The following is a 72,089-nucleotide window of genomic DNA, read 5'->3' as shown; positions in this document are numbered from 1 at the left end:
TATATTTGCTCGTGTGTGCTCACATTAAGCATGCATGTTCCACTATATTGCATTATTTAAATACAGTTGTTATAATTGGATTATACCTTGCACATGTATTATGGAGAGAGCTTTTATAGGTTGTGTCTGTTGCTCAATCCTTTTCATATCTATATGAATAAAATATGTTAAAAATCAGAGGTTTAGCGCTATAAAACCAGTTCAATCTACCATTTTCTATATTTGAAAATTCCTGTTCCTAGTCAGAAATATGACAGTTGCTTTCCATTCGTTAAATGTGGTTTAGGAATTTGATTTTGCCATTTGATTAGGAACTTTACGTTTTGAATTTTCCTCGGAGTTCAGTTTTGTTTGTATTTTTACTTTTTACTAGTTAGCTTACAGTCCTTTAGAATACGAATGAATGGTGGTGTCGGAATAAATACGTCTTAATACTTAATGCTATAGAGTTTCATGAATTAGTATATATATATTATAATACAAGAACAAAAGCACTAGACTTGGATAAAGGCGATATTTTTTGTCGTCACTAAATTACCAGTTGTTTGTTGACATTTAGGTGTAAACTTTAAACCTTATAATAGTTCAAGGATAAGAACATTAATTAAAACAAAAACTATTCACACAAACGACTTTTTCTTGATAAATTACTCCTTATAGATGAAGAAAAGTTCATGATTTTTTTCCCACAAAAGATCCTTAACGTTTTTTCAACTTGGCAAATATTATTACCCTTCCGGAGCACCTGAGATCCTCCCTAGTTTTTGATGGGGTTCGTATTGTAAATTTCTTTAGTTTTCTATGTTGTGTCATGTGTACTATTGCTTGTCTGTTTGTCTTTTTCATTTTTAGCCATGGCGTTGTCAGTTTGTTTTAGATTTATGAGTTTGACTGTCCCTTTGGTATATTTCTTCCCTCTTTTACTCAGGATATAATTTGAATACACTTGTTTTTCGATATGTTTATCCCCGTTTATTAATTCGTTTGTTTTGTACGAACTTTTCTATTAATAAAGATAATTTCTTTTTTCTCTTTTTTACCAATGAAAAATGTCAATGAAACAGCTTACTGTATTTCTAACACCTAATTTATGTTTCCCTTTGTCGAAACCTGTTAACGACAGGTATGTGATTTATATAAATAAACTCTTCATAGATACCAGGATTAAAACTTAATATTTCCGCCAGACAAGATTTTCGTCTACAAAAGACTCATCAGTGATGCTCGAATAAAAAAAGTACGAAGTTGAAGAGCAGTGAGGACCACAAATAATAATTATAATTTTATATTTACACCAGCCGCGCGTTTTGTCTACAATCACAGTATCGAAAAGAGATTTTTTTTCGATTCTTTCCCTGCAGACATCTCTATCTTTCCTTAAGGACTAATTTCTAAAAGGCAGTACATAATCATGAATAGGATGAAACTATATAAAGTAGAGAAGAACCGAAGAATGGGAAATGTTCATTTTGTCCATGACTTTACTTCAAGATATGTTGAACCAAAAAAAATATCACCAAATCCTTATCAGTGGAAGATTTTAGCCAGCAAAATAGAGAGGAGAGTGAAAATCTTTATATAAGCACGAAAATTAGCACAAAGCAGCATTGCATACTTTTAAATAACTGCTTATAATAAAGAAAAAAAATTATTCAAACATGGTTACGAATATTTTAGAAATAACTGATGTTTCATGTTCAAAAATACTTAATTCTATTTGGAAAACTGTTGCTATGACCTTCTTCTAGGGAAAAAATATAAGTGTTGTAGTTACCGTAATCCCATGTGACTAGAACGAATTTTGAATGATATACATTTTTTTTTTTTTTACCATTTTTCAAGGAAATGCTACGCATACGTTAAACCTTTGTAGCAAGTACATAATCAACGAACTCAGTTGAGTTCCTTACAAGAGCAGTGCAGTTTGGGTGTTTAAAGGATAATCTCTAGACTTGTTAGCTATATTATCCAAAAGTGACTTTTAAAAAAAGTTTGACTGTGTTTCCTGTTTTGCACTTATTGATGTTATAGTTAGTATTTGTATTTGATTTGTTGTAATTTTTCAAAAAGAAGAAACAAACCCTTTGCTACCAGTCCCAGCAGATCATTGAAACCTGACTGGTCTAAGTCTTATTTGTTTCAGGAAGACAGTTGGAACGTTAAAATCAAGCCGATTGGTAAATATTATGATTAAAAACATCACAGGGTTTCACGAATTACTATGTTGTAATTTTTCACAATGGAGAAACAAATCGTTTGTCACCAGTCTTAGCAGATCATTGAAGACTGACTGGTCTTAGTCTTATTTGTTTCAGGAAGACAGTTGGAACGTTAAAATCAAGCCGATTGGTAAATATTATGATTAAAAACATCACAGGGTTTCACGAATTACTATGTTGTTATTTTTCACAATGGAGAAACAAATCGTTTGTCACCAATCTTAGCAGATCATTGAAGACTGACTGGTCTAAGTCTTATTTGTTTCAGGAAGACAGTTGGAACGTTAAAATCAACGACGATTGGTAAATATTATGATTAAACATCACAAGGTTTCACGAATTAGATATCCTACCTTTACCACTTGCCGTAAGAGTCCTGAGCTTTTTGTATGTGTGTGTGTTTTGTTTGTTGCTGTACATATGCTGATTTTGTGTCATGGATAGAAACCCCATATCATTTATTTATCATGAATTCGATATGAAAAAATTATTTTACTTCCACCCTTTTTATGCTTTGTATTACATCTTTATAAAGAGGACCCTTTATCTGATTTTCTATGATTGATTTTGATAGTGTTTTTTAAAGATAGTTTTTTGTGTTCCTCCACTTTTTGAATTGTTTTGAGATCAAAATACGTATATTATTGTAATGATAATTGGTGACAAATAATCGTATGACGGCAACAGTAGTATGTCAGTGTTCAAAAGTCATAAATCGATTGAGAGAAAACAAATCTTAGCTATAAACTGAAATCACAGTATCTATAGAAGAAATCAACAAAAACATCCTCTGCCATATTCCCGACTAGGTACAGGACAATTAAAGACAAAAATTGTAAGTTGAACCTGGTTTGATGGCTAGCCAAAATTCCCGTTCATGATAATGTTAAATAATATCACAAAAATGACAACATTACGTGACATAAATACTCCACAAACACATATAAGAACATAAACACAGAGAAACGCAACAACAAATCATATAATAGTCAACACGTCTTGCCAACTGCAGAACAACAACAAATATATTACATCTGCGACAAACACCACAAGATATAAAAATAGTTTTAAAATACAATTTATAATTATTTGAACTACAAACGATAATATATTAATGATTTTCAGACCAAAAACATAACAGATGTATAAAAATAAAATACATGTACATGAATTTTAGATGTACCAAAAAACCGAGACATGTAAAGTTATGCAAATTAACACTCGGTGTAACAGTCATATTCGGGAATAGGTCACGTTCCGTGTTTAACAGACAGATTTCATACATGTTAAACCACAAGCTAAGAGATGGTAAACTGTTCATTTAGTTCAGACACAGATACATCGTATAGATTAACCATGGTTTCCATAAAATTTATAGAATGTCATTCTTAATCTTTACTCCTCATAACTATGTTAGATCAGTTTCTGTGCAAAGAGTATCCTCCTGTATATGTCAGTACAGTGTGATTAATGTATCAATTGAGATATGTAAACACTTTACGACGAATCGGAGGGTATGTTAGTGTTCAGAAATGGAAATTGATAAAAAGCTGTAAAATCTTTGTAAAATATTAACTTTCTTCCACCGTTTATGACGTCATTGCACTAACTCCAATTTATTTTAAAAATTCTCCCCGGTTAAATGTGTTAAATTTGTTTACCGAGGTTAGAAATATGTAATGATATTATTTTTCAAGTGTATAGGATAAAGGCAATTGCAACGACGACACCAATTGCAAAATATGTATAAGTGTCCATGTAATATCCACGTATATCCCTTAGAGTTCAGTACTTTTTGCTACTTAGCTTACAGTCGTGTAGATTAAAAATGAATGATGGTGTCGGAATAAATAAGCCTTAACATGTAATGCAAGGTAATTTCATGAATGAGTATTTGAGTATTTTCATGCAAGAACAATAGTACTTGGCTTTGATAAAGGCGAGACTTTTTTCGTCAATAAATTACCAGATGTTTGTTTACATTTAAGTATAAACGTTTAACCGTATAGTAGTTCAAGGATTAAAAGGATGATTTAAAAAAAATATTTACACAAACGATTCTTTTTCGAAAAAGTACTCCTTATAGATGAAAAAAGTAAAAGATTTTTTCCACAAAAGATCCTTAACATTTTTTAACTTGGCAAATTAGAAAATATCGAAAAACAAGTGCATTAAGAAATCATTTGCCAAGTTAAAAAAATGTTCAGGGTCTTTTGATGACGACAAGTGCTATTGTTCTTTATTGATATTACATGGACACTATTACATAAAAAATTATAATATCAAATTCAAGGCATATCCACTCAAACACCACAATTTATTTTTATTCCTTCTACAGGACTGTTCGCTAAGTTGCAATTGTGTCGTCATGCAAATGCCTTTATCTTATACACTTGAATGAATAATATCATTAAATATTTCTAGCCCCAGTAAACAAAGGAGTAGGTTCATTAAGACTCCCTTTTGGCCACAAAATATAGCAATTTTACAAAATTGTTATAATGTAAACTTTTAGTTATTTATTGGATAGTAGTATGGTTCTGCTACATAAATATGGTCTGTTTTTGTCAATACAATGCACATATATTGCATGGGTACTAGCACCATTAAGTCTTGCTAAATTACTGAAATCTTAACAATTCCAGCATTTTACTTAAATTTTAGACGGTTTCCGTGTAAAACGAAAGTTGTCGCATCCGTGTTCATCCAAAATTTTGAATGGAAGTTGTGTTTTATGATAATACATAACATTTATAAAAATTGAGGATGAACACGGATGCGACCGCTTTTGTTTTTTACAAAAACCATCTGAAAAGTGACATTTTTTCCGTGTTTGGTAGACTTTTCATATTTTAGCTTGAATCGGATCGTTTTAATGACTGAATAAGTTTAAATCTTTCACATAAATTAATTGAATCATATGAAATAGACACTTAAGTGTTTAAAAGTGGTCAAAATCTTTCGTCAGATGAAACTGAAATTTGAGGCAAAAATCGGTCCTTACCGGACCAACTCCTTTGACAAATTTAACCGGGGAGAATTTTTAAAATAAATTCTGACAACAAAATCCGTCAAGGACAGATCTGAAATACATGCAGTTATTGACAGCTAGTTTGAGGCCAATAACAACAAACACAAACATATGTGTATATTAACTATATTGTCAATCAGAACACATCCCACATCAAATGGAATAAGTGCAATGACGTCACGAACGGTGGAAGAAATTAATACTTTACAAGGATTTTACAGTTTTTTGAAGATAAATGAAGTCTGTCTTATCATTATCGATTTCCAATTTCTTAACACTAACATACCCTCTGATCCGTCGTAAAGTGTTTACATATCTTAATTGATACATTAGTCACCCTGTACTGAGATATACAGGAGGATACTCCTTGCACAGAAACTGATCTAACAGAGTCATGAGGAGTAAAGATTAAAAATGACATTCTATAAATTTTATGGACACCATGGTTTAATCTATACGATGTATCTGTGTCTGAACTAAATGACAAGTTTACCATCTCTTAGCTTGTGGTTTAACATATATGAAATCTGTCTGTTAAGCACGGAACGTGACCTTTTCCCGAATATGACTGTTACACCGAGTGTAAATGTGCATGGCTATACGTGTCTCGGTTTTTTGATACATCTAAAATTCATGTATTTTATTTTTAGATATCTGTTATGTTTTCGGTATGAAAATCATTTATATATTATCGTATGTAGTTTAAATAATTATAAATTGTATTTTAAAACTGTTTTTATATCATGTGGTGTTTGTCGCTGATGTAATATGTTCGTTGTTGTTCCGGCAAGATGTGTTGACTAGTATATGATTTGTTTTTGCGTTTCTCTGTGTTTATGTTCTTATATGTGTTTGTGGAGTATTTATTTTACGTAATGTTGTCATTTTTGTGATATTATCTAACATTATCATAAAACGGGAAGTTTGGCTAGCCATCAAACCAGTTTCAACTCACAATATTTGTCTTTAATTGTCCTGTATCTAGTCGGGAATATGACAGAGGATGTTTCTGTTGATTTCTTCTATAGATACTGTGGTACCCTCGATTTCAGTTTATAGCCAAGATTTGTTTTTCTCTCAATCGATTTATGACTTTTGAACACTGACATACTACTGTTGCCTTCATTCGATTATTTGTTACCAATTATCATTACAATAATTCACGAATATTGATCTCAAAACAATTCAAAAAGTGGAGGAACACAAAAACGATCTTTAAAAAACATAATCAAAATCAATTATAGAAAAACAGAAAAAGGTACTCTTGATAATGAAGTCATACAAAGCCTAAAAGGGCTGAAGTAAAATAAAAATAATTTTATATCGAAATCATAATAAATAAATGATATGGAGTTTCTGTCTATGACACAAAATCAGCATATGTACAGCAAAAGACAAAACACACACACATACAAAAAGCTTAGGAACAACAATTGTGTTGACTCCAACGGTAAGTGGTAAAGGTAAGATATTTAATTCGTGAAACCTTGTGATGTTTTTAATCATAGTATCGGCGTTAATTTTAACGTTTCAACTGTCTTCCTGAAACAAATAAGACTTAGACCAGTCAGTTTTCAACGATCTCCTAAGACTGGTAACAAACGGTTTGTTTCTCCATTGTGAAAAGTTACAACATATCAAATATAGATATCAACAATACATCAATAATTGCAAAACATAAATCACAATCAAACATATCTTAAAAGTATCTACATAAACATGTCAAGGGATTATCCTTTAAACACCCAAAACGCACTGTTCTTGTAAGAAATTCAACCGCGTTCGTTGATTATGTACTTGCTGCAAAAGTTAATCGTAAGCGTAAAAAGTAAAATCACAAAAATACTGAACTGCAAGGAAAAATTAAAAATGAAACTCCCCAATCAAAAGGCAAAATCAAAAATTCAAACACATCAAATGAATGAATAACAACTGTCATATTCCTGACTTGGTACAGGCATTTTCTTATGTAGAAAAAGGTGGATTGAAACTGGTTTTATAGCTAGCTAAACCTCTCAGTTGCATTACCTTGAAACATGTTTAAAAAAAGCATCATTCATATCATTCAAAATTCGTTTCTAGTATATAAGTCACATGGGAGTTGGCCTGTTTAACATGTTTTATTCAAGTGGCACTGATGAGTCTTCTGTAGACGAATCGCGTTTTTTGTGCAAATCCAAATTTCAATCTTGGTCTATACAAGGAGGTTACAGATACACATCAGAAATTACATCTTACAAAAGCACATACCGCGACTGGAAAGATATTTATACATCCCATATAACAACAAAAAAAACATACAGATTTGAGAGTACTTACAGGTATTAACAGCTAGTTCAAAGCCAAAGGACTATAAAAACTAATACAAAAATCATGTATCCAAGACTGAAATGTCAATCAGTTACCATCCAACATCCTTTGGATTTAGCATAAACAAGTATCGAACAGTCAAAAAAAATATTACGCCGTGTAATACAACATTATACAGGTATATCACTTTAAAAATAATCAATGATTTTAATACACATAACATTTATTTATATTCTATGAAAATTAAAAAGGGACCGACTAACCAGTTAGCGTTTTGGGTATTCGATATTTGGTACTTTCGACGGCTAAACGATTAACCGATTACCGTTGACATCACTTCTGTATAGTATGTTAGCACTTTTGATTATGTATAACCTATGGGGTGGAACATTTCTTATCAATTAAAACTGTTTATGGTACAAATATGGTAACATTTACAATTATATGTCAACTATCAGTTGGTAATCAATAGATGTAAAAACTTGACTAACAAACCGCACAGGTGGAAATAATTATTAAATGTTCGACACAATTTCTGCAAAGACGAAAATGATCAAATTTCAATCCTGGTATTCATAAGTTTATAGAAATAAATCAGAACAAATCTTTCAAAAACACATACTGGGCGTGACAAGATATTAATACATCCCTTATAATAACAACAAAAACAGAAAATACAGATATTAGAGGACTCTTAGTTACTGACAGCTAGTTCAGAACCAAAGACTAAAAAAATTACTACTAATACAAAAACAATTCTAGGAATTGGGGATGTGTAAAACAGACAACACACCAACAAAAAAGCAGAAAATAGCCGAAGGCCAGCAATAGGTTTCCCACACAGGGAGCAAATCTCGCAGGCGGAGATTTGCTTCAGCCCCTAAACAAAAAAACGTATTTGTTCAGTGACAATGGGCGTCATACTTAACTCCGACACATATGAACGAAGTAAATGAAAAATCTGAAAATACTATGCTTTCTTATCTCAACTGCCCCCTTCTCCCGCTTATATTTATAGCTGATGAAGAAAAACAAACACACAGCAATACGCACAACAAATCTTAGTTTAAAAGAATTCCGAGTGCGATGTCAATCTGTACCAATCGAACATCCAATGAATTTTGTTTAAAGACGTAATTAACAACCAGAGAAAATATGACGCCGTTTTATACATAAATATATAGGTATTACAATTCAATATTGTATATAAATTCCAATACCCATACCATTTATATCTATATATATTCTATACAAATTGAAAAAGGGCCAGTTAAACGGTACGCGTTTTGGGTATTCGATATTCGGTCGTTTAAAGTTTAACCTATTAACATTTGACAACACTTACATACAGCAAGTTAGCACTTTTGATTATTTTATACCCCTTACATGTTTAAGGTTGAACATTTCTTATTAATTAAAGTTTTTATGGTACAAATATGGGAGCATTTACACTGATATGTCAACAAGCAGTTGGCAATCACTAGACATTAAAACTTGACTTACAAACCGCACACGTGGAAAAAGCTATTCAATGTTTGACATAATTTCTTCAAAGACGATAATGATATGAAGTTCAAAAGAACACTAATTTATAAGATGAACGTTTTCTTTTGAACTTAGAAATTGGGATTAGAAAACATGGTCTTTTGAGATTTTTATTTAGCTAATTTATATGTGTCGGAGTTAAGTATGACGCCCATTGTCACTGAATAAATACACTTTTTTGTTTAGGGGCTGATGCACGCCTCCGACTGCGGGATGTTCTCCCTGTGTGGGAAACCCATCGCTGGCCTTCGGCTTTTTTCTTCTTTTTTGTTTGGTTGTGGTCTATTTTACACATCCCCCACTTCTAGAATTTATTTTGTATTACTAGTAATTCTTTTAGTCTTTGGCTTTGAACTAGCTGTCAGTAACTTTGACTCCTCCAAAAATTGTATGTTGATGTTATAAGAGATGTATAAATATCTTGTCAAGCACGGTATGTGTTTTAAAAAGATTGTTCTAAATTTTTTTTATAAACTAATAGATACCAGGATTAAAAGTTTATCATTATCGTCTTTGCAGAAATTGTGTCAAACATTGAATATTATTTCTATAAACGTGTGCGGTTTGTAAGTCGAGTTTTAATGTCTATTGATATCCAACTGATAGTTGATATATAAGTGTAAATGGTCCATAAACAGTTCTAATTGATAAGAAATGTTCAGCCTGATAGGTTATAAATAATTAAAAGTGCTAACATACTATACATAAGTGTTGTCAACGGTATTCGTTTAATCGGTTAATCGTCGAAAGTACCGAATAACTTATACCCAAAACGCTAACTGGTTTGTCGGACCCTTTTCAATTTTCATAGAATATGAATAAATGTTATGAGTGTTAAATTCATTGATTATTTTTAAAGTGATATACCTATATAATTTTGTATTACACGGCGTCATATTTTTTTTCTGACTATTAGTTATGTCTTTATGCTAAATCCATTGCATGTTGGATGGTAACTGATTGACATTTCTGTCTTGGATACATGATTTTTGTATTAGTTTTTCTAGTCCTTTGCTTTGATATAGCTGTCAATAACTGCATGTATTCTAAAATATGTAGTTTATGTTTTTGGTGATGTTATATGGGATGTGTTAATATCCTGCCACGACTGGTATGTGTTTTTGTTAGATGTAATATCTGATTTGTATCTATAAACTCCTTGTAGAGATTATAATTTAAATTTTCTATTTGTGCCAAAAGCGTGTTTCGTCTACAGAAAAGAGGGACGAAAGATACCAAAGGGACAGGCAAATCATAAATCTAAAATAAACCGACAACGCCATGGCTAAAAATGATAAAGACAAACAGACAAACAACATAGAAAACTAAAGAATAAAGAACACGAACCCCACCAAAAAACTAGGGAAGATCTCAGGTGCTCCGGAAGGGTAAGCAGATCCTGCTCCACATGTGGCACCCGTCGTGTTGCTTATGTGATAACAAATCCGGTAAAAAGTCTAATTCGGTAGGTCACATTCATGAAAGGGAATGGGATTGTAGTTACGACGTAAGGAACATATCCGATATCATTTATGAAACGGTTATTCCATAATGGTCAACCAACTCGTGATGGCGTCCGTAAAATTTACGAAGGGATAATTTTAACTTCACCATTTGGAACTTTTGTTTTAATAGCTTCCTTGTGAGCAGCAACACTCTATCAAGAAAATCATGATAGAAAATGCAAGCACGGGAATATCGTATCAATTGGGAGATATAAACCCCGTATGCAGGTGCTGCATGAATTTTGCTTCTTAGAAATGGAAAGTTCACAATTGGAAAGCTGAAATCATATCTTTTGTCGTAAAAATTTGTTTTCAAACGACCCTCATTGTCAATTTCTAGATGTAAGTCAAGATATGAGGCCGACTTAACTATATCTGTAGTATCTTTTATATAGCTCGATGGGATAGATGCGTTTAACATAGTCACCAAATTTTGAATTATTTAGTTGGAGAACATCATCTATATATTTTTGTTTTTAATAAATCAATGTTTTATTGCACTTTTGCTGTTAACAATTTACTCAATCTACAGCTTCAATTAAGTATCCCTTAAATTATTCATTGAATATTTACGGAAACATATTCAATAAGTATATCTATTATGTCAGTTGTTTTTATAACATACATGATAGCAGTTCTACAGTGTATAGTTTCATACCGAAATACGGTACGTTTCTTAACCTAAACTGTATATGATTTATTTATTGAAGCTTCACTGAACCGTGAAATTCATGATGATCCTTGATACTGAAAGCATGACTTTTCAGCCGACAGTAGAATTTCGAAATTTTGTTGTTAGTTTACTCCGTGTAATTATGAAAAGGAGTCTTTAATGATTAGATAAGACCGTTGTTTTTTCACACATTATATGAACAACATATTTTTTTTTCAGTAAATGGTATTTTTTGCGATCAAACCAAAGATAAAAAAAAAAGATCGAAAGTACACGTGGTATTATTTACGATACATGAAAACAGTATCCAAGCATTGTATTGTGTAAACTAATAACAATATTAATTCAGTGTAGCTATAATAGATATGATAAATTATATATAAACATGACAAAAGAGTAGAATAGCGAATTTCATTTGATGCCTATGACCTGACCGGACACATGCATGTCATGTGCAGTCATGAACTAACTAGGTCACAGCTTGATAGAAATTCGAAGTATTCCAAAGTGTTAAGTATGATTCTCTTATTTTTTTTTCTCCTCTAATTTTTTTTATGTTAATTATGTCCCTGATTTCATTTTGGAATATTTTAAAAATATCAATGACCTTGTCTTTCTTGTCAGACATGTAATATGCTTTATAAATTGAAAAGTAAATTATAGTTAATAAATAGTTCATATCAAAATAATCTTCATCTTCAATTTTATAGCCAGTTACTAAACTTTCAAGACTGAATATATGCTTTTCAACTTTTAATAGTGCTAAAAGCTGTTCAACTTTGTGCCAACACTGAACATTATATGAACAGGAAAAATAGAAGTGTTCATAATCATCATGTTGTTTACAATGGAAGCACAAACTACTCGGTACTATTTTCTATTTATAAAGTAATTCATTACAGGCTAATATATAATGCAATATTTTCCATTCAAACATTTTAAATTTGTTGTTTTCAAGGTAGTTAAAAATAAAGTTGCATGTGGATTTAAATTTTGTGGACATTTTTGTATGCAGAATTCTTTCCAATTTTAAAATTCCTGTTGGTTTATCATTTGTAAATTGACTTTGTAGGGACGTGTATATTTCTTTGTTGCTCGAGTCTGGTGAAATTTCATGTTTCAGTTTCATATTTAAGTTTACTGATTTCTTTATATTGACAACAGTTTTTCTTGTTTTAAAATATTTTGCCAGTGCTTTGGTATAGCATTTTTAACTAAAGAAAATTCTCTAATCCAATCTTGTTTATTCTTTAAATTTGTTAATACTGTTTATAATGAGATGTGTCCGTTTTCGTCTATTATATTATTGATGTACAAAATATTACTGCTAATCCAATTTTCAAAAAACAGACATTTCCCATTTTCTTTGATAAGATTATTTCCCAATATAATTTGTTTTCTAACTTCAAGAAAGTTTTTAGGAGTGATAGAACATCATCTATATAGCGGAAAGTAGAGTTAAAGGATATTGGTAACTTCTTATCTTTCTTCATAAGAAGTTTCTGCATTAAGTCAGCCTCATAATAATAAAGAAACAAGTCGGCAATTAGAGGGGCACAGTTTGTTCCCATTGGAATGCCGACTGTCTGTTAAAAAACACGTCTTCCGAACGTAACAAATATGTTGTCAATCAAGAAATCAAGCATCTTGATAATATCAGTTTCAGAGACATTTTTGTTTGAATCAGAGTAATCCTTTACAAAGTAGGATTTATCCCTCCTTAAGACAAGATACTTGTTTCTACGTTGGCCATTCTTTTTTATGAAGCAAAGCAATACCAACTCTTTCAATTTGTCTTTTAGCTTTGAATGAACATGTGTAAAGAGTAGAAAAGTCAAATGTTTTAATACTGTTGCAAGATGAAAGAGAATTAGATTGTATGTACTCTAAAAGATCTTTGGATTTTTTAAGTATCCACATCTTATTCACGCCACCTCTAGAATAGACAGTTTAACAATAACTTTGAAGCCCGTCTTTGATTGCTGATAAAAAAGATGTAATAATTTAGAAAGATGTTTCGTGGAGCACTTGGAAGACCCAGCAATATACCGTTGTTTGTAAGGACACTTATGTAGTTTATGTATCCAATACAGTGATAAAATATCCAGTTCTTCATCTTTGGTTGAAATTTCGAAGGATCATAGAACAGACCTATGAATATCCAGGATTTCCTCTTTGGTAAGTGTCGTGATGGTATATATTCAATTTCCAAGTGAATTGTCAATACCTAATTCGTTTATCAAGCAAGTAATGTAATGAGTTTTACACACAAAAACGATGTTGTTTGGAGCTTGATCTGCGGGGACAAAAACATAGGTGTCATGGAGGTAGGATAGGTGATTTGCAAAATTTGGGTCTTTAAAGATTGATAGACCCATTCATCGTCTTCCTTCTCGCACTTAGCTGATTGACTGGCATAATCCTCGACTGAATCCATCTAAATTTTAAAGTTGTATTTCCAATTGATGGATTTAGGCTCACGATATTTCAGACCTTTTGATAACACATTTCGTAGAGAAGTGTTATTAAAAATGTTGAGGTCACCGGTAATAACGTACCTAGCAGGAATATATGTGAATTGGGAACTAGCACAAGTGCAATCAGGAGGTTTAGACTTAAAGTCGTCAATATAGAGATCCTGCAAAACGTGTTTGTAATTGAAAATTTTAGTTGCAATTGGTTTGGTTTAGGTGTAAGAAATGATTGGTACAGACTGGTCTTTGAAATAAGGAGGTATTTTCGATTGAACTAATTTATGGTGAAGGATATTGCCTAAGATGACGCCATCGTTGGCAAAGGAAAGATTAAGAAAAGATCTTTTCTCCTTTTTATTTTTTCCAATGCGGACTGGCTTGAAAAGTCTGGGACTTGCATTATCCGACATTATAGCTTCAAGTTTGCATTGGTTTTAATGAGGGACTGTAACAGTGGATTCCAAACATGAATTGAACAGAGAATTTTTTGAAAAGGGGTAATGAATAAAGTTTTGTTCGAATGAGATGAATACCTAACGGCTTTTGTATATACGTAAATGACAGCAATTCATTAATAGATACATCATGCAGAAAAGGTGATGTATAATGACGATGACCATGACTGCGTCTATGTCGAGTAGTCGAGTTGAAAATATTCATCACATTCACCGAGATACGCGAAGGACTAGATAGAATACCTTTACCATCAAGTTTGTCATTGCCACCATTAGGTGTCGCAGTTCCCAATTGTCTAACCCAGTAGTCCTCGTTTGTCTACAAAAAGTCGTAGAATTGTTAGAGCTATGGTATGTCTTTTCGATAATGCGAACTGTCATAGAAACGATGGAATGATCGGGCTCATTAAAATGCTGGTATAGAATGTCGTTAGCATTGAGGTTAATGTCTGATCTATGACCGCACATACGTTTGTTCGGTCTTCCTGTCGTTTCACCGACGTATACCAATCCTCAAAGGTTGCATACTAATCCGTAGACGACATTTATCGATTTACAATTCAGATCACCGTTACTTCTGGTAAAATATGACTTCTTGGTCAAATTGCTAGTGCATTCAGCATCTGTAATTAAATTGCACAAATTTGTAAGCCTTTGGTCTCACATTTCGAAATGCCACAGTGTTGTACTGTATCATAAAAAAACAAAAGTTCTTTAAGGAGAACTGAACATGATTGTATATGTGTAGTATTGCTATTGTCACTAGGACGATGATCTGAATGAGTCATGTTTGAGATATTTGTCATGTCTGGTGACTCATCAGTGTCAATTGAATTAAATAAATGTTAAAAAGGCCAAAATAAGTACAACGTTGAAGAGCATTGGCATTGAGGACAAAAAAAATCATTAACGTGTTGCCATATACAGCTTGGGTAATTCATTCCTGAGGTAGAAAAACCTTAATATTTCAAATATTCAAAGCTTTAAAAACATTTAAATTTAAATTTATAGTTATGACCATATCAATGTCAATTCATGTCCAAACAGAAGTGTTAACTCCTGGGCTGCTGGTATCATTGTGGAATAAAATCTCCGCCAGTAGTTGCATCGACCCAGTGGTGGAAAAAACTCATCGTCTTTACCGGGTAATTTAAGATATTTTCAACTGATTTTTATAGTTGCCCTTATGTTGCGCTATATCACCATTGACCAATGTAAAGAGATAGTTGACGCTCGTAAATATGTTTAATCCCGTCACTTTCTGTTTGTTTCTGTCCAAGGATAAGAGCCTGTAGTTCAGTGATTGTTACTGGTTCATCTCTGTCATATTTTGTTTTCATGAATTGATTCGTTATGAATTAGGACGTCGCTTTTAACAAATAAACTTCTTTCATATTTTTTCAAACCGGAACCTTTTATAGCCGTGGGTTATGTTCATAGTTGAAGGTTGTACGGTAACCTATAATTGGTTATATTCATTCCATCTGTGTGTTTTGTTCGCGCATCGTTGTCACTATAATAGAATTTGATGTAAATTTCATAAAAGTGAGAGGTTTAGCTAGCTATGAAACCAGGTTCAGTTCACCATTTTTCTTCATAAGAAAATGTCTGTACCAAGTCAGTGCTATGAAAGTTGTTATCAATTCATTTGATGTGTGGAGCTTTGTCATTTAGTTAGGGACTTTTCATTTTGAGTTTTTGAATTTGAGTTCAGTATTTTTCTTTTGATTTTATTTGACCTTTAGTCGATAATTGCAACCTATTTCACATCTCCTTATATGCATATTAAAGGACAATAACTTTCTCTCAAATTTTGTTTTCGTAGCGTCAGAACGATGATTTTATTTTTGTAACATTGTTTGGACTACTAAGACAATGATTTTTTTACAATAGAAAAAGCCTGTAACAAGACAGGAATATTACAGTTGTTATCCATTCGTTTGATGTGTTTGAGCCTTTGATTTTGTCATTTGATTAGGGACTTTTCGTTTTGAATATTCCTCGGTTAAAAGCAACCGCTTGGATACCTTATGTATCCCCAGCGTAACGCGTTGCGAGGGACATGGATATATCGGGCATCCGTCCGTAAATCCGGTCTTCATAGCGCTCTCACAGGTACAATTCGTGACAGATTTTTATCAACCTTACACTATAGAATAATATCAGCAATCTATCGATCAAGTTCTATGAAAGAGGCCGATCGGCTATTGTTAAAGAGTTATGACCCTTAGAAATACTTAATGTAACTAATATATCTTCGTTAGCGCTCTCATAAGTACAATTCTTGTCATAATTTATAAAATTTAAAATAAAGGTTAATATCGGCAATATCGCAGAAAGTTATTAATGGATGACGATGGATTTTGTGTTATGCCACTTGGAAATATCATCAAATTTATGAAAAATTGCCTAACGATTACAATTCTTACAAGATTTCTAAAAAAAACGATACTATAGATTACTATTAGCAATATCTCTGACAAGTTCTATAATGGTGAATGATTGAAAAAAGGGGCCAAAGATACCAGATTAACAGTAGAATTCATAGATCTGAATAAAATGACAACACCATGGCTAATAAAGTAAAAGACAAACAAACAAATAAAAGTACACAATTAAGACACAATAAAAAAAACTAAAGAATAAGCAACAGGATCCTCACTATAAATTGAGGTGATTTCATGTTCTCCGAGAGAGCAACCAGATTATGTTCCACATGAGGCCCCCGTGGTGTTGACCTTTTCTAAAATAATTATGCCCATTGCAAATATATAAAATATAAGCAACGCGGGAGATATCGAAACTCTGTGATTTTATACATATATGATAAGTAGACGAGGTTTATTTCAATATGTGTTTAGAAATGGTGGACGTTTCGTCCCCGAGGGTATCTCCAGCCCAGTAGTCAGGACTTCGGTGTTGACATGAATATCAATTATATGGTAATTTTTATAAATTTTCTGTTTACAAAACTTCGAATTTTTTAAAAAACTAAGGATTTTCTTACCCCAGGAGTAGATTACCTTAGCCGTATTTGGCACAACTTTTAGGAATTTTGGGTCCTCAATGCTCTTTAACTTTGTATTTATTTGGCTTTTCTTAACTATTTTGATCTGAGCGTCACTGATGAGTCTTATGTAGACGAAACGCGCGTCTGGCGTATAAAATTATAATCCTGGTACTTTTGATAACTATTTACACCACTGGGTCGATGCCACTGCTGGTGGACGTTTCGTCCCCGAGGGTATCTCCAGCCCAATAGTCAGCACTTCGGTGTTGCCATGAATATCAATTATATGGTCATTTTTATAAATTTTCTGTTTACAAAACTTCGAATTTTTAAAAAAACTAAGGATTTTCTTACCCCAGGAGTAGATTACCTTAGCCGTATTTGGCACAACTTTTTGGAATTTTGGGTCCTCAATGCTCTTTTACTTTGTATTTATTTGGCTTTTCTTAACTATTTTGATCTGAGCGTCACTGATGAGTCTTATGTAGACGAAACGCGCGTCTGGCGTATAAAATTATAATCCTGCTACTTTTGATAACTATTTACGTCCTTCGTAAAAACATCACGGTGTTGTGGGAAAAGTTGGAAGACAAAGAAATTGATAATGAACGACTTAAATAATTTCATAAAACACATTTTATTGTAACTGTTGGTATTTGTGTTTGTATAGGACAATGAAAGCAGGTTCTCAGTGTTGATGAATTGATACTTTGATAGGCCACTAGTATAAATACCAGATTTTAAGGTGATTGGTAAGATAAATACATCACCCAGAGTTAGTGACCTAATATTATATATAAAGGGTCAGTAAATTCCATATAGGGCCAGTAAATTCCATAAAGGGTCAGAAAATTCAATATGGGGATTCCAGCTTCGCTGTTAGCGAACACCTTTCTATATTTTTCATGTTTTTTCAAATTTTTTTCTTTCTATATTTTTCACGCTCATTTATTATTGATCATTTTTATTTTTTATTTTCCATTCAAACATCATAACTCAGCTATGGCAGATAATTGAAAATTATAACTCATAGATTTAACATTTCATGCAACCTATAACAGTTTCAGCACACATCCATCAATTTAGAACAAACCTCGTATATGTAATCCCTACTCACTTTTCAGTCATGATTTAAGATTAGAAATACTCATTTGAACGACATTTTTCCAAACATGCATCGTTGTTGTTGACTTTTGAAAAGGTAACTTCATATGTTTATATGTGAAACATCGACAAATTAAGGCAACAGTAGTAACAATACACTAACGGTGTGAACTATACATGCAACCTGGTGAATCGCATTCAAAGTTTGTACGATCACGGAAAATAATTGAATTAAATTGGATTAAAAAATTACAGACAGTTTACCCTCTCGGTCTAAATGATAATATCATGGGAATTGGTAATATAGCTAGAACCAATTCCGTTAACATTTTGGATATAGTTTCTAAAACTGTTCGTAAAAACCGTTCTCACGGTCGTAGAACAAATCGCAATCAAAGAAAATTTCGAGCCAATCATACCAATATGTCGGACCTAATTTCTATTAAAAAAAACCAACGGCAGACATTATCTGTTAACAAAACTCTGTTCGTTACCGGTTAATAAGTTAAATAAAATTTTGGAGGATTGCCACACAATTTCATATAGCAGTTCTAAGAATGAAATTGTTCAAATTATTATGGCATATTGTTATTCTAAATTATTTACCAAAATTGATCGCCCTGAAGATCATAAAAAACATTTTATTAAAATTAAGTATTTCAATAAAGGCTTTGATTTTGTAAATATTGCCGGTATATTTAACGACCATACTGTTAAAGAACAAATTCTTGGATATTTTGTCAATACTGAGCTACCTCTTATTTGTTATATTTACAAGAAATCTACCCGCAAATTTGTGTTTAATTATAGTCAATTGTGTAAAGATGTTAATATCAGTGAAAATACACCTACTTCATGTAATTGCAGTAATTCCGAATATATTTATGGACCCATTTCCCATGTTATAACAGGAGATCTTAACATCGTTCAAGACCGAGAGTTAAAATCATTCCTCAGTAAAGGACCTAAATATCGTCCCCCGTCAATTATTAATTGGAATGAGTGTCGCAATATCATCCACGACTCACTCCATACTTACTGTATGAAATGAATAAAACAGGAAAAAGCTGACAAAAAATCTTTGGACCCTTTTTTTAATTCAGTAATGAAGATAGTTGATATACGTATTCAACATTTTAAAGAACATTTTACTATTAACAATAACCACAAAAAAAAAACTATTTCTCGTATCAAACATAAACTAAAAGAACTAGCCAAGGAATTTGTTTTTGTCCCGGCCGATAAAGCTGCTAATAATATTATTATTGTTTGACGTAAATTTTACATTGAGGTTCTGAAAAAGGAAATCACCAATTCACCAACATTCCAACTGACTCCATTTTCAGAAAACGAAATCTGTAACAAACATAAACTTTTAGCCACCGCTTTACAAGCAGAGCCAAATACAATGAAATTCCCAACTATGTATTGACTTCCAAAGCTACACAAAACCCCTTACAAATATAGATTTACTTCGTCTTCAAGCCATTGTTCAACTACTAAATTGTCTATTCTTCTTACCAGCACACTTGGAACAATTAAAAACCTTATAATAAATTGTTCAAATAAGGCCTTCGAAAATAGTGGAATAAATTACTTTTGGAGTGTCAAGAACTCGTTGGAAGTACTTGATAAATTGCATGCTTATATTGGTGATTTTGAATCTGTTCAAAGTTTTGATTTTTCTATCCTGTATACCACATTGCCTCACATTAAAAAAAAATTCACACACCTAATTAAATTGGCATTCAAAAAATCAGAATGTGAATATATATGTTCAAAAAATGATAAAAGGGATGATTTTTCATTTCCTATCGTTAATTATCCGTTTTTAGATGGTGAAGTTCCCTTGTCACCATCTTACGGTGTTTATATATCTCAACTAGTACGATTCGCTTGTGTATGTAACAAAGTTTTAGATTTTAACGAGAGAAATTTATATATTACTGAAAAATTATTACACCAGGGTTTTCGATATCACAAACTAGTCAAAACATTTACTAAATTTTATCATCGGTATAAAGACATCATTCGTTAATATAGCTCAACATGCAGACTTCTTATACGTTCAGGTATTTCACATCCAATTTTTTATGGAAATATTCTTTATAAAGCACAAAGGTGTCAGTATTCACCTCAGAAACTTACAAAACCTTTGAATAGACTTATTAAGAAGGGATATAATTACGATACTGTTGTCAAGTCATTAAAGATTGCATATTTTGGCGTTAATATTGAGTCACTGATAAGGTCTTTGGGTCGGAACTAAATACATTTATTCTAAAAACAGTTGTTGGCATGACACGGGTTATGTTCTTCTCATATATGTTATGCTGTTATGATACTTAACCCCTAACGGGAAGGATTGTGCCTGATGTTCATATGATGAAATCATGATCTTTCAGTCAGTTTAATTGAAGTCTGGAGCTGGCATGTCAGTTAACTGCTAGTAGTCTGTTGTTATTTATGTATTATTGTCATTTTGTTTATTTCCTTTGGTTACATCTTCTGACATCAGACTCGGACTTCTCTTGAACTGAATTTTAATGTGCGTATTGTTATTCGTTTACTTTTCTACATTGGTTAGAGGTATATGGGGAGGGTTGAGATCTCACATACATGTTTAACCCCGCCGCATTTTTGCGCCTGTCCCAAGTCAGGAGCCTCTGGCCTTTGTTAGTCTTGTATTATTTTAATTTTAGTTTCTCGTGTACAATTTGGAAATTAGTATGGCGTTCATTATGACTGAACTAGTATATATTTGTTTAGGGGACAGCTGAAGGACGCCTCCGGGTGCGGGAATTTCTCGCTACATTGAAGACCTGTTAGTAACCTTCTGCTGTTGTTTTTTATTTGGTCGGGTTGTTGTCTCTTTGACCCATTCCCCATTTCCATTCTCAATTTTATGTATCATTTTAATCCTTTCAATACTACAGCACTGGACACAAATTGATTCCTTTCTCTTTAGACTAGTCTTTGATTGAACCTCAGTCTTATCTAAGTTTCTACATGTAATTTTAAAAACCGGTTCGAAATGCATGTACCCATGAATGTGCATTCGATTAGATCTGGGTACATCCATTTAGTAAACTTACGGTTAGACGATAAATTTGAATAAAACTTTTTTTCGTTGACCATTAATAGAAAATGACATGGCAAAAACGAAAAAGACTTACAACAGTACATATAGATGATCATATAACAAATAAATCCCTACACCAAGTCAGAAATATAACAGTTGGCTTTAATTCGTTTAATGTGTATAAGCTTCTGACTTTACCATTTGAAAAGGGAATTTTTGTTTTAAATTTTTTTTTGGAGTTCGGTATTTTTGTACACTTTCTTTTTATCAGCCGTCCTCAAAGTCAATTTTAAATAAGAAAAGAGGTTTCACTGTTTATTTATTATCATTTATTTTAAATACAATGGGACAGGCATAGTTGCTTAAAATTTTGAATAACTATTAATAGTAAAACATGACAATAACAGAACTTATAAAGGATCATGGTGCATGATAGAGTTGGCACATTAGTTTTTGGACAATAAATTAACGGTTTGAAATAGAAATATACATGTCGGTGTGAGCCAAGGCTCCATGTTGAATATCGTACCTTAACCTAAAACGGTTTACTTTTATAAATTGTGACTTGGGTGGAGAGTTGTCGCATTGGCATTCATACCACAGTTTACTTTTATAAATTGTGACTTGGATGGAGAGTTGTCGCATTGGCACTCATACCACAGTTTACTTTTATAAATTGTGACTTGGATGGAGAGTTCGCATTGGCACTCATACCACAGTTTCCTTTATCTATGTTACATTTGAATCCTGTCAGTACTACAAAACAAGACACTAATTGATTGGCTTCCCTTAGAGACTCGTCTGTTATTTGACTTCATGTTGTCGAAGTCTCCTATAATAGCTCCTTGTCATTTTAAAAACCGTTTGGAGATGCATGTACTCATAAATGTCATTTCTATAAGTTGAGGATAAAACATTTGAGTAAACCTTAGTAAGACAATAAATTTTAACGAAACGTTTTTTGTTGCCCATTAACAGAAAACGCCATGACAAAAAAAAAAGAAGACATACAACAGTATATATAGGTGATCATATAATAAGGTAATCCTTGTACCATGTCTGGAATATTACAGTTCGATTTGTTTGATGTGCATAAGCTTCTGATTTTATAATATAAAAGGGACGTAATGTGTTGTACTGTTACACCACTGTCCCAGGTTAGGGGAGGGTTGGGATAGCGCAAAAATGTTCAACCCCGCCACATTGTGTATGTATGTGCATGTCCCAAGTCAGGAGTCTAAAATTCAGTGACTGTCGCTTGTTAATTTATTACATATTTGTTTTTCGTTCATTCTTTACATAAATAAGGTCGTTAGTTTTCTTGTTTGAATTGTTATATATTTTCATTTCGGGGCCTTTTATACCTGACTATATAGTATGGGCTTTGTTCATTGTAGAAGGCCGTAAAGTGACTATAGTTCTTAAATTCTGTTTCATTTTGTTTCTTGTGGAGAATTGTCTCATTGTCAATCAAACCACATTCTCTTTTTTATGTTTGATGTATTTGAGCTTTTGATTTTGCCATTTGATTAGGGAATTTTAGTTTGAATTTTCCTCTGAGTTCTTTATTTTTGTGATTTTACTTCTAATTACTAGTATGTTTTCGCAATTGGTCAATATTGATAATTAAGATGTCTCACAAAAGTAAATCCCAGTGAATAGAGTAAACAATATATATTTGATACAGCAGAAGAAGATGGATAACTCTAAAAACAATATTCTTCTTTCCGGTACAACTATATTCAAATCTATGTTTCTGTAAACAAAATGTTAAAAATTATGTTTCTCCATTTATTCAGTAAATCAAACAACCTTTCGTCAACGATCATTCGGGTGCTTGCATTCAATTTTGATTACAAGAATAGTCTGTTTAAAAAAACAACCCGTTAAATAATTCAAGACAATAAATAAATAAATAAATATACACAACATTGCTGTTTCAACAGTTAAGCACTACTCTTAGGTATTATGTCGATGACATGACCCTAGTATAATATATTCCTCCGCGTGCAGATATTGTCACTCGTTTGTATCTGTTCAACGTCTCCTTCTTCTTTTCAATAGCATGGGTAAAATGTCTTTGGAAATGATTTCTTGTGTTTCCTTTAAGGTTTGTTCTCTATTGTCATCATTTGACCTTGAAACAGAAAGATATACAGTTAATAGTTAACCATCAAAAGATTTTCATGGATAAATTTTCTTAAAAAACTTTCATCTGGTGCGGATGAATAATAAGTTGTGGTCCATTAATAAATGGTAATTACAATTTGGATGTTTTATATAGGAAAATGGCTACAATCCCCTTCCATTTTCACGAATATGACATACCGAATTAGACTACTTACCGGATTTGTAACAACACGAGCAACACAACGGGTGCCACATGTGGAGCAGGATCTGCTTATCCGTCCGGAGCACCTACGATCACCACCAGTTTTGGTGTGGTTCCTGTTGCTGAGTCTTTAGTTTTCTATTTTGTGTCTTGTGTACTATTATTTGAATGTTTGTCTTTGGGTTTTTTAGCCATGGCGTGGTAAGTTTATTTTTGATCTATGTGTTTGACTGTCCCTCTGGTATCGTTCGCCCCTATTTTCCAATTCCTAATCAGACTCAAATACAGAATCGGTGTGGCCACAACATTTGAGTTCGTCATGATAAATCACAACTACAGAAAACAATATCAATTCAAGAATATTCAATAGCATGATATTTTGACTTTCCTTTCTTATTTATAAAAACCTCATATTTATGTACACAAAAAAAAAATCATTCCGATTTTTATAAACTTTCTGTTTCACTTACTTGTAAACATCGTCAACTGATCTACTGTTATCTATATATCCAGTGGCATCGTCGTTGTTATCCAGGCTAGTGAATGGGTTGATACTTATCAACGCATGTCTTTCGGAACGCTTGAAATAACCCGTATCTACCATGCCAACACATTCGGCATACCTCTGGAAGTTGCTTTGTAAATGTCTGTACACGCGATAATCCATTTGTCTTAATTTATCAAGAACAAAACGCAGACCTTGACCTAAAAAAATAATAGTAGACAAATGTATATAACGAATGAAAATATCATATACTTTAAGAGATCGAATTAAACAGCAGAAATTGTTTTCGTCTTAATTAATGTAATTGACAACAAACTTTGACCTATAATGGTTTACTTTTATAAATTGTGGCTTGGTCTGATGGAGAGTTGTCTCATATCACATATTATGTATCTATATAATTTGTTTATGTCGTTTTTTCTCACCATTTACATTCATATTCTTCTTATACAGCATGCTATAGTATGTGTCAAAGCTACATACAATCTAGTAGTTATCTTATGTAATAAGAAGCATTCAAAGTGTCGTAAAACGTATTCCAATATAAGGCGTATCCATCAGATTCGATTGGTATTATACATTTCGCTGCAATCGTTACACTCTTTTCAGTCTACCGCGCAAGGGCTGTATAGCCAGTCAATGTCGTTTAAAAGTTCCATCGTCATTTTTTTTTCAATTCAAGAAAGCTATGGTTAGTCTTGCATGTTTTATGCGCCCAGCATAAGGATTAGATCCGATATTGAAAAATCTACATGGTCACATGGCTTCTCCGATTCTATATTTGAATCGATGAGTACGGTAAAGATGGGCGCCCGTTTGGCTGTTTACCTGAATATTTATTTGACGCTGGCTTTTAATAAACAAACAATACATGTAAAGCTATTGCTATATAGGGGTTGATATTATTAATTTTGAAGTCTTCAACTTTATCTCGAAACCCTGTGTTGGTTATATCTTTTAGATCATCCTCTGAGTTTAAAAGCAAAATTATTTCATCTGGCAAGGAATTTATAAAAGAAGAAAATATAATTTGTCTATATTTTTTTTTTTATTAAACAAACTTTAAGGATCATTAAATTATTCATAATCCCTGAAATCATATTAGGGAATTTGTAGAATAATTATTCAAAAGTTCAGTGATTATGTAAAATCACTGGTCATTTTCAGGGATTATGTATAATTACTAATGATTTTAGTAATTCTACATATTCCCTGAAAAATCAGGGATTCTACATAATCCCTAATTATACAAATTCACTGTAACATATACATTCACAGTCATGTCAAATCCTGATCGGACGTTTAATCAAATGTTTCGTGTTGAAAGAGAACGTCTCTGTATTGCACTGCTTGCAGAATTTATTTAAGGGTTTATGAAACCCACAAAATTATTGACCATAATGCAGTCCAAATTTAAGCCCAAGAACCTGGTCGTACTTTTTTTTTTTTTAAAGTCTATCTATCCGCTATATTGTTTAAAATTTGTTCCAGTCCTGAAAATGCATGAAGTCTTTTAGACTGGAAGTTAAGCAAATAACAATTTACAATAAATATAATATATTTTTTTCTCTAAATTAGTTTTTGTAAAACTAAAACTGAATTTCAAACTATTCAAAGCAAAATTGACGTTGTGCGGTTTTAGTGTGTTCACCTGAGTTTTGCTTTTAAAACGTTTATACAAAAAAAATTCACTACATTTCTCTTTTTTTTGTATTTAAATTTGTATATATATATGCATATCCAATAAGTTATAAAATGTAGTATATTAGAGGGTAACATAAAGGTGAACAATTGCTTAGAATATACATAGAAATAACCGACCTGTCTGTGAGGATAAACTAATTATTGATCGGAGGGGATTTTCGCCACAAGGATGAGCAGGAACCATCTGATAGAGACACATATAAATAAAGAATATCTTCACCAAATCTTTCTTTTTTACCATTCTTCTGTAAGTCAAAACTCCTGGAATGAAAGAGGAAAATGTTTTTATTATTTTATTTTGGCTCTGAATATCCCTTTAGTAGTTTCTGTGTCTATTTCTTGCCAATATTGGGCTTCCACAACCGCATTTGTTATATAAACTGCATCTTGTGCTTTCCATTGAAATATGAACGAAACATTAATCGATATCATTCATTTAAGGTGGTACCCAACACTTTCACTGAAAATAATTTGGCTCGTTTAAATTTCATAAATTTTGACAAAGTATTTACTTTGACCATTTCACAAAAATATAAAAAATTTGAAAATTTTGAACCAACCGTTTTGTCAGAAAAATTACACTTAAGAAATAATTCATGGAGGCTTGAATATATCGTTATTTTACCACGGGTTGGCCCTTTATGACAAATATTTTACCCTGAGCGATAGTGAGGGGTAAATCCCTGCAGTGTTAGGTAACACCTTAAAAAGCTTTCGTCGACTGAGAATAAGATAAAACTGGACTATGGAGGGTAAACAGCAGTAACCAAAATCGTTATTCTTTTGGCCTACATTGTTCACCGACCCTTACAGCTTTTTATCTTGGAGCTTAGAGGATAGAGTTGGTAGCTGATATGAACGTACACCAGTGGCGGATCCAAAACTCTTCCTAAGGGGGGCCTCTCCAGTCATGCTTCAGTGATACCCTATATAATCAACCAAATTTTTCCCACGAAAGGGGGCCCGGGCCCCCAGCCCCCTGGATCCGCGTTTGTAAACGTATACTGATCATAACAACAAACAATATATAAAAACAAAAGTTAAACCTCCATTTGGGCATAAAAAGGCTACGTGTCGAAGACCGTACTTTGAACTATAATGATTTTTTTTTGTATACATTGTGACTTGGATGGAGAGTTGTCTCGTTGGCCGTTGGCACTCAAACCATATCTTCTCGTATTTATAACAGCAAGTTAAACATTTTGTGATTTTGAAAATCTACATGTTTTCTGTCAAAGAGTATACTTATTAATTGAGGTCATTGTAAAGGAGTGAATCAAAGAAATAAAATTATGTTTCATAGAAAATATATGATATCGTATAATTGTATTTTACGTTGTTGGGTGGGTGTGTTTGATGATTTATCAATTAAGTCTTAGAAAAGCTTTCAAAGATGAAAAAAGACACGTGTGTAAGTGCAAAATTGAAATTATCTCTACATCAATACTTCCGGATTGATAACGCTTCATTTCCGATTTAGTTTCAATTGATATCATTTTCAATTACTTTGTATTTACACATCCTGACTAACCTTACTGCTTGCTGATAATGGGTCTTTAAGAAATAAAAGGTGAAAAAATAAAACAAACAAAGGTGTTTTCATTCCGTTTGTTGCTTTAGTATCCTTGATTTTAATAACTTCGTTTACAAAAAAGACAGAAGATACCAGGAGGAGACAATCGCAAATCACACGTAGAATAGAATAGAAACAGACAGTACCATGTTCAATAAGAAAAAAGGAGCCAAAAAATACTAGAGGGACATTCAAACTCATAAGTCGAAAATGAATGCACAATGCCAAGATTAAGAAACAAAAAGTCAAACAGACAAACTACAGTACTAAACACAACATATACAACTGCAGACTGCAGTCCACCAAAAACTGGGGGTGATCTTAGGTGCTCAGGATAGGTAAGCAGATCCTGCTCAACACGAGATAATCTTCGTTTTACTCATGTTTTAGGGCAAACCCGGATATTAGTCTAATTCGGTAGGTAACATTAGGAAAAGAAGTCAGACGGGAAAACACATATAACAGATGTGTACCCAGACAACTTATAACTGGTCAACCTTGATCTAATCAAGAACCGGGATTATATTATGTGTTCCTGGGCGGTAGTCAGATCCGGTTCTACACGAGTCACCTGTCGTGCTGCTCATGTTAATATGTTAGTAGAGACTCCGTACTAAGTATAATTCGGTAGGTCACAAAAGGGTAAAGGAGTCAGACGAAAAAAACCGATATATAACAGAATCTAATCAAGAATCGGGATTACTTATGTGTTCCGGGAGTGTAATCAGATCCTGTTCCACTTGTGTCACCTGTTGTCGGTTTTTTAATTTCAATCTCTGTTTTTGCCAGAATATGCCTTTTTTCAGGTGTACCAGCTATATTTGTGTGTTATGTAAATAAATCAAAAACAGTGTCAATACATTACAGTGGCATTGCACTATTTAGTCTGTTTTTAAATTGGCCAATGAATTGATTTAATGCAGGGATTATTTGTCAATACCATCCAATATCACACCAAATCTGAATGCTCTATATTTTTTTCAATTATATAAAGCATTTTCGCATCTATTATGCCTACCTAGGTAACGTCTTCATCTAGCAATGAAGTGTGAGTTTTGGTGTTTCAAATAAGAAAGATCTCTCTTTGACTTTAAAATGAAGAAGAGCAACACGTTTTTAAGTGCTGTTCTTTTCATTGGGCTTTCGTCAAGTCCCTAGCGATATTTTAGGTTATACATCAAAACACAACATCCGTTATTTTCCATTATCCAATAATAGTTTAAATTGCGTAATTAATCATCGCGATTTTTCCCACCAGAAAGAACTAAGCACAAAAATAACATAGGTGACATATAATGTCGGATATAGGCGTATACTTTCTGGTGTGCTCCGATATCCATTACGTTCTATTCTTTATATTCATACAGCGATAAACACATACAGATAGTAATTTGTCGTCCAAAACATGAAGTGATGCCCCTCGAGATAAAGAAATTAATAAGTGAAAATTTCCCTGTGGCATACGTTTCAAAAGGTTAACTCGCTCTAATATCTACCAGGAAAATTAATAAATCGGAATAAGTCTTACAGTATAAATTTGTGTGATTACATGTTCTAATTTCCTTTACTTTCAATGTGTTGTACACTGAGATCAATTAAAAGATAGTAAATGAACACTATAGAATGACATCTATATTAGTAAATGAACACTATAAATTGGCATCTGCATTGTAAATGGCGCGTCAGAGGTGTACGCTCATTTATAGCAAGAGATAATTAAAACAGCTTTTCCCCTCCTTCGAGATTTGAGCAATATTTTAATTTACATATATTAAGGGAATCATTTGCTAATAGGTCTTTTTACAAAATTAATGAAGTAATATAGGAAATATGCATTATTATAGTTTATCAATGAACAAATGTTTAAACCGTGTTATGGTTAAAGAGTTTTTACATAATAAATTACACGAGATTGATTGTCATAGATATTCTGATATTTCAAAGATATTTAAGACTATGTTTACATTTTCTGATTATTGCACGGATTTGTTTTATAACTTAATTGTTATGTAATGGATTGCTGAAACTTACAATTACTTAAAATGTTTCAAAAATTGAAAATCATGGCCATGGCCATATTGTAAGTGGGGGAGTGATTAAAACGATCAAATCTTAATTCTTCTTTGTTTACTAGACATGCATTCAATCGTTACGGCATTGAGAATGAGAAGGAAAAAAAACTTTGGTAGTGTTTTAGTTTTATTAGTTCTTTTGTCCAAATGGTGTCCTGCTCTATATAGGTCAATTTCATTGTGCAAGAACGAATATCACATCTTTTCGCATTTAATGCATTATTTTGGTCTATTCTGTTTTTGAAATTAAAAAAAAATATACATAAAACACCATTTAATGGCATTTGTTTAGCTGTTGTCTTATGAACAATTTCCATAAATAGTTAATATTGATATATTTTTAGAAAATGTTAGTTAATGCTAATATTTCCATAAGACTTCTGACATTTTTGCTACAGGTACGTCGTAATGTGTTTTATCTGACTAAGATAGACAGCCATTTCAAAATGATAGTTTTTTTTATAATCAAATATTTATTAACTTGACATTTAAGGCCGAAGATAACCCAAGTTTCTTTTTTATCTTACAAAAAACTTGTAGTTTTAGATGTATTTTTAGAATGATATTTTAGTATAATTGTGTTTATTACTGTATATAGAAGAATCCCTACCGTTCGACCAAAATGTTGAACAGATAATTCTATATTTATCAAGATATACACTGTATGCTTATTTTTACTATTACACATACTAGATATGTATATATATATATATAAATTCCATATATATCTTAGCATTAAACGATTCCTTACATTATATTAATTTCTTAAAAGCGACTGCTATTTTTTACTTTATAACCACCCCCTGTTGTATGTTTAACCTTATCATTATATTTTTAAAATCAAATGTACATTAACATCAATTCCATGAAAAAACGCATAGAATTTTATTACATATCCACTATAAAATATAATAGATTTGCCCTTTTACAAACTTATATTTTTAACTTCTCTGGGTACGCATAAAGATCAATAGTTTGGAGTAAAGTAAATAACAACGTATTTACCCGAATCATAGGTCTCTAATTTGAACCTTATCTAAGGCAATACGAATATATAGTCCTGTCTTTATTCGTTATAGAGGTACAATGTATTTGTTATTGACTTAAAATACAATTTTTTTCCAACTTTGATAAAACTGAAATATAGCTTAGAGTTAAAATAAGAACTTGGAAATAATGGGTTTTTCTTTAATTAATTAAAAAACATTTACCACCATGTTTATAAATATATTGTCGAAAATGCATCCGTAATAAATATCTGATGACTTTAATTGATGATTTGAAATTTTATAAAAAAAAAAATCCAACAGAACCTGTTTGTTTTAATTATTTTCCTAATGTGTATTCATGAAATGTTTACCCCGGCGGGACGTTAACCAAACAGCCACCAATTAGTTATATGATACATGTAGCTAGTGAGCCTATATGATTTGATTGATTGTTGGTTTCTAAACGTTCAGTGACAAGTATGTCATGCATATTCAGGACGAGCGCCTATAGATATATAAAAGGAATCCGTTTGAAACAATATATATTTTCAGATAGACCTTTCAAGTAATTTCTCAGTTCAAGTCAGGAAATTAGAAAAAAATATCAATTCCAAAGTTACTACGTATTTTACAAAAATAATAAAAGTAAAAAATATGCACATACCTGATAGGTGGAGAAAATCCGAATAAAATGGATGTTTTATGGTGCAGACAAACAATAAATAAATCTCAAAAAAGCAAAATTACGCCATTTGCTGGATGCCGCTCAAAAAGAGATACAATGTTTCAAAAGGTTTTCCGAGTGTGAAAATGATAGGGTACTGAAGTTATTTGATTGATGTTTGTTATGTCGTTAAAAGGGGGGGGGACAAAGATGGCACACAGGACTAGAACGAATTAAACAGGTTAGATTTATATTAGGTGACAACATGCATGTATTAGGCTTTGTTTGAATTTATTGTGGGTACCATCCCTGTAGATGCTGTCAATGTTTCAAGTCTGTCCATAATATGTATTCACAACTTCTACTAAAAATAGTTACTGGAAATCAGATGAACTTTCAGATAATCGTTAACGTGTAATAGCACTGAGAAACTTAAAGTGATTGACAAAAGAGACTTTGCAATTATCTTAATAAAACAAAACAAAAGATGGCCATATTTGATTTTGTATTCGAAACTTTTTCCCATTAAGGTCGGGGACTCATCACCAATAGTCCCTACTCCCCTTCTTTTCCTTCTTCTCAGTGACATCATGACTATATAGGCATGAAACTCTAAGTTAAATATTAGCCAAATCACCTAAAAAAATTTATTTTAGTATCTTATTATAAAGCTGACACAAACCTAAACATATTTGTAATTAAGTTACTATATATATAGCCGACCATTTTCCCCTTTGGTTTATCACACAAGCTACGTGTTTACATGAAAAAAGTTACATTTATTATTGATATATTTTTTAAAATCTCTTTTAATCTTTATACTTTTCGATATATTTTAAAATTTTACAATGGCTGTAACAAGTTCGTTTTAGTATTGAAACACAATGCAATATGAACACATCACCGTTGAGTTTATACTAACCTATATTTAAAACTGACAGAAATGATTCGTAGAAAAGTCGATCTGATTACCCTCAATATAAACATTTTGTGTAGGCTTGCTGCTTCCGTTTCGAAAATTAGCTTCTGTCTTTACTTTTCCATTTGACCACAAAAATGTAAAGTGTACATACCACAAACAAATGTAGGTTAAGGTTACAAGTTAACACTTTAGAAAAGCTTTTGATGTTACCAAATAATTATGCGGTTGGCCACAAGTCGTGTAAATTAACCTTCTTATTTTGGCAGAATGTTACATTCATCTATTCGTATATCTTTTACCAAATATGGTCCGTTTATTTAGAAACAAAGTTAAAATGTGTCATAATCTTTAACAACAGAAACATTTTGACTCGTTTTGAAATCTTCAGTATCTATTTCAACAGTTAAGAAGACTAGATAGACAAAGAAAAATAAACATGTACATGTAGGGTTTTTAGTGAGCGCAACCTTTTTTGTAAGATCTTTTTTTACATACAAAAGAGAGAGTCGACACGAAATAAGAAATATAGGAAAAGTGACTAGCAAGTTTGGGAACTACAATAAATTGAACGGAAACACTGTTAATTCATACATGATACATACTCCAAAAATGAGTTATGTAGACATTTTTTTTACGCTCCTATATATTTAAATATTAGCTTCTTTATTCTTTTTTTTACATTTTTGAATGATTGCTTGGTATGTTTAACCCACATATAGATCAGGGACCATGCTCTACTTATTACCGGAAGTGCACAATTGCTTCTGTCAATAGGAATTCCTGATAAGTTTGAACTCAGTGAACCTCACTTAAAACAGTACTTATATTTAGGTAATTAATGTTTGAATTGAAATTATTATGAAATGAATAATTTACAGCACAGACGCAATAGCTTGAATTCAAAATACGTATTTGCATTGTGTAAAAGGGTACCCATAGGAGACAGATTATTTCATCTCTAAATTATATATATACTAGTTGAAAAATTATTGTTTAAACTTAAATACTTCAAAGTCAAAGGAATAATTTGCAACGAAATACCCCATCCCCTCCCCCTAAAAAAAAAACACGCCAATTAATAAAAACTAATTTATAGAAAAAGATACACAGGCAAAATTTGCTCACATGAATTTCACATGAATCTCACATGAAATTCACATGAAAAATTTCACGTGAGATTTACCTCAATCGAGTTTAATATACATGAAACTCACGTGAAAATGTTGTATATGAATTTGACGTAAATTGAGATTCACGTGAATCTGAATTAAATTTGAAAATTTAGATGTTATTTGAAATACTCTATTTCAAAAATTCATGTGAATTTCACATGAAAAAAATTTACGTGATTTTCATGTGAAATTCAACTGATTTTCACATGAAATTCACAAACACTGATTTCACGTGATTTTCACGTATTAGCTCGTTTGAGTTGAAATTCATGTGAAGTTCACGTATTCACGTGAGATTTACATGACTTTAAATTCACGTGAAATTGATGTGAGTGAAATTTGCCTGTGTAACAAGACATTTGATTTCATTATTAGATAAGTATGATTTTCATGAGTCAGAGCAAAATAGTGAAAACTTCGCAATTAATGAAATATAGCGAAACCAATTTAGGAGGAACGATAAAGACATCATTTGTAAAAGATAAAAAAAAAACTAATCTAATACATATAAAGATTCACTAAAAAAATTCGATGCAAGAAAGTCAACATAAAGAATTAGACATATGAAACAGTATACATGTATCTGACAATTAACTTTATCGCAAATTTTTAACGCTTAGCATTTACATAAGTTTTGCAAGAAATCATTTGGTCTTCATTTATAATAGGTCACTTGTACTATTATTCCCCCATCCAAAATATATGTTGTCATTTCTAAAAACCACTTGCATATTTATATAATAGTCTACTCTCCCGTTTATGCTAGTTTCGGTGGTATCTATAAGAATATGTCTTTGTTATTTCTACTGTACATGATATTTCGACACAATCATATGTCGACAGTTTGCTACGATTATAGAGTTACGTATAGATCTGACAAAATTTGTTAAAAATTGAATAACTTTCAATTCAAATTATTTTCATTCATAACAAACTTGTACACTATTCGCAAACTTTTCTCATTATTGAAATGTTTTAAAACTAAATTATCAGAAATAGTATAAACGATGGTCTTACCTCAGTATAATTTATCTATGTATTTTCGAAAGATTCCATCACAAATTGTCTATAACTATCATAAAATCATATTTTTAAATTTGAAAAATATACGTCGCATGGTGTTCTTATAGCTTAACCATGACTCAGCACCTCGGATATTTGTACTAGTCCATTCCGATATCGATAAAATCACGTTGAATTAAAACTAGTCAGACTCCCACACGTGACCAGCTGCTTTGCCTATCCCAAAAGGTGATCAGATCATCCATGCACATTATTTTTTATTTCTTAATATTTTTACGATTTAACAGCACGGCCATTCGTAATTTTTGTTATTTTATTTTTACACTAGGTTTGACGCGTTTGATTAAATATTTAATACAACGAATTCTTTTTTTCTTCTCCAGATTATAACAATTTAGATGGATTCTAATTATTTGATAGAAAATCCATTATTTTATTTCTATAAGCTTGTGTATTGGTATCTTACTGTGACGGCATGAGAATTTTGTAACCGCAAAACTTTTGATTATGAACTTAATAGAGAAGCATGACTGAGAAACTATAATAAGTTTTATTATTTCATAATTTGTAGCAATTTACGTGCTTCGAAATTGTACAGATATGAATGTCATATCGAGACAAATTACTTTTTTTAAACGTTAACAAAAAATGGAATAAGCAAGAATTACAGAATTAAATAATGATTGATATTTTATTTTTTATTGACATTTAGTATTAATAAATGATAGTTTCAGAAGCATTTTTATCTCTGATTCTTTACAAATATTTTTCAAAATGGTTTTTTGTTTGTTTTCGATGGCTTATTAACGTCAAAGGTATTGACCTTTTAATGTGATGACAATTCTGATAAACTGACAGATAACCTTATTTATAATCTTTCACGTTCAGTGAGTATTATATTGTCCTTGCCTCTCGATGCAGACCGAACATAACGGACATTTTACCAAGCCCTTAAGTTATCTGGTATGGGAATCGATGAAGCATAATGCCATTCATTTACTAAAATATCTCCTTGTTTGAGGTGAATGATCTTGTATTTTTACAGTTGATTCTTGGGTGTATCATTTTTTTTACTTCATGTACGCTCTTTTAGATTACTCGAAATAAACTGTTTTTCTAATTATTTGTCCTGTTCTTATATTTTCCTGTAACGTTTTCAAATAAAATGTATTGATGTCCATGATGGTTGTATAAATATAAGGAGATGCGATATGACTGCCAATGAGAATCCACTAGAGTTCAAAGGAATTGGAAACACCTTATTAAAAGCAGTATGTTTACGCGTTTATCAATCAAATGTTTAGGCAAGTTATAAGATTTTTGTTAGATTTGATGGTCCCTTTTTCAAAATGTGACTCGAACTTATGTGCTCCAGATCAGAGATATAGTGTTATCGTCATCTTGCAAATAATTAAACAAACACCATGGCAGTGAGGTGAGGGGTAGACCATGATACACAAACCTAAAGTAAAACCAAATGCACAGTGGTCATTCGATTCACATCAAGATATGCGAGAAAATCTGTTTAGTTTGTGTATTTTGTACTTCGTACTATTCTCGTGTTCCGGGCTCTTTGTCTGTTAAGAAGCCACGAACAACGGTCTTTTGGGGTTCGGAAGGCGTAAGGCTACAAACCAACATTTTGAATAGAAGTAAAAATGAACAACATCTACATACATGCTATAATAGTTTACTTTTTTAAATTGGTATTTGGATGGAGAGTTGTCTCATTGGCACTCACACCACATCTTCCTATATCTATAAATTATGAAAATATGTCTGAAAATGAGGTAGACAAAGTTACGGTCTCGAACAATAAGCTCTAACCTAATTTCTTAACTGGTCAAAATCAAACGTTATAGATAATTACATTAGCATTTCCGTCAAAGATAGCCGGATTAATATTGAGAACTCCTGAATGTTGGTGGCTATTGGCGTCAGTTGTATATTTTTAGGATTATTAATAATATCATTGAAAGAAAGAAAATTTATGACGTATTACGCAAACTGCAACGCCTTCCACACAAGAAGTATACATTGGTAAAATACGTAATGACGAAAAGAATGCACGTACAATCTTTTGAAGAAAATATTAATTTGGTAAAGCGATATCATCCTTCGTCAAGCACTATAGATTTAATTCTGCGCACTTCTAGGTGAATCTATTTAAATAGTGTTCAATAATTAAGGAATTTGAGAATATCAAATGATTGAAATTATATTGAATTTATATAAAAAATACTTGATAAGTGATTCTTTAAGGGGATTGATCAACTCAAGTTTTAAAGTTGTGTTTTTACCACATTCTATTAACAGCGCAATCCAAATAACCTAGAAATTGGAAATACTCGGATTTCTTCGGCAAAATATATATCACATACAGTAATGATTCTCTTTTGATGAGATAAATATGTTATAGATAATGAATATTTTAAGGTTTTTCTTGTCGTAGAACACACCGAGGGGTGTCAAGATTGATGTATGTTTCATTATAATACTTTATTTTGAATGGCTGAATGCACACCACGTGTTATTCCGTAAGCAATTGCATCACTCAATAAAACTTTTCATTCATGATAACACGTTGTCCCACAATAAAGTGCACAGGTGAATTAAATACAAAAATTATAAAATTCGTATTTCTATGATCATACCCCAATAAAGTTACAAAAACAAGCATTCAATTCTTAAATATTTTCTTTATATTAGAACCCTGAGCTTGTTTTTAAAGTAGCTATGTCACAGAAATGGTAAAAGAAATTCTGTTTGGAAAAAAAAGTTCTGAGAATATTTTGTAAGTTCTAGTATGCCTATATTTGCACACGAATATATATATATATAAATATAATATATTATAGCGACATACAAGATTATATATTAAAGTTAAGAATCTCAGGAGGCAATGCGCTATTTCCAATATCGTACGGATATTTTAATGTGATTAAGTTGGTGAGTTTTTGCCGATTTAATTATTATAATTATGAATAAGGCCACACCAATTTGATTCCTTGTTCGACGGACCCGCCCGCACCTATTTTTTTCAAATCAGATTTTTTTAATTTTTATTTATATTCCCGCTTCCCGCATCCGGAAATGAAATCATGTCCATTTCCCGCACCCTTTTTTTGTAAATATTACAAAAAGATAGCAACATTTGTTTATAAAATCACAGTCTAGCCTTTATATAACGATTTTAAACCTATCAGTACCCCACAACACTGTAAATATCTGCGAGAATATTTGTGTCAGCATGAAACCAATTTATTTCACCTGGGAGTTCTCCGATTTAAATATATAACCGGAAATACCAGTACAGAACGTTGGTTTCTTTCCCCCTAACTTGTATTCCCTATAAAAAATGTTTGTTGTTAAAATAAAGTACAAAGAACTTCTGAAGGATTTGCCTTCAACTGCAATTATAATGTATGGTGACGATCATACCCGCTGCAGGTTTGTGCACCCGTCCAGGTTTATTCAGGGACCTGTCGTTCAGTCGTTATCGTTTGTTGATGTGGTTTATTGGTATTTCCCGTTTGGAAATATAAATTAGATCGTTGGTTTTCCTGTTCGAATTGTGTACAACACTAAGTTGTGGTCCCTTATAGGTTGCTGGTTGGTCTGGATCAAAGCTTTGTGTAGAAGACCGTACTTTGACATATGTTTGTTATTATCAGTTTGGGAACAACCTTCCCTCAGACAAGGGCCTTGAAGGGGTCATTTTACCATGTTTACTGATGTAGAAAAGAAAATAGAAATACTAAGGATTTGAATAGTGCTACTATACAAAACCTTTGACAACTTAGAATGTTTTACTCAAAAAGAGGAGAAATACATTATATTTTAAACAACTTTTCTAAAAGAGGGATGGGTTCACTTATTTTGAATAATATTAAACTGTTAAGTAAATGTATTAACATGGTTAAAGTCCAGGAATATTACAAAATTTTTGGACACGTTTTGACCATTTAATACCAAATATTATAGTTCTTTGGGAAAATATTAGCCATTTTGTACTTTTACAAAAGAAATATATTATAACTTATATAATGACCCCTCATGAAAGGGATATTCATAACATTAAGGGGTTGTTCTGAACCAAATTATGACTTGGATGGAGAATTGTCTCATTGTCAGTCGCACATACATAGACCAGATTTAATTAATCAATTATTTCTTGTTAAACAGGGAAAAAATATTTCATAAATTAAAGAAATGTCAAGGTACAAGTGATAAATCAAGTTTTAATATAGTCAAAACCTACTATTTTATGTTTACAAAAAAAAATTATAATCGCTCGCTTTTACTTTTTAAGCTTCGCCTCAAAAATTTTCAAATTAAATATTTTTTTATTAAAATTTTCAAATCACTCGCTCGCCCCAATTTTTGAAGTCCAAAAATCCGTAGAACAAGAAATTTAATTGGTGTGGCCTAAAAGTTTTTTAAACCTGTTTTTTTTCTGATTTTTTATCGTTCATTTTATTTATTCTAGATTCATCTTCTCTATGTTCTATTTTAAGACTATATCTCAGCTTGAGATAGTATAAAAATGATAGTTTAACAATGAGCAGTTGAAAGAGAAGAAATAGGAGAAAGAGGTAGAATCTAGATTCCAAAAGTTCACGTGACATCGTTTTTAGAATTGAAAGAAGGATTGTGCTGGTCATATTGAAATGGTATCACATTGTTGCTACTATACTGAACTGATTGATCATTTTTTTTTAATTTTTTAAAGGTGATCAATTTATTTCTGTTAGATTTATTATTTTTGGCATTTTTAACCTAATTGAAAATAGTGTATAATAGTAATTTAAGTGTAAAGTTCGAATATTTCAAGTATTTTCATAATACCACGTCCCATTTCACATAGCCTATTAGCATCCCACTGTGTTACCCAGTCAAGTGTCTATGATAAATTTATGGAAAGCAATAACTGTTTTGTGGTTTATAAAGTGTAGATAGCAAACATATGTGCGATGAGGGTGTGATACAGTCATTTTCAGAAAATCTTTATTAAAAAATAATGTGAAATATTAGAAAAATATTGCATAATAGAAATATTACAGTTATTGAGTGAAATACAATTTCCTTTTGTTTTAATTTTTTTTTTTGTCGTAACAATTTTATCGTCTTTTTTATCTATCATTTACATTTGCATTTAATTTATTTCTGCTCCTAAAATCTGAATAGTCCAGGCTTAGTCTCTGAGGGTATACACAACAGAAAAATCGAAAAAGGGATCAACAACTTTTGATAAATTTAAAAACTTTAAAAAAAAGGGGGGGGTCAATTTAGATGAAAATTAATTATTTACATTCATTACTCATACTTTTGTATTTTATTTCGAATACCACTTTTAAAAATTACATTCATAAACGTGTTTCTATTGGTGAATATATATTATTGTAGTTTTCTTCATATAAGATATGCATTTAATACTGAAAATTGTACATACTATATACAACTGATAGGTACGAATGCTGCTGACACTCATAGTACTTGACAATATCATAAATTGCAAGTTCGTTTGAATGATTTAATTTCCAAAACTCTGAATGTTATTTCTTACGCAATGCCATTGAGATATTGCTTTCTTTTTCATTAGTAATATTTATTAAGTAGTCTTGCGGGTTTTTAGAACAAATATGCGGTTTTTATTGAATTGTGTACTCTTCCACAAACGTATATTTTTTGTCAGAAGGTATATCAATTTACTTTCAAACATACAGGTAGGCATCCCTTTCCCCAATTGGTATGCATATTTGTCTGCTAGCGATCAGCAGGCAAACACTCATTCATATTAGGATCGACAACATGTTAATTTATAAACATGTGAGAGGAAAAAAAACATTATACCAAATGAATGTTTAAAAATTCGTTATTTAATTTTGAATATAATATCAAAAAGAGAAAAATCTGAAGGAACCACGCGAAATCTTAACGTTGCAAGATAACGGATGCATCAAATTATAAAGCGACTCTTGTTAGGCATACACCACATATATAGTACGATTTTTGCTTTGTACTATATGTAGACACACATGTTAATCGAACTTATAGTTTAACATTTTAGCTCTAATCTTTTAACAGGTCGTGAAGACTGGTCACTCCAATAAGCAAGATTTGGTTTTACGCATATGCGTAATAGATAACCAATATCCAAAATTGTAAATCCACTTAGAATAAACCTACAAGGAAAATTACAAGAACTGAAACAAAAGATATAGCGGTCCTGCCGGAAGCGTCGACAGCGAAAGCGCCGAATGTTAAACATCGACACCTTACAACCAATATAACCACCTCGCCTGTCAACCCGCGCGATAATGAAGAGACAGATTACCATACGCATTTGTTGATTGTTTCTGAATCCTAATTGTGAGTGTGAATAAATATATATTTTAAATGAATAATTCATATTAATGAAATATTGGTCAAAACTGTCCTTGTTAAAGAAAAAAGGACATACTCGATAAGTAAAAACCAGACGGTGGATTAAAAGAACTGCTTAATGTCAAAGTGTACATAATTCATACATTACATCTTGTACTTTAATGACTTGTATGATGTATTGTATTCTGTGTTATTTTGATTATTTCATTAAAAATGTTCGACTAACCCCTTGGGGGGTATTACTTTGCATTTATTCAAATATAAAAGAAAACTATTCTGTTCGATTTAAATGTATGTCTCAAATGTGACTAAGAAGTTACGAAGCTAGACAAGGGTGTATTTTCCGGCATAACCTCTTGCTTATTGTGTTCAATTCAGAATAAAAGGTTGTGGTTATAATTATTACTTCATATGCACTTGCATTAATATCCATGCATGACAAATAGTTCTCTGATTAGGTGTGTTTATTAAGAAGTACAATTGATATATTGTAGTAATTCTAATGATTAACATCATTGCATTTCAGTTTAAACTATTTTTTTATAATCCATTTGCAACCATGCTTCGAAAAGATCAAATTGTACCATTGTTTAAATTACAAATTCACTATTAAGTGTATTCAGCGGAGAGCAAGGATCGGCTTTCTTAGTTTCTTCAATTGATTGATATTTTACTTTAGTTAAGAATTATAATCAGAGATATCTAATGCGTTGTTTGCCAAATGTCCAGCGAATAGTATTTCATGCATGTTCACGACGACAAATTAGCAGTCAACGCGTAGGCATGTATGACAAAAGTACAATAAAAAAACGATTTTAAAGGAAAATTTAAAACGGAAAGTTCCTTATCAAATGACCAGAACAAAATATCAAACACACCTATCGAATGGAAATAACTTCCACATTACAGACTTTTCCAAATGTACAAAATGGCGTACCAAATCTGGCTTCATAGCCAGGCTTATATCAGAATAAAATATTAAGCTTTTGGCTATCGGGTAGGGAATTTTATGAATTAGTACTGTAACGCAAAAATTCGGGGGACCTTCCCGGTGGTGTTGTCGACGGGTAGTTCGTGACCCGAGAAGATCCTTTTGCGTATATAAATGAGGGATTCTTGTGTTGCTTGGACCTTTTCTCTAACTTACTAAAATAAACACGAAGTCGTTGTGTAAAGTTCAACAGTGTATTCAAGTATCGTAAAAACGCAATACACAGTAATAACGTAATAACAGAATATACAGTATATACAGATATAGCACACTAAGTAATATTGGCAATATTCTAATCTCGTTCTCTCGTCAGCTCCCTGTTTCACAATTATCACTCCCTTATATACCTTCTCTTGCAATATGGGCTTGTGGGCTTATGGGCACCAGAGTTTCTGGGCTTATGGATACAGGGTTTATGGGCAACTGGGCAACCGGGCTTATGGGCACCAGAGTTTCTGGGCTTATGGGCAACCGGGCTTATGGGCAACTGGGCTTATGGGCAATCAGGCTTATATGCACCAGGGCTTATGGACTCCATACATATTAGGGCTACCGTGTACCGTGTATAATTAGGGCTTACAGGCTCCATAATTTAGGACCATAAAGCACCATGTAATACTAAGTCATAGATGGTCGGCCCTGAATATGAGGGTCCTAAAACACCAAGTTTACATACCCTATCAATTTTCATTACATAGCCCTCCCCTTTTGAAAAACTGAACTTCCACTGTTCAGTATAATTATAATAACAAAAACATGTTCAGGCATACATGTAAATACTTATAAAACAAAGTCATAATACCAAAAATGTACTAGACTGCAAAAAAAAATATCAACATACATGATTAAAAAAAATTCAAACGAGTGAATGGATAGTAATGACCATGATAACATGAATTGACTGATTGGTCTTGAACGATAAAGTTCTTTAGCACCCTTTAAATTTAACAAGCACATTATGGACAGAAATTCAACAATACGCACCAGGTTTAGCACAACTAACTCTCACTCACCTACTTAACAAAGAAATACATGTATCAATTGTGAAAGCATAATAAAAAATATTTATAACAAATTTAGAGACAACAAAAATCAAAAGAAAATAGTTTACAAAAGTTAAATTTGAAGTGTTTTTTTGAATTATAGCTCTTCTACATCTGGCTTTGGCACGGTTGTCCTTCTATTTTGGCTAATCGAATGTTCATGTATTTGATCTTGCATGTACCGGAAAAAGTCATTCCAATCAATTTCTGACGGTTCAGCACACCCAGGGAAAGAAAATTTCTGCTCGGTTCTCGTCTGTTTAACCCCGGCTACCTCTGTGACTGTTTTAATAAGGGAAACAGAAATTATCTCTACGGATTCAACAATTTCATCCTCAGTACATGTATTTGTTGAATTACTACTTGTGGATTTTTGACTTCCACAATCTGACAAATTGTCATCGGATACATACACTAAATCCTCCATCTGGTCATCATTCGTGTTATTGTTACATATATATTCATCCATATTTTCAGGTGAGGATATATTCTCATACATGTTATTAAAATGGTTGTTTTCCTGGATACTGTCTGGAACACAGTATGTTGGTGTGTTCATATTATTGTCGCAACACTCATCATCTGACACATTAATGCTTATATCACTTGGATCACAATTGTCATAAAAAAAACCTTCCAAATTAAATTTATTTTCTTCAGGTTGAAAATCAAAATCTCGAATTTCAGACACCTCACCTATCAGGTCTTCTAGGTTGTCATATTCACAATTGTTTACCAATATATCCAAAACATCTGGACCCTGGTATTGGTTTTCTGGTTCAGCATGTTCAATCTGTGCCTCTGGTGGCGAGTCTGGTGGCGAGTCTGGTATAGCATGTAAAACGGAACCATGTCGCGATCCTTCGAATTCCGTGCGGCTCTTTCGGACTAAGGGGCAGCTCTTTGATTTAATCTTGGCTTGTTCACTAGAAAGTTTATGTCTTGCCTCTAGATGGTACGTCATGTACTCAATTCTGCAGTACATTTTTGTGCAGTCTTCATATGGACAACACCGACACTGCACATATTCTGAATGTTTTTGATTCCTATGTCTCTTTAGGTTTCTAGGGCTAACGTATTCCTTCCCACAATCGACACAATCAAAAAGTTTTGCACTTGACATTATATAATTTGCAATAAAATCCTTAAACTTTTCTGGTATTTTAACTTGGCGTCCTTTCCTCGTGGTGTAATGTTTATCTTTCCCACTGTTTTGATTTTCTTGCGCAGGCGCGACATCCGGTGAGATGCTAATTAATTTCAGATGCGGAAACTGGGCTTTTGTTTTCCGGGCCTCCGGGCTTTTGCCCAGAATAATTCTGGAATTCCCTCGGGTTTCCTTTTCGGTCTTTTGTGGACTTTTCGAAACAGCTGGTAAATTTTTAATGCATTTATCTTTGTTCTGGTGGTTCGGAATAATACTTTCATCCGGCAATTCTATGGGTACGTCATTGGCAAATTCTTCCGCATTTTCACTGTCCTTTTCAAAATTTTCCGATTGCAGGAAATGATCGACATCTGGAAAACTTACTGTCACATTTTCATTAATTACTCCTTGTTTAAACCATTCAAGTTTCTTTGATCCCCGATACGGTTTTAAATTGTCTCCATGAACCACAACAGGGGGTGAATTTTTAGCATGTTGAATTCTGTACAAAACGTCGCTTAATTTTTTTATAATCACCCACGGCCCGGTCCAATTCCTACAAATCTTGGCTTTCTTTCCTGGAATATTTTGTTTTTGATTTCTCCACACTAACTGTCCGTCAAAATATATTTTTTCTCTAACATTCCCGTCGTATTGAAATTTTTGTCGTTCGGATGACACTTTTAAATGCTCTCTCGCTATTTCATGTGCCTCCCGCAGCCTTTCTTCTAATTTATTGGCGTAATCAGATGCAAACTCAGACTGGGGTTCGTCTTGCTCAATTCTTTCAGAAATAATATCCAAGGGAAATTTCATTTCCTGTCCGTATACCAAACGGTGTGGTGTTAAACCTGTACTTTCATGAGGTGTTGAATTATAGGCCATGGTCAGAAAATCTAAGTGTTGATCCCAATCTCTCTGGTGGGACTTGATGTACTTTGATAATATGTCCTGAATCGTTCGGTTCATACGTTCTATCATCCCATCAGAACGAGGATGCAATGGAGTTGTTCTGGTTTTCTTTATTTCAAGTAATTCGCACATGTTTTGAAAAAGGGTACTTTCGTATTGTCTGCCCTGGTCAGAGTGTAATTCAATAGGACAGCCGTATCTTTTAACCCATGCTCTAAAAATAATGTCAGCAACTGTTTCCGCCTGCATATCTGGCATCGGGTATGCTTCTGTAAGCTTAGTAAAATAGTCCCCTACTACGAGCACATAACGGTTTTTGTTGTCAGACAATGGAAACGGGCCAGCGATATCCGTAGCTATTCTCTCGAATGGAGCACCGACTAAGTGTGTTTTTAGAGCATGCCTCTTTTTGTGCGCTGGATTTTTCCGCTCTTCACATATTTCACAGTTATGAACATATTCTTTCACCGATCTTTGCATACTCCACCAATAAAACGGACATATATGGGCTCGCTGAACTGTTTTCTTTATCCCTAAATGACCCGAGGTTCTAGCGTCATGTAAGTACCAAAGTATACCACTAATCGCGGACTTTGGTGCGCACACACGCCATTTTGCACAGTTGTTCTTTTCAACCCAATACAAACACAGGACATCATTTTTAACTTCCAACAACTCCCATCTCGATATCCAAAATTTGAATTCTTTGCTCTTACTACGTATTTCCGTTGTTGAAGGTTTTTCCGCATTTTCAATTTTAAGTTTTAAAATTTCCCCCATTATATCATCCTCTTCTTGTTGCTGTCTCATAGATGTTATGTCCAATGCTATTTTTGGGGTTGGTTTTCGTCTAGCTGGCGGAGGCCGATTGGGCCTTCTCCCCCTTCTTACAATAGGTATTTCTCCCGGAATACTACAATCTAGTTGCCCATCTATGTCTCCTAAATTATTTGATGACATTGTGGGTCTTTCTGGACTTTTATTAGTAACTCCACCTACAGACTGACCTTCCAAAGTTTTATTCATCAATTTTACTCCTTTTCCTTCCTGCATATCAATTATTTCTACTTCTTCAGGTCCCTGGTATTCATAATCCCAGGGCATTTTGCATTGTTTGCAAATATCGGATGTCGACGTGATAATGCGAGATAAAGCGTCAGCATTACCATGACGGACACCAGGTCTATGGACAATCTTCATGTGGAATTGACTCAACTGTTGGATCCAACGATGAATCTGCCCATCTGGTTCTTTGAAATTTTGTAACCATGTAAGCGATCCATGATCGGTGCGCAAAGTAAAACGTCTACCCAATAAGTAATGTTTAAAATGTCGGGTAAAAAATACTACGGCTAGCATTTCTCTCCTGGTCACACAATAATTGCGTTCCGGTTTATCTAACGATCTACTTCCGTAGGCAATAACTCTCTCCATTCCGTCTTGTACTTGTGACAATACCGCGCCAATAGCAAAATTACTGGCGTCAGTATCCAGTATGAATTCAGCTCCATTTACTTGCGGGTATGCTAATATAGGTGCTGAAGTCAACCGTTTTTTAAGCTCTTGAAACGCTGATTCACAATCCGATGTCCACTTCCAGCAATGTCCCTTCTTAGTGAGATCAAACAGAGGTTTTGCAATTTTCGAATAACTTCTTACAAACTTACGGTAGTACGAGGTCAGGCCGAGGAAACTTCGTACCTCTGTAATTGTTGTTGGAGCCGGTATTTTATTTACCGCATCTAATTTGGCCGGATCTGTGCTCACCCCGGATTTTGATACCACGTGACCTAAAAATGTGATTTCTTTCTGAAGAAAAGTGCACTTTTTGGGTTTCAATTTTAATCCGGCTAACATTAGTTTGTCGAGTACTTTTTCTAAATTATCAAAATGCTCGTCAAACGTTTTTCCAAAAACTACAATGTCGTCTAGGTACAAAACAGCAATATGCCATTGTAGTCCACTCAACGCTTTCTCAATAATTCGCTCGAACGTTCCGGCCGCATTACAAAGACCGAACGGCATAGTCACAAATTGATATAGACCCCCTCTTGGTGTTGCAAACGCGGTTTTCTCTTTATCCCCATCTTCTAATGGAACCTGGTGATACGCCATATTTAAATCTAAGGATGTAAACCATTCGGCTCCACTTAAGGTGTCGAGGTTTTCATCAATTCTAGTTAAGGGGTAGGCGTCTTTTACGGTCTTTTCATTCAATTTTCTGAAGTCCACACACATTCTCCAGGACTGGTCTTTCTTTTGAACCATTACAATTTGCGATGACCAAGGGCTAATTGATTTTTCAATAAGTCCTTGTGCCTCTAGTTTGTTGATTTCATCCTCAACTGCTTGTCTTTTATAGAGAGGAATCCGTCTGGGAGGCTCTCTCACCGGCTTTTCATCGTTCAGCTTGATAGAATGTGAGCCTAAATTAGTTCGTCCTACCTCCCCAGGTTTAGCAAAACACTCCTGCATTTTACAAAGAAATACTTTAAATTTCTGTTGCTGTTCCTCCGTGAGGCCAACACAACCACGTTCGTAAACATCAGTAAGGTATTCAGGTAATAAATAAGTGTCTTTGCTTATTTCGGACACTCTGCAAATCGGAACGTTAACATTTAGGTCCAAGACTGGTCCTACCTTATCTATAGGCGTAAACAGTGCCATGTGCGTATTTTGATAAATTGTAACATCAGACGATCCGGGGTTAAAAACTCGTGTAAATATTACAGATTGGTTAGAATCTACTAGTGTCCTAGCGATAGCTAAACCAAACTTTTCCATAAACAATTTTTCCGGTGTCAATATCCCAAGGAAATTTTGCTTACAGGGTGAATCTAACTTATTAACAACGCTGGATTTTACAATAGCCTCGTGTCCTGCAGGTACCAGTATCGTTTGTAAGGCCACCACTCTGCCGGATCCACTTTTACCATCATTTCCGTCTAATGGAAATCTTCTTCCTTTAATAATAAAACTTGATTCATCCGGGTCCCACGTACACCGGTTTTTAAGAATGAAGTCCTCCCCGAGTAAGTTATATTTTACTCCTCCTACAATGATCTTGTGTTCAAAAACATGATCATTGAAAATTACCAACATGACAGCTTCTCCTTTACATTTCAAACTATGTCCGTCAGCGGCTATATAGTTAGCGTCAACTGGACTTAGTTGCGGTTTTTCAATAATTGAATTAAAAACATGTTCCGTAATGAAAGTCCGTTTAGCTCCAGTGTCAATTTTCCAATTGATAGGAACACTCTCTATATGACCTTTAACCATCATGTTAGCAACACCGTAAACACGAACTAGAGCTCCATGAGAATTAGGGTGCTCTAGATTCTTGGCCGTAGTGACATCGTCAAAATTTTTCGCCTCTTGAGGCGTCTGCTTTAAGTTGCAAGGATTAGTTTCTTTAGATACTTGAATTTTTGAATTTTGTTTAGTTTTATCATTTCTTTTTCTTCTGTCTTTCTGATTTTTAATTCCAAATTTCCTTGCATAATTTTTCGCGTAAGGCCGCGTTGGTGTGACCGGTACCTGGCCAAAGGTACCGGTCCGTTTTAGTTTAACGGATCAGAGGAGTCATTTGACCGGTTAAAACCCCGGCCCCCTCTTGATCGTGCTGGGTTAGAATAATAAGAATTTCCTCTCCCGCGATTATTTCGTCGAGAATTATTTTTCGACTTGGATCCTCTCTCTCTATAGGTTTCACTCCTATAATCATTTTGAGGTTGATAACTCTCCCCTGACGAAAAGGGAATTTCAAAATCGTTCTCGTCATTTATTTCGCCACCATCATTTTCGCCGTCTATTCCAAAGAGTAAACGATTTGCGGGTTTGGCATCTTGAAATAAATCTTGTTCACCTAACCGTAAACATTCTTCTTGCACAGCCGATAAAACAGCATCTTGTAAAGTTCTAGGTCTAGTGCGTTTTATATTTAAACGAAATTCTTCGTTTTGGCCGCATCTGTCTAAAAATGACTTCATAGCGTTTTCTTCAACTATGTCAGGATTGTTTGGATAAGCCCGCCTATACAAGTCTTCAATAGCTTGACCAAAATCTCGGAGGGATTCTCCTGGTTGCCTCCTCCGTAGTTTAGCATCAGCAATATATCTCTCTTTCATTGCAGCATGCCCGAATCTATCGTTCAGTTTCTCCGCTAAACGTTGATAATTTCTCTGAATTATCAAAGGCAGCCCGTAAGCGTAGGTTTCCGCTTGGCCCCTTAACGTACTAAGCAATACTCGTCTTGCTTTCTCATCGTCCCACAAATTTAACTCCCGAATATTTTCAAAATATTGGAGAAATTCCGACCATACGTCTGAATTTGACCCCAAGAACGTACGCCGTACCGGATATTCGGAGGGACGTGCTGAAAATCTTCCCATCTCTTTACTTTGTGCCCCTACATTCGTGAACTCGGTTCCCAGTCTATTGTTTGGTTCAACAGAAACAAAATCTCTAGCATTATCTGATCCACTAAAAGCATCAAAGCTAGCTACATTCATATTATTATCGTGTCCATTGCGTACTGGAATTTGCCTGTGTTCCAATTTGTCCTGGTTTTCATGTCCCATATTAACTGGGCTATTCAACGTGGACTTTTGGCTAACTGGCATTTTTCCTGAGTAACTGGACATAGAATTATTCGGTGCATAGTAAGGCGGGCTATTCGGTGCATCGACATACCCACATTCTTGATTAGGGTTTGTCATGCTCCGTATATTATTGTTACTGAGAAACGTTGACTGTTTAGATCGTTTTCCTCCCTGTTCACGCCCTGGCGACACTATAACATCCTGTTCACGCGGGGTCTTACAAAAATGTATTAAAATTTTCAATACGGTCGTTACTAGCACAAAAGCTATGATTCCTAGTAATCCGGTCATCACATACTCCTGTGACTTTTTAACTACTTCGTTACACGGAAAATATTTCCAGGCTATTGCTACTAAGCCAGTACAGACAGAGAGTAAAGTTAACCAAATTAACCAAAATTTTCCCCAATTTTGTTTATTCTCTTCTATATTTTCCTCCTCGTATCCCGGAACCTCAGTACTCAGACCAAATTGCTCCTCTTGTGAAAATAATCCGGCATTCGTTTGGAAGCCTGTATATTTTCCTAGGTGCTTTGGCTGAGGAGTCCCACATACCGTGGAATTTTCAATTCCGGAGTCATATGGAGAGCGACTATCATAGACTCCATTATCGGTATAAAAGTGTGTCTGTCTTACCTCAGAAGGCATATGTGCCCGAGTGTATATCCTGTTTCTAGGGGTTTCCATCCTAGCACAACGTGAAAATCCTGATTTAAATCCAATAAAGAATTATCCTTATTCAACACAAAAATAAATAAATCCCACCGCTGCCACCAATGTAACGCAAAAATTCGGGGGACCTTCCCGGTGGTGTTGTCGACGGGTAGTTCGTGACCCGAGAAGATCCTTTTGCGTATATAAATGAGGGATTCTTGTGTTGCTTGGACCTTTTCTCTAACTTACTAAAATAAACACGAAGTCGTTGTGTAAAGTTCAACAGTGTATTCAAGTATCGTAAAAACGCAATACACAGTAATAACGTAATAACAGAATATACAGTATATACAGATATAGCACACTAAGTAATATTGGCAATATTCTAATCTCGTTCTCTCGTCAGCTCCCTGTTTCACAATTATCACTCCCTTATATACCTTCTCTTGCAATATGGGCTTGTGGGCTTATGGGCACCAGAGTTTCTGGGCTTATGGATACAGGGTTTATGGGCAACTGGGCAACCGGGCTTATGGGCACCAGAGTTTCTGGGCTTATGGGCAACCGGGCTTATGGGCAACTGGGCTTATGGGCAATCAGGCTTATATGCACCAGGGCTTATGGACTCCATACATATTAGGGCTACCGTGTACCGTGTATAATTAGGGCTTACAGGCTCCATAATTTAGGACCATAAAGCACCATGTAATACTAAGTCATAGATGGTCGGCCCTGAATATGAGGGTCCTAAAACACCAAGTTTACATACCCTATCAATTTTCATTACAGTACGTACAAAAGATTAAATTGATATATACATTGATACATTAGAATTCGACACGTAATATTGTATTGTTTGTGATGTCTTTTTATCCAGATGACCCCACTGGTACATGCCCTTGTGTCAATGGTCCCCATACACTCGAACAGACATTACTGTAATAATTCTTACTTTTCTAGGCACTTACAGCAAATATTACAAATACGGGCGTATGACATTTGCGCCGATTTTTAAAATTTTCATTCTTTCATTTGCGCCGATTTCATTTTTTCATTTGCGCCGATTTTATATTTGCTCCTAATTAGATTTACAGGTAAGTTAAAACTTATACATGTACTTGTACTGTGCATTGGTCAAATCTGGTTATAATTGTTTTTTATCCGTGTTTAAGTAAATTTTGATTCATATTGTTATGGAAGTTCGTTGTAACCTGATGGACATATTGCACACTGAAACGAACCGAGGAGTCAATTCTTTAATTATCGAGGGCCATACATATCGGAAGGTCAGTGTTCTGAAACATAACTACATATCTTACTTACGTACCATAAAATCGTGTAAAGCCAGATTTACCACGGATTCTATTGTCAAAACACAGATCGAGCATAACCATGTGGCAAATGTCCGAAAGGCGGATGCTTAAGAACTACGGATACGGTCAACAATGAAAAAAGTCTGGAGATGAATCTTGTAGGCCTACCTCCACCTTCCAGTGATGAGCAGAGGACAACAGTTATATACATGTTGTGATTGACAATTCATTACATTTGTAAAAGTGGCAAATGGAAGAGGTATATACTGATAAATGAAAAATAACATGGCTTGGATGGAGAGTTTTCTAATTGACGCTCATATCACATCTTCTTATATTTATTCACCTGTAATTAACCTGTAAAAAAATCGGCGCAAATGAAAAAAAAAATCGGCGCAAATGAAATGCAGATCGGCGCAAATGCAAAACGCCGACAAATACAATACTAGGAACTTATGACAATACACACCAATCGTAAAAACACTTACGGCCATGATTACCACTCATATTTACTGACACTCAATCGTACAGGCACATACGACACTAAAATCAAATTGCACAGGCACTAACGGCAATGAACCAAAATCGTTCAGGCACTAACAGCAATGACCAGTAACCCCAAATCGTACAGGTACTTACGACAATAATCTTTACTCCTACAGGCATTTACAATTATGATCACCACTAGTACAGGCATTTACAATTATGATCACCACTAGTACAGGCATTTACAACAATTCAACCCAATCGAATATGACACTTATAACCATGACCCTAACCGTACAGTAATGATCACCACTTGTACAGTCACTGACCCTCAATCGTACAGCCACTTGCGACAATAGTATCAAATTGTTCAGGCAATCACGACAATGATCCAAAATCGTACAGGCACTAACAACAATAATCCCACATGTATAAGCACTAACGACATAGGCCCCAACTACTCCAGGTACTTACGGTAATAACCCTTATCGTACATGCAATTACGACAATGATCTCCACTCGTACAGGCACGTGCGGCCTTGAACATTATCGTAAAGGCACTCATGGCATTGATCTTCATTCGTTTATGCAACTTACGAAAATGATTATAAATTATAAGCCTGTTGTGTCTGACGATTTTCTTCATTGACAATATCACCAATAAATAGCGCATAGTTAACGAGACTAGAATATCAACCAGGACACATCAACACAATTTAGACAGTCTGCGGAAAGAATGATATTGTGCATTCAGTAATATTTGACAGAATGTAGGACTCTTAAGTTTCGATAACTATAGCAAATACGATATTATGTAGTGGTTACAAGAAATAAATGTTTGTGTAAATAAAAATTCATATTCAAAGATTCTACAAGCCTACAGAGTTTACTTGAAAACTTATATCAGAACAAATAAAAAAGAAGATGTGGTATGATTGCCAATGAGACAAATATCCACAAAAGACCAAAATGACACAAACATTAACAATTATAGGTCAGCGTACGGCCTTCAACAATGAGCAAAGCTCATACCGCATATAGTCAGAACAAGTTTGTTTAAGGATGATTTGTGTAACATTACTACTATATGTATTTATGGGCTTTAAAACCAACATTCCCAAAAGTTAAGGATGTACCCTTTTTTTGGTAATATTGATTTAACGCGGCTCGAGACTTATTTATCCCGTCATTGTGTTATTTGATATGGTAGATGTTTGTATTCTTGAAATTTGTATTTATTAGATATATGTGTTTTGTCTATTATATGCCTTTTTGTTTTCTTTGTTAACATATTTGTTAATTTTTTATAGTGATGAAGATTATAACACAACGTTAACTGTTGTATCCCTATTTTTGACATATTTACCTACTATGTGTGCTTTGTCTTTTTACACATTGTTTTCAATATAATGAAATTTGATGCGTCTGTCATACAAGTGAGAGGTTGTGTTTGCTATAAAACTAAATTTAATCCACATTTTTTTTTACATAAGAAAACGTCTCTATCAAGTCAGGAATAAGACACTTGTCATCCATTTGTTTGATGTGTTTGTGAGCTTTTGATTTTGCTATTTGATTAGGAACTTTCCGTTTTGAAATTTTCCTCGGAGTTTGTTTTATTGGTTATTTTACTTTTGTAATACAATTTTGTGGAAAATAAAAATAGGATTCGATGTCAGAATTTTTTTTAAAGTACATGATATGCTTCAGTATAAAGTCAAATATACAAATGCACATTTTCCTCATTGCAAAATCCTATCTAATTTCATTTATAATAATTTTTATTCAAAATCATTTCTAACATCATTTAAAATACTTACACATTTCCTTATATATGATTTTAGATAGCTTTAGTCAATTGAAAAGTATATTTTCCTTAGTTTGTATCAAATTATTTTCAGAAACCAATTATTTTACATATCTGGGTTGGAAATATTATTACATAATTATATAGTAATTGTTTCATATGCTATAGATATTACACAATTGATAAATTGAATTAGTCCCGACAAGACAAAAATAGTACATACCATAACAGAAACATGAATTCTTAAATTTAATAAATGTAAAAGTAGTATGTAATCGTAATATTAATATACAGTCTATTTTGCGGATATGAGTTTTAGGACATTTCCGGATTTGATATCTACGAATGTAGGGAAATTTGGAAGAACGTCCTCATTCTAAATATTTAATTTCCTCACTTAGCTATTCTTTGAACAAGGATCGACTTCTTCTTAATACAGTATTCAGCATCAGTTTTCTCCAAAGTTTGTTTAAACTACCTATAATGTATTAATTTTTTCCGCTAATGAAAGGATATATTAAACAGGCCATCACGGATTCTTAATTCTAAAGAACGGATTAACTAGTCTAACTAGTCTAACTCTGGAATTAAAAAAAAAACAGAAAAACAACCAACAACAAAATATGTAAGGTATTGATTTGATGTTATTAATTTATGCAATTTTGATGAGTTTAACAAATATAGAGAATTTTTGTTATGCATTTCATTTTTTCTAAACAAAAAATTGCAATTGAAAAGAACAATTACAAAATGACTGAACTCCGGAGAAATTTCAAAACAAAAGTTTCAATCAAATGGCATAATCATACGCCCAAACACATCAAATGAATGAATAACAACTGCCATATTCCTGACTTGGTACATGCATTTTTTTATGTAGAAAATTGTGGATTGAACCTAGTTTTATAGTTAGCTAAACCACTCACTTGTATGACAGTCGTATCAAATTCTATCATATTGACAACTATTCGTGAACAAAACAAACAGACATAATAGGTAAAAATGTCAAATATATAGCAGTCAGCAATACAGCGTTGTGATTCTGTCTAAAGAGACAAGACAGTGAACCGAAGCTGATGCAAGATCCCGGTAGAAAACTGTCGTCATATTCAGGATGATCAGGTACTACTGTAGGAACGCAATACGGCACAGTCTGTTGTATCGCAATTGAAAACAGCGTTGACAGAACTCTGACGTGGGTATATCGGCACTGTGTGAAAGCCATATTAGGTTTTATGGTTGTCTTATTTTGAGAAGTTCTACATTTGTTTAAATACTTTTTTTGTGCATATGATATCTATACCTCATGTTTTATTTTGAAAACATCCCTTAGGATAGTCAAATAATAAACATTTATTTTACCACGACACTATTCAAATTTTAAAAAGAAAGCTTCCACTATTTATGGAAGTTTTGACGATCTAGTTGAAAAAAGGTGGAAACTATTGATATGTTTTTAAAATGTATACACCATACATGTTTGTATTTTAATACCCTCCCCCCCCCCCAAAAAAAAAAGAATAATTCCATTTCACATAAAATATAGAATGTACGATGTATAGATTTTTTTAAGAATTGTTGTTTTGGGGTCTCGGGGAAGAATATCTGTATTGTTGCGAACCCTGATTCACGAACTATAACTCGAACTGTACATGCATATACGTATAGTAAATACTACTTTGATATTTAATGGAAATTTTAACTCTGTTTTAGCTCATGTACACTAAACATTAAACACTACATTCGAGTAATGTAAGTAAAATAAAGTATCAGAATTATATTTACTTTATTTTTTCTCACCCTGTGTTTACTTTATAAAAGTGCAAGGTTTTTTTGCAAAAATGTTTTACGGCATATCATCGGCTAGCCCGGTGGGAAAGACAGTTAATAACAAATACATTGAAGAAATTGCTTTCATATGACAAGGACGTCTACTTCACAAAAGTATCTGTTTGTTCTCAATATGATTGATTTAATTGGTATATGTATATTTGTTACAGTGAATTTATAAAATCAGACCAAGACATACATAATATTGAATATCTTCATCGAATTAATACCGGTTTTTACAATTTTATTAACATCTTCATATTACATAACCTATTTTAAACAAATAATTACTTTTAATATTATTTGGATCTATAGAGTACAAATCAATTTTTACGTATACCATGTTTCTGGGTACGTATGCATAAATCTACTTAACTTTCAATTTGTTCAGAACGGAATGTTTTTTTTACTGTCCTACGATGAATTAGTATTACGATTGGATATCTTAACTTAAGTAGCTGTATGCATACGGACCCAATTAATTATACATACTATATTATTATCATTAGTATGAAGATATAAATTTCCATTATAGGGTGCAAATAAGAAATGCAAGATTTACTTGTTTTTCTATTAATCAAATTTTCATGTCACAGTAAGGTGCTCCCGTTCTGATATTCATGTTATACTTGCCACTGAAGCATATAGCCTAAACACTGGTATAGATTGGACTGGTAGTTTTCTCGTTTGTATTGATGTCCGTTGTGCATGTCGGGGCTCTTTTAGCATACTATACGATGAATGTTGTTCTGAACGACCCATTATGTAGACTAAGAATTTATCACGAGAGCTGCATGCAAGAGTTTCCTAAATGATTGTAACAGCGGTGTACACCTATTGCCTTTATTCTAACTTTTTGTTGTAATTTTTATCACAACTTTTTGTTTTTTCGTGAACATTGTTTTGTTTTGTCTCGTCTTCTCTTTGTTTTTGTTTGATTATAATTCATGGAGGTTTTTGATTGCCCACTAATACTCTTTTTTTGTATTGGCGAATTAACCTAATCGCCAATAACAGACTGAAGGGCTAGTTTCTATAATTTAGTTTAACATTGGCTAGCTTAGGAAAGAATGTCAAAAGTCCTTCATGTAACATTTAGGGTCCAAACAATGGTTTGTGTAATATATTTCATTTGATTCCAATGTACTTTAAAAATCATTTTCATCTAAATATGAATCTAAGTCAAATATAAATCAATAACTAAACGAAAAATCTAGATTACGTGTGATCAATATATCAGGATGACTATTTTGTGACACAATGAACATAAAGCCATGCAATTAAACAAAACGTGAAGTTTTATCCATTTTTAAATCATAAATGTGCATTAATTGCGACTTTATAATGTTTGTTTTAATTTTTCCTAAACCGTTCCTGCCCCTACTTAACTTTGAGTTGTCATGCAACCTTAAACAGAATTAAATAATAGAAATGTAATCCCCATCTCTCATAATTTGTCACAGTGGAGAAGACTTATTGTATTTTATGTGATCAATTATTCATGTCATCAGTGTGATACGGAATGTATTGTTACATATGTGTACATATTGTCCTTATGAGTTCTTTATTATTCATTTATTTTGATCTGCATTTTTTATATGTCAATCAACAAAAGTACATTCTGCGGCATTATACCCATTCAGTATAAATTAAAAAGTAAAATCACAAACATACTAAACTCCGAAAAAAAATTCAAAACTGAAAGTCCTTAATCAAACGACAAAATCAAAAGCTCAAATACAACAAACGAATAGATATATTCCTGACTTCTGACATACATTTTCTATGTAGAAAATACTAGCGATTGATATTCGTTGATTTATCTTTGAATAGTTATTGATAACAACATAGAAAAACTAATAATAATTTCTGTGAATATTATTTCATAAATGAACAAACTGACAGAAAAAAAAATATGCGACCTATATCTGATCTACAATTAAAGTTAGTATCCCAATTGTTTTGCACGTAACAATGCTGTAAAAGATCTGTTTAAATGTAGACCAACCATGTGAAAGAAAGTTTCACATTTAGTTCGAACATAGTTAGTTGCCTTTTTAACACGATGTTTATATCGAAATAATACTAAAATTTGTATCATGTGGTAACGGTGTCTCGGGGTCTACCAATAATATAGACGATATATCTACTAAGTGACAGAACACTGAAATTATACCTATGATAGGGTTTTAGTTACAGGGTGGACCTGAGTTATCGATTCTAGTTGACGACCTTTAGTGTTGTTTCATTTACTTGAGTTTTCACTTTATTTGTACGGATACTATTATGTTTCTTTTGGTTGTATGACTATTGGCGTGATACGATACTTGTTTTGTTCAGCTGTTTTTCTTTGGGAGTTGGGATATTTGTGTTTTTCTGCGGCGAGTGGCTCTATAGATGCAATTCGTATGCATGAAATTATTGTGTTATTTCCATTGTAGGGTCATCGATGCTCTTCAACTTTCGTACTTGATTTGGCATTATAACTTTTGATCTGAGAATCACTGGTGAGTCTTATGAAGACGAAACGCGTGTATGGCGTATAGAATTATAATCCTGGTACCTCTGATAACGCTTTCCATTGCGTTTCTTTATGTATATTACTTGTACTTTACCGATAAAGTGTGTGTTTGTCATATTTGTTATACCATACTGTAAAATCAACAGGAAATCTATTACTGTTGATGTCTTTGATGGATGTAATTTTATGTACGATTTTATTCTTGTAAGTCTGTTGTGTTGTATGTTTTTATTGAAGCGTTAACCAATCATTCCTTTTTTATCACATTATATTGTCAATATAACAAAACTTTGAAAATCTGTCATACAAGTGGAAAGTTTAGCTAGCTATGAAATCAAGCTTAACCAATATATTACTGTTATAAAAAAAACGTTGTAATATCTGTTTTGATAAAACGAGCGATGTCTACATTCCCTTTTGCTTCTTTAGTGATATAGCACGGAACCAACGGAACTAGTAGTCAAAACCAGTACTTGAATGTCGCACCTGATTGTATATATACGTTTTTAATATAAAATCCTATTAACCTACCGTGTATGATCACTCCGAAATGACCATTTTAGAATGATTTTATAATTCTGTAATTGTACAAATTACAATTTTTGACTGGAAGTAATTTCTGTCGAAAGTTTAACAAAAGCTGTCATGAATTGGTTGTCCATAATAAATATCTGTAATTTAGATGCATAATCCATTCATTTCTTTCAAATATTTGACACAGGTTGTATTGAAGTCAATATTATGGAGGTTTCAAAGAAGTCTCTGAACCAAAGAATTCAAGTCATATCTTCGCAATTTTTAGAAATACCACTATGAATGGATTCATTGTTTTGATTTAGTGCACCCTAACTTTTTTTTAACTTTTTTTGTAAGAATCTGTTTAGTTTAAGAGCAATCAACAATACTACTGTAGTTGGTACTTATAAAATCATTTTAAACTATCAGCAGATACCAATTTGACCTTCAAAACTAACTCATAAGTCAAAAGAAACTGGTATCGCCATGGCCAAAAACAAAAGACATAGATGAGTCAAACGAGTCCCCAAAATGGCATTTTTATCTAAACCAATTCTTTTTCAGTGTCTGAAAGTCAATTCATTTATCATTGAACTGCTAGTGTTATTCTTTCTTTCGCTTGAGGATGTCCTTTTTGAAATTTGTACTATAAAGAAATCCATTCATGAAATATTTGCATAATGGTGTGAACAAATATATAAAACTCTTATGTTCTGTTTTCATCAGTTTCTGAATTAGTTGGTTTTGTGTATTGTAAATAAACATTAAAACATATATTTCGTACACCTATATCTCCATAAATATATTATTAGTTAATTGGAAATATCATTGTAGTTTATTGGAAATAGAATCGTATTTCATTGTTGGTATCATGTTTTTCTTTTCTTTTGCAGATTATGAACATGTTAATATGTAATCAATCACGGTTTGCTTTTTATACCCCTTACCAGGAGGACTGTTTCATCTTTAGTTGTACTGAAATATTGATATTATAACAGAAAGAGTTACGCCGTTCGGTGTAGAACTCAATCCAACTGATTTCTTTGATTTATTAAGTTTGCATTATTAAGACAATATTGTTATTGTATGAGCGAAGTGAGACAGGAATATTACTTGCCTTACTTTATCAATATTACAGTTCTAAAGGCCTCTTTCGGCATTTATAGTTTGGGCTCTTGTTCGTAAATACAACTTTATTTTGTTAAACCTTTACGCCTAAACAATAAGCTATAAATAATAGTACAGATTGGAAAAAAATGCCTTGGCAATTGACCATACTGATTTCTTTGTTATATTTTGGTAATATATTGGTTTGAAATTTCAACGCAATGTTTTATATCAAGCAAACCAAGAGTCACTTTGTATCTGATTAATTCATTAATATTAGTTTTTTTATCTAATATCTATTTGTTCTATAATGATGAAATGAATAAGGTAAAGGAATAAAAGTCCAACAAAAGAGAGCATGAGATCAGTTGGTGTCACTGACATGTATGACGTAGATTTTCTGATTTGTCTGGGGACAATCAAGACATGTCAGTATATATTTCGCAGCACTGTAACGTTATGAACTTATCGAAAAGTATTTGTTTTAACAATTTCTTTTTTTCAGTTTTCTTCATGATGTCAAGATAAGCCAGTGCTATTTTGAATCACACCTTAAATTGATCAAATAAATATAAAATCTAATATTTCGCAATCCATATACAATGTGGTCGTTTTTTTACATATAAAATGTAATTTTTGAAGAGATATTATTTTTCCACGAAGCTGCCAATATACTTACGTTATTATATCGTTATTTTACTAAGACAAACAAGGCGTCACCATTATAACCTTATTTTGCTATACATTATGTGTTGCTGTTAGCAGCTTGGTCATTTGGGACAAATACCGATACGTAATAGTATGAAAAAAGTATATCAAATATACAGAACTTAAGATTAAAAGTCATATGAACTAACCAAAGACATAAGAGTCACACCAAAAACTAGACAACTATGCGAGCTTCCTAAATTTTTAATACAGCTACAACTAAGTATTATATATCGGCAGAGAAGATATCTTTTGGTTTGCACAATGATATGATAATAATGGAATGTACGCTACTGTCATACAATTGAGAGAATTATCAGATACAATGTCTGGAATATTGCAGGTTTTATCTAATAGTTTGTTTCTATGAATTGTGCATTTGCGTTTGTTTTTGTTATGCTTCAGTGTTTATGTTATTCTGTTATTTTCCTCTTATAGTTGTTGTGTTTCCTCGGATTTAGTTTGTAACCCGGATTTGGTTTTTACTGAATGGATTTATGACTTTTGAACAGCCGTATACTAATGTTGCCTTTAAATATCCTGTCTCACATATTTTCAAATAATATACGTCCATTTTAATAGACCATTGAATGTAAATTATGTCTAAATAAACATACCTTTTAGATATATGCTAAGAATGATTTGCTCCTAACGAATATAATCAATTTTACAAACAAACACATTCTTAATGTGGTATATATAAACTGATCATAGATGCCAGCCTTCCAGGCGTTTAACTTTGAACACCAGACGCGCGTTTCGTTGTCAAAATAATCATTAGTAACAATCGTATTAAAAAAGTTTAAAAGACCCATTAAATGGACAAGTTGAAAGGTACCAAGATCGAAAATTTAAAAAGCTTTTGCAAAATTCAGCTAGTGTAATATATTCCTGTTATAAAAAAAGTCCTTAGTATTCGAATTATTGGCAACAGATAATTTATAATTATGACCATATTAATAATTAAAGTTACATCGTTACTCTTAAACCCTGACGGGTTGTTTTAGGCCAGGAGTTAAACACAATATCGTTGTACAATTTTATTGTTTGTCCTGTTGTGTGCAACTTTCGTTATTCTACTGATTAACAGAGGAAAGTGTGAAAACCCTTCAACTTAACCATGTTCTTATCCAGTTTAAACTTTTGTAAATATGGGACCATTCAAAGCTTACTATAGGGCGTTTAAAGTCATTAGAAACGAGTGACCGGTAAAAAATAATGTTCTTCCAATTTTTAAACCAATGCATACAAACATCATAAACTTAGTCTTCTGTGCTCGAATTTATCATTTTTCTCGTGTAAATTTCGTATAATCGTCAATTATTTTTTCAATCGGTCAGTGTTGTTGTGAAAATATGGCAGGTAATTAAAGTTCGTGTTTTGAAGCCGAAGTTTAACGATTGTCACCTGTTTGTCAACAATTGACGAAAAATAAACAAAAAAGCATGGAAATTGAGCACGTGTTTAACATGTAATTTCAGATAATAGTTTATTTTAAGGACATCCATGCGTATTACGGTCACCGGATTTTTACGAGATGGGTCACACTGAGGTCACCTTGCATACGGAAAATATATCGGGGGAATTGCTTGCTGGAAGGAAGCAATTCAAATGAAGTAAACTGCTTCTAAATATGAATAAATTAAAGAATTTTCTTCAGAAAAACGTATGTGTACATAAGTTTTACAATGAAAACTATCCATTGAGTTATAAAAAACATATGCATTATTTATTTTTTTTATTTGAGGTTTCTTATGACTTTAACATACCAAATGATTACTCTGGGGTCAGTTTTTCAAAGTTGTCCTACTACGTTTTTTATGACAGTCCTACAACATATATTAGTCCTAAATGGGTTTCACAAAGTATTCCACGAAATATCTTGAATTGTCATAAAGAAGCTAGGACTCACTGTACGTGCCTTATGATAATTTTTGGATAGACAATCGTCTATTTTTATAGATTACACTCTTTTTTTAAAATATTAATTTTGCAAGTTATCTAATCATTATCAAATTATTTATTCTCCTCTTACTGCTCATAACTAAATATGTGTTTGTTAAATTATTATTATGATTTGTTAAAAATGTAAATACGATTTATCTACAGTAGTTTTTCTACAATCTTGTTTAGTTAAAACTATATATTGTTCAAAAATGACAAATGAATTAGACACACTTTCATAAGATCCACTCTATAAAATATATATAAAGTTTAGAATTCTTCTAACAAATGAACAATGAAAACGAATAAACAGCATACATTTTTTTTTTAAATTACGCTATTTTGTCATGACGACAATATGTACTACTGGTAAAATAATACACAATTTATTAACTGAAAGGTCTCTGACAAAAGAGGGACGAAAGATACCAAAGGGACAGTCAAACTCATAAATCTAAAACAAACTGACAACGCCATGGGTAAAAATGAAAAAGACAAACAGAAAAACAATAGTACACATGACACAACATAGAAAACTAAAGAATAAACAACACGAACCCCACAAAAAACTAGGGGTGATCTCAGGTGCTCCGGAAGGGTAAGCAGATCCTGCTCCACATGCGGCACCCGTCGTGTTGCTTATGTGATTACAAATCCGGTAAATAGTCTAATTCGGTAGGTCAAATTCATGAAAGGGAAGGGGATTGTAGTTACGACGTGAGGAACATATCAAATATACGACACAATCTAAATATTTATTTTTTACATTTTTCATTACGGATTCTTTTATAGCTTGTTATGTAGCCCGGTTTTGATCATTGTACGGTTACAAATAGTTGCCAATCGTCTACATATTTTGGTCTTTTGTCGAACCTTGTATCATTGTTAAATTTACCAATCCCCTTCTTTTTATACGAGAAGAATATTTTTAACAACACCATCATTGAAATTATGTTTTCATTAAATAAAGCATTAGTGACCATACTTCTTTTATAATTACAAATGGATAAAAAAAACTTATATTGCTGTAGTAAAACAAAACAAAATGATTTTAACAAAGCAGTAAAATATGATATCATAAAAGTCGTGTAAATGTCAACACGGAGTTAGATCATACGCTAAGATAAACCAAGGATTTAAGTCGAAATATATGTGTACATAATCAAATCAAAATCGGACTTACCTATGATTTTTTAACATCACGTTTAAACTTTTTCAGTAAATTAGGTTATTCCCAACCATCACCCAACTATTGAACATCCTTCCTTTAATTAAGGAATTATTATATGATATTTTTTCTTTTATTGCTTTCCTTGACATCGTGACTAGACACAGTGAAAATCCATTAATAGCCCACAAACTAAAAAACTATGCATAAGCTATTGGATAAAGTATTGTTCTTCGTTACTACTTGAACTTAATTAATTTTATCGGCGTAATATGATGTTTCACTTATACAGTCGTGTTTATGATAAATGGAAACATTAAGAGATATTGCAGAGATGTACAATGTCCGTATACTATTAATTGTAATGGCGGGAACTTTGACACGGCTATCTTGACCGTCCTATTTCCTTGTTCATACGTTCGAGTAGTTGGTAATTAGTAACTTCCGACCAAGTGTTGTGATCATAATGGGTTGAAGTATCATATTAACGGGTATTGGTATTGCTACTCACGCTTTCAGCCAATAAAAACTGCTGAATATGGCTTTATTACCGGCAGAGTTTTGGATAATAACCAACACTAAATTTTCATACAAAGTTGGATACCTTAATACATCTAGTCTTAACTATAAGGGTTTCAATAGAGGTTCAATCATTTCTAATTTTTTTTAATTCTTTTTATTCCATTTTTCTCAACAATTCATAAAATTTGCTTGTTACCGTTCTCACCATTTATTTTGACTTTTATTCTCTTTTATTTATATAAAATTATGCATGTTATTCTCTATTCGTCATATTTTTTTTGTTTGCCTTTTTTATCTATTCATTATAATTTTTGTCCTTTATTCTGCACCTTTAAAACGTTTAACCTAAGTATATTATTCTTTATTCTATAAAATGTTTCAGTCATTATACTCGTTATTTCTTTTTCACGTTGGCAAAACTTTGGAGAGTTAGTCGTCATTGAATTGTCCTGAACAAACTCGATGCCGATTTTAAAAGATCCGTTGTCTATTTGATATATTGACCTGGTAATGTCTAGTTTTTAACTGTCATCTATAGTATATAATATGCTTAAGCTACTATTGATGTTTAAGATATAATATGAAGGTTAATTTATTGCCATCTGGGTGTATATAATTTTTATCGCAAGTTAAAAGAGCATATAGATTCTTCCAAGTTTATACTGACGTGGAACTTTCAACGCATTCTTTACTTAAAATTTCGTCAGCCGCAATAACATTTGATAAAGATTGGGTGTTCAACATCTTCAACATACTTTATTCAAGTAAATGAATTCCCTGATAATGGAATCAATTGATTGGTTTGCCACTTTGTTATTTTTGGTAATACAAGAAAGCAGGATTCGATTGATATATGATTTTTTTTTACAGTACTCGGCAATGTGACTCATTTATACAGACATAGCCAGCCCTTACTAAATAAATCCAAGAATAAAAATAATTTTCAGTATATGATGTTGACTTTAATGTGAATGTCGTATTTTAAATGTAATAGGTTTATATGTAATAATTGAAATATCGACGAAAGAGTTATTTTAACATTACAAAAAACCACTTATCAATGCCTAGTTATATGCTAACATTTTGTCCATGATTTCATCATCTAGTCCTTTTTATCTGTAGTCTGAGCTTATATAATTCGATTTGACTACACAAGTTCTTAGAAAGATCTTCCTACACGTCGGTTCACTTGTATAAACCTGCGGTACAATCAAGGAGTATCAGTTAAAGTAATTGTTATTATTAGACTGTTAATGTCTTTTGAAAACTGAATCCATATATTGATTGCTAAAATTGTATAAGGAATCTGAATCTGTTAATCTGTGGAACTTGGATTTAGAACTTGTTAAATACTACTAATACTTCCTGTATCGTCGTATTTCCTAGACATTGTCCTAGAAACAGATCGGATGAAAAATGTATTTCAGTTCTCAGTACTAGTCTTTCATATTCCTATTCAAGTGTATGTGGTTCAGTAGTCGCTTTACTGACATGTTTGTTTATTTATGAAATTGAGAATGAAACTGGGGAATGTGTTAAAGCGACAACAACCCAACCATAGAGCAGACAACAGTCAAAGGCCACTTCAATTGATTACCCCTGTTTGTAGTAAGTAGATGTTTTTGTTGCAAATGTACACGATATGCGTTTTATTTAATAAACTTTACATTTATAGTTATTTTAATGCAACGACTAAAAGTTTAAGGAAATGTTGCTCAATGGAAAAGATTAATTTTGCAGAAGTTATTTAAAACAAACAAAGCTATTCGTATGATTTTTAAACTGTTTTAATTTTTTCATTAATAATAAAAAAATATTTTCGTTGATGATTACCAATAGTATAAAAAGAGCTACATAAGATAGGGATTTAGTTTTCGTCGTTGTTCTTGGCACCAAATGTATACATAGATACCAATCCTTTTTTATTCTGAATACAGGAAAAAACAGATATGGAGAATCCTTATAAAGATTGTGTCAGTCCGATGACTAAGAAAACAGGCGAAAGATATCAAAGAGACAGAGGGATAATCAAACTCGCAATATTTTTTGGAATTTGTCAATTTTCCTTGAAGTTTTGTTGTTTTAAAATAATTTTTTGTACAGACTGAATATGTATCTACTCTTAGTAACAAAATAAAGTTGACCATAGTTAACCATCTAGATAATTTAATTATTGATGTATAAAATAATATCCCCTTTAATCAGATTGAGAGAAGAAATGTGAATTCTATGGTTATCAAGAACGGTTAACATAAATAAACTCATCATAGATACCAGGACTAAATTTAGTATATTCGTCAGACGCAAGTTTCGTCTAAACATATACTCATCAGTGACACTCGAATCCAAAAAAGTACAAAGTTGTAGATCATTCAGGACCAAAATTCCTAAACGTTTTGCCAAATACAGCTAAGGTAATCTATGCCTGAGGTTGAAAAGCCTTAGTATTAATAAACAACGATCATTTTTGACAAAAACTAATAAAATAAGAAAAAAATCTGTTATTCTACGTATTGGTTATTTCCATTTCATAAGTACTATCGTTATTTCGTTATTTCTCAAATCAAAACTCAGATACAAATGTCAGTGATGCTCAAGGCTTAAACTTTTGAAAATCCATAAAAAGATTATACCCAAGTCGGACAAAAATTTGAGAATTGCATGACGTTTCTCAGATACATCAAAACACTTGTATATAAAGTTGATTAACAGTTGATCTGAATTAGATTTTAGAAATACGTTCAACCAGGCATTTAGAGTTTACGCAGAAATATGTTCAAGTTAAATCTAAAATACGGGAAAAAAATCAGTAATTGTACTTTTTGTGCTTAAGAGTTTGTTATGGGTTGTCATATCTTTGCTCACTTCCGTTTCCGTTTTAATTCTCATTTGCAAATAAACTCATCATAAATACCATGTAAACAATTTTGTACTATTTTAATTATACAACGTAGTCTGCTTTATCTATTAATTGAATTATGTCATTTATGAAACACGAAAAACAATGGGGTTGAAAAAAACTCTGTATTAGATCACTAACAAAACTAAACCTACTAATTAATTAAAATATAAATACTATATTTGATCTTATATCATACGTTTGGTTAGTATAAAAGGACAAAAAAAAAGAAATATGATAATGAAAATAATAACATTGGTACATTTAATGCAAATTTGATTATTCCCGCCAAATATTAGTTTCTTTGACGATCACGTGACCAATTACCATCCTATTGAAATACCAACAGGGTCGATATACTAAGGTAATTTACGTATTTTCTTTATGTTTATAAGAATATTTATGCAAACAAAAGCAAGTTAGACATTAAGAATTACTTATTTGTAAATACTGACCTGCCAACATGTGCATATTTACCGTTAAAAAAATCTACTTTCGTTTTTACAATGAAGGTGGTGTGTTGTCATTGTTTTGTTTGTATTTTGTGTGTTTGTGATACAATTGAAAAAGTACAACCTTTAAATAGTCCTCGTTTGTGTTGTTTTACATTTTGTCACGTGGGATCTTTGTACCTTACTTAAGGATATGGATTTGTTCATTGTTGCAGGTCATACAATGAACCACTTCATTTGGAATCTGTTTAATGGTTATTAATAAATTCATATTTTTGTTTTTATTTTAACATTTATAATTTCTTTGTTATGGTCACTGTTTGTTCAAAGATTTATTCATGTTCATTCAAGTGACAGTAACTATGATTTTAATAGAGAAACAATTATCCCAGAAATGATTGATTTTGGTTGGAGTGTAGAGGGCGTAAAATTACCTTTTTTCTAGAACCTTTTTAAATGTTTTGTCACCACTACGGATGATTAGGCCCCGCCACCTCTTTCCCTGTAACCTTTATCAGCCTCTGACATGTCTGACAGTGTATTATTATGTGTGTATATTTGCAAACTTGCACAGTGGTATTGTCCGCTAGAAAATTATTTCTGTTGTAATGTTGCACTGTATCAACATCTTCAAGATAAGACCAATACTAACATGAGTTGTCTAGTTATTTTTACTTTCCAACAATTGTCGAAATCTTATAAATAAAAGGTTAACGACACATTAAAATAATCGTATTTAAATTCGATCTTGGTCAATCAAAATATCTGTCGTCAAAAGCGGAACTCCTTATCATAAATTAAATATAGAATCTTTTCCAGCCTCACGTATATTGAAAAAAATAGTAACCATTAAATTGAAGACCCCTTTGGTGCTACCTAGTATCTTTCTGACTCTAGAATTTGACAAAGATAAAATGTTTACCGTGACTGGTCCATCTAAGACTTTGACTGTCCCTTATTTGAAAAATAAAGTGGGGCAAAATGTTTGTTTCATCAAATTCAAACTTCATTACGTTTTGATGGATAATCTTAGACCAATCTGTATGGGAAACATTTAAGGTATTTTAAGTGGCAAGTATTGGGAGGGAATAAATCGTATGGACTTAGATCTTTGAACTCCTTGGTGTGTATCTGTCATAAAGGTTAAAGGTTAATACAACTAAATCTGTTTCTACCAAATTTATTTTGGAATGAATTTGGAAATTGCAAAAAAACCTTGGAAGATGGAAATAATGAGGAACCGAGATTGGTATGTCGAGACACAACGTTCGTTATATTTGACAAAAATGGTAGCACGAAATGTATGGCTAAAATTATTAAATATCGTACGTGACCCCAATTCTAAAACTTCAATATAAAGCGACATAAGGATTTCACCATTGTACTCCTTTACATGGTCAGGGACATAGTTCAAAGGTCACCAAATTTTGACCATTTTATTTGTATTCGTCGTAAGAAAGACGCTAGTAGCCAGTAAGTTTATGAGTACAGAAACTAGTTAGAGAAATATGGTTCAAAGAGACATAATTCAGCCAAATCTATTAAAAATTATTATAATTATTCCAGACAATGAACAATATTGATTATATTATAAATGAACAAGTAAATATTATCTGGACACTTAAGTGCAAAAATGATACTTTTGTGTCATAAATATTTCAACTTTTTAGACAAACACATTTTACAAATTTATGATATAGTTCTTGAAAACATATATGAACAAAGGCTTCATACAAAAATATGTTTTACACAATGGAACATCTTATTAAATACAATTTGTTACAAAAAATATTTTGATAAATGCCCCTCTAACATCTCTACAAATTAAAAGCTATTTCAGGATTTTTTTCAGATTGTTTTTAAATAAGGAAATTAACAGCCTTGTCAAATGTCTTGAGGTTTTTTCGGTTATATCCATGTGTTATGTGAAAGAATATTAATCACCGCCTTTTTTATATAAGATTTGATTTGGTTCAAGGTAATTTGTACGATGCATTACGGTTGCAGTTTGATTCTGAATTCACCGGACATAGAATATATGTAATTGTATAATTGCTACCTCAGTATTGCAATTTTCATTGTTATTAAATGTGATATCAGTATTAAGTACAAATATCATATTAAATCAATCCTAATTCTATCTTATTTTTGACAGATAGTTTTATTCATTCAAATGTGACGTCATTTTTTATCTTTGATGTTCTGTTTTACAAATTCAAATGTGGCGTCATTTTTTGTAACTTTTTACAATTTCAAATATGACGTCACTTGGCGCTGAGGTTTTGACTAATTAGGTTCTGTCTTTTTTGTGTTGGAATTTGTTGGGTTATGTAATGTATTTCGGTTGTTTCCTGTAATTAGTTAGTGCTTTAGTTTTATCAAGTATATCTTTTATATAGTCATTTTATAAAATTTACTGTTTGCAACAGTATAAATCATTCTAAATAATATAATAGGGATCTTCTGGTACCTAACAGAAAACCCTGGCCGTTTTTGCACATCTTTTTTTAACTTTTGGTCCTCTATACTTTTGAACTTTGTTCTCGTTTCGGCTTTCAAACTTTTATATTTGGACGTCACCAGTAAGTATTGTGGGGATAAAAAGCACTTCTTGCGTATTAAATGTTTAACATGGTACCTTTTGTTAGCTATTATTTGTGTGTTTCTTTGTCAATTGTGTTCCCTTTTTATTTGTAATGTATTCCTGTAATGTTGTGTTGTCATTTTAATTTTATATTTCACATGGCCATAACAGAGGGAGGTTTGGCATGCCACAAAACCAGGTTCAACCCACCATTTTTTTCTTAAAAAAATGTCCTATACCAAGTCAGGAATATGGTCATTGTTATATTATAGATCGTTTCACATTTGTGTTACATTTTAACGTTGTGTTTCTTTTGTGTCGTTTGTTTCCCCTTATATTTGAGTGTGAACTCACATTATTATAAGACATGTCACGGTACTTTTCGATCCGAAATTCATGTATTTAGTTTTGATGTCATATTTCTTATTCGCGTCTGATTTTGTCTAATGCTCAGTTCGTTTCTGTGTGTGTTACATTTTAATGTTGTGTCGTCATTTTATTGTATTTAATACGTTTCTCTCGGTTTTGGTTGAGGACCCGGATTTGTTTTTGTTTATCGATTTATGAGTTTTGAACATCGGTATGCTATTCTTGCCTTTATTCATAACAATGCAAATAGGTCAGACAGAATAAAAATCTACCATTATAAATAAGTATCAGCTTAATGTGTAACGAACAACTGGTGAATGATATTTAGTAGGTTTGAATTACTTTTTGATTTTTGAATTCAAGGGCCAAAGAGGTCGTCGTATCATGCGTCTCCTACATCTACATATCGGCAAATATTTTCAACAAAACAAAATATTTTGGGAACTTGTAAAAAGGTTAATGGCATTCAAATAGTTTTGATGATTAATGTAATAGTTTTTAACTTTGATTTTGTAGAACAGGAAAGGCCTTGAACAGTAGTCATAACTATATTTGATTCAATATTATTTTGCAGTTTTGTGATATGGCCTCATACACCCAAAAATGTGATGTGTGTGACCTCCGAAACATCAACAAACCATCCATAATCTGGTGTACGGAATGTGATGAAGGGCTCTGTCAAGAATGTCAGGAACACCATAGTTTGTCCAAGGGTACTAGAAATCATAATACTATAGCATTTACGAAATACCAAACATTACCTATTGATGTACTTCAAATCACGCAATACTGTAGCAGTCACGAAGACAAATTTATAATGTATTGTCGGAAACACGAGCGTCCCTGCTGCAGAAGATGCATAATTGAAATTCATAAAGAATGCCCGAATATCGACAATTTAGAAGACGTCATTCAAAATGTAAAAACCTCAAATGCCTTCCACGATATTGAAGAAACATTGGTTGAAGTAGCAGAAAATTTAAAGAAAATCAGTCAACATCAGCAGATCTATCTGTTGAATTTGAAAGAAAAAAGAAAACAAATTCAAAAAGAAATTCAAAGGACACGAATAACAATCAACAAACATCTAGACAAATTACAAGAAGATTTGATAAAACAACTGAATACTGTTGAAGAAACAGAGAACTCGAAAGTGTGTCAGTTGTTGTCATCACTTGAACAGAGAGAAAAAGAAATAATCAAATACCAGCAAGACATTGCAAACATTAAACAACACGCATCAGACCTTCAGATTTTTCTTTCACTTAAGCAAATCGAACAAGACATTAATGTAAATGATAAATTCCTACAATCCGTAATGGAAGGTGATCAATTTAAGCAATGTCATCTAGAATATAGAACCAACATTGATATTCAGAATACCATGTCAAATATCCAAAGTTTTGGAGAAGTACATATTGAAACTAAATCATGTGACATCCTTCTTAGCAGGAAGAAGACAAAACAAGCACAGATAATGGTACCAACCGTTCAAACAGGATCCCTTGAAGATATAAAGCTGCGGATGAACAAGACAATAGCAACTCAAGGTACAACAATCTACGATTGTTGCCTGATACCAGATGATAGAATGGCGTTTACTATTTACCTTTCTTGTGCAGTTAGAGTATACAGTGATACAGGATTAAAACAATTTGAGGTGAAGATGCCACGTTACGCACTAAATATTCTGTATATAAGTCTGGACGATACTTTAGCCGTATCATCTGGTGGTTCATGGGAGCATTGTATTTCCATAAT

The 72,089-nt window shown here is 32.6% G+C and overlaps 2 protein-coding genes across 2 annotated transcripts in view; one reads left to right on the top strand and one right to left on the bottom strand.

The window, feature by feature from the left end:
- Nucleotides 1-23,199: 23,199 nt before the first annotated feature.
- On the bottom strand, nucleotides 23,200-34,476 carry LOC134681618 (uncharacterized). The gene is made up of 4 exons (XM_063541270.1): nucleotides 34,359-34,476; nucleotides 26,067-26,210; nucleotides 24,211-24,445; nucleotides 23,200-23,545 (listed from the first exon to the last, which is right to left on the bottom strand). Exons 2-4 carry the CDS (start codon nucleotides 26,188-26,190, stop codon nucleotides 23,446-23,448), a joined length of 459 nt encoding a protein of 152 aa, XP_063397340.1. The 5' UTR covers nucleotides 26,191-26,210; nucleotides 34,359-34,476; the 3' UTR covers nucleotides 23,200-23,445.
- Nucleotides 34,477-67,231: 32,755 nt separating this feature from the next.
- Nucleotides 67,232-72,089, top strand: part of LOC134728210 (uncharacterized) — a 6,097-nt gene continuing 1,239 nt past the window's right edge. The window contains exons 1-2 of the mRNA XM_063592725.1: nucleotides 67,232-67,287; nucleotides 70,903-72,089. The exon at nucleotides 70,903-72,089 is cut by the window's right edge and continues 1,239 nt beyond it. Of these exons, the coding sequence (XP_063448795.1) occupies nucleotides 70,912-72,089 (1,178 nt within the window). The 5' untranslated portion in view covers nucleotides 67,232-67,287; nucleotides 70,903-70,911. The remainder of the gene's footprint in view (nucleotides 67,288-70,902) is intronic.

This window comes from Mytilus trossulus, chromosome 8 (assembly GCF_036588685.1).
Source record: "Mytilus trossulus isolate FHL-02 chromosome 8, PNRI_Mtr1.1.1.hap1, whole genome shotgun sequence".
NCBI lineage: Eukaryota > Metazoa > Mollusca > Bivalvia > Mytilida > Mytilidae > Mytilus > Mytilus trossulus.
This window is presented reverse-complemented; position numbering and strand designations above follow the sequence as displayed.

Bases quoted from the DNA above. Each gene is read 5' to 3' on its own strand.
- LOC134681618 (XM_063541270.1), bottom strand. From the start codon at position 26,190: ATGGTAAAAAAGAAAGATTTGGTGAAGATATTCTTTATTTATATGTGT. The intron at 24,446-26,066 runs GTCGGTTATTTC...TTATTTTTTTAG, and splicing joins TAGTTTATCCTCACAGACAG to GTCAAGGTCTGCGTTTTGTT. The intron at 23,546-24,210 runs GTAAGTGAAACA...TTCTGTTTCAAG, and splicing joins TCAGTTGACGATGTTTACAA to GTCAAATGATGACAATAGAG.